The sequence below is a fragment of the Centruroides vittatus genome, unplaced genomic scaffold, assembly GCF_030686945.1.
Source record: "Centruroides vittatus isolate TY-2023 unplaced genomic scaffold, ASM3068694v2 contig_801, whole genome shotgun sequence".
NCBI lineage: Eukaryota > Metazoa > Arthropoda > Arachnida > Scorpiones > Buthidae > Centruroides > Centruroides vittatus.
Window position 1 is genome coordinate 33,001 of NW_027122519.1, and position 69,404 is coordinate 102,404.

The 69,404-nt window shown below is 30.1% G+C and overlaps 3 protein-coding genes, 2 long non-coding RNA genes and 1 pseudogene across 5 annotated transcripts; 3 read left to right on the top strand and 3 right to left on the bottom strand.

Moving 5' to 3' along the window:
• Positions 1-32,886: 32,886 nt before the first annotated feature.
• LOC136982046 (cysteine-rich venom protein-like) lies at positions 32,887-36,083 on the bottom strand. Its single transcript, XM_067278475.1, has 8 exons — positions 36,003-36,083; positions 34,969-35,228; positions 34,807-34,894; positions 33,843-34,000; positions 33,655-33,752; positions 33,481-33,578; positions 33,250-33,399; positions 32,887-33,183 (listed from the first exon to the last, which is right to left on the bottom strand). Exons 1-8 carry the CDS (start codon positions 36,049-36,051, stop codon positions 32,915-32,917), a joined length of 1,170 nt encoding a protein of 389 aa, XP_067134576.1. The 5' UTR covers positions 36,052-36,083; the 3' UTR covers positions 32,887-32,914.
• A 2,061-nt stretch (positions 36,084-38,144) lies between these two features.
• On the bottom strand, positions 38,145-39,105 carry LOC136982027 (uncharacterized). The gene is made up of 3 exons (XR_010881823.1): positions 39,031-39,105; positions 38,822-38,918; positions 38,145-38,721 (listed from the first exon to the last, which is right to left on the bottom strand). It is a non-coding gene; the product is annotated as an uncharacterized lncRNA (long non-coding RNA).
• Positions 39,106-39,157: 52 nt separating this feature from the next.
• LOC136982028 (uncharacterized) lies at positions 39,158-40,045 on the top strand. Its single transcript, XR_010881824.1, has 3 exons — positions 39,158-39,232; positions 39,345-39,441; positions 39,542-40,045. It is a non-coding gene; the product is annotated as an uncharacterized lncRNA (long non-coding RNA).
• A 2,136-nt stretch (positions 40,046-42,181) lies between these two features.
• Positions 42,182-45,344, top strand: LOC136982036 (cysteine-rich venom protein-like). Its single transcript, XM_067278466.1, has 8 exons — positions 42,182-42,260; positions 43,035-43,294; positions 43,369-43,456; positions 44,263-44,420; positions 44,511-44,608; positions 44,685-44,782; positions 44,864-45,013; positions 45,076-45,344. Exons 1-8 carry the CDS (start codon positions 42,212-42,214, stop codon positions 45,342-45,344), a joined length of 1,170 nt encoding a protein of 389 aa, XP_067134567.1. The 5' UTR covers positions 42,182-42,211.
• A 2,681-nt stretch (positions 45,345-48,025) lies between these two features.
• LOC136982037 (uncharacterized) lies at positions 48,026-50,632 on the bottom strand. The gene is made up of 3 exons (XM_067278467.1): positions 50,417-50,632; positions 48,312-48,577; positions 48,026-48,248 (listed from the first exon to the last, which is right to left on the bottom strand). Exons 1-3 carry the CDS (start codon positions 50,624-50,626, stop codon positions 48,026-48,028), a joined length of 699 nt encoding a protein of 232 aa, XP_067134568.1. The 5' UTR covers positions 50,627-50,632.
• Positions 50,633-66,674: 16,042 nt separating this feature from the next.
• On the top strand, positions 66,675-68,198 carry LOC136982044 (cAMP-dependent protein kinase catalytic subunit 1-like; annotated as a pseudogene).
• Positions 68,199-69,404: the final 1,206 nt, after the last annotated feature.

The window sequence follows — 69,404 nt, forward strand, 5'->3', positions numbered from 1 at the left end:
ACCACGCATCGACATTGGCGACAAAGTGCAGTGCAAAGTGAAAAATACAGATAAAGTGCAGTGTCAATGATCAGTTCTGCAGTAAACATCAGTTGACTCTGGTACTGATCATGGTATTTATTGTAGGAACGATACACTAGATGTGCTACTCTGAGAGCAAACGGTGACTGCAGTTTTTCTGCATCTGCGATGTAAAGAAATAAAGTAAATTAAATATACTAATTTTTTTTATTGATACTAAGCAACGGACTTCAACTGCAGAAGAGCAACCTGTTGCAAACACATTGGTGCTAATATCAAAGTTATTGCTCTTTCTAAAATGTTTTTCTAAATTATCTTTCAGGGAGACTTTTCTGCTTTTTTTTCTTTCAGAAATGCTGTTAAGAGACGTGGGACGAAGCAAAATAATGCCTCTTCCTACGTCTCTGCCGCTCTGCAAGAGAACGTTTTCTAAAGATGGCACGTTTTTATTGATTCCGACTTCATTGTCGCTCTAAAAAAAAGAAAAACAAAAGTTTAAGAACTGATTTTTTTATATGCATAATCTAATGGCCAGTATATCTGGCATAGCTGCATCTCCGAGAAAACTTTGGGGGATGAAGAACAATCATGAATACGGTGTTTGCAGATTAACGTAAGTAAGTCATCAGTGGGCTGCACAGAATACCGCAGTAACTGCACAGTGACTGCATTTACGAAAGTGATATTTCATTTCACACCTGCACATCTATTTAGAGATTCTAAAAACGCAACTCAGCTCATATATGTGAAAATTCTAAGCTGAGCTGAGGTCTTTATTGAAGAGCGGAAGGTTAAATTATGAATTTTAACCCGATTAAAAAGCAGAGCAGAAAATTCCATTTCTTAAATTAAATTGCATTGCATTTATTCTAATAAACAGCGCGTTGTGTATTAATTTTTCAGTTGAATTTGCTCTGTTAGAGAACATTTGCTATTACAAGGCAGCTACTACTCATATTTTGGTAAATTGATGTGATCGTTACTCTAAATCTGGTTACTTTTATTCACTGTTTTATTACTTAAACAACAAATAAACATTTGCACTTTATTTTAACAAAGGAAAAGACGACAACGATAACGTTCAATTAAAATGAAATGTTGTCTCAAGCAATAGATCTTGTAAAAGTTAGGTAAAGAAATTTACATCGAGTTGAGCTAAACTATGTGTTAAACTGCAACACTGGATTTCAAATTTGAGAGCCGAGTTGACTGTGAAAATTCTAAGTTGCAGCTCATTTGGCACAACTCTTTCTTTACTGTCTGTATAGCCTAGTTGACGTCTCAGAGTGATCTATATATTTATTTTTAGTAAGAAATATTACTCCTTCTTAAAAATACAGTTAATAAAGTGTATATCAGAAAAAATTTCATACACGTTCTTGCAAATATTGGCAAAAGCATGCAAGAAATTTTCTGTCTGTCTGCCCCGTCTTGGGACAAAGCGATTCTCTCCGAGGTGCTTCAAATGGCATCATGCTCTAAAACAAAATGTGTGGAAGCAATATTATAATTTTTGTGCCGTAGAGCGAACTCAGGAGTACTTACAACACGAAATATCATGCACTTTGTGGTTTTTCGCAGATATAGTATATCAAAACGGATATGATGACCGTTTGCCCCGTACTTATAATGAATCGATGAGGAATATTTTCAATAATTTGAATGAAAGTTTCAGTATTATAGTTATAGTCTGCTATCTCATTCAATATATTTTATATAATTTTAAAATTTAATTAATTACAATACATTTAATTTATAGAATGATCAAATCAGAAACTTTTTAATTTAATCTAAAGAATTTTATGTATGTAATATACCATGAAAAAATATGTAGACAGCAATCTAAACTTTAAAAAAATAACCTGAGATTAATAATTGTATATTGTTGTCATACTTATCAAAAACAGAATTTAAAATTGATTTTAAATCCATAAAATGTTAACTTGTCCAAATCTATTTTACCTGATATGTTGCAACACGAAGAGTAACATTTCGTAAAGAGTTCTTCATTTCTATCTGAAATATAAAAATTCTGATTAATATTTATAAATAATTCTACTTAATATCTACATTATATAAATTTATTTTGTTTTTATATTTATTATCAAACAATATTTTAGTTAAAAACTATAAACATAATATCTCAAATAAAATATGACAAGAATACAACTTTCGAAATTGAAATTGTTCAAAATTTTTCGAATTTCTAACGAATTTGAACATATCTAGGAAAATTTGGCACGAAACAATACTGTTTCAGATATTTCATTTATCAAAAAATTATCGTTCATTTAAAGCATTTTACAGGTAAACCTTTTATTTATGTAGAATAATATGCATTCCTCTTCAGGCTACAAAATACTAGTTTACAAATGTATAAAAATTAAAATATGAGGTACAATATAAATATCAAATCCTTATTATAATGAAGCACTTCACACCATTATCGATTATGCACGTATAAATTATCACCCAAAATCACTTTACTTACAGTCATGCAACTTATACTTTATCCTATCCCGTGACTACGGCTTTTATTGTTAATTTCACACGTCATCAATCTCCATATTTTTATTTCAGTTTATCAACTTCTAACTACGTATTAATATGATATGTTCTTGTTTCTCATTTTTTTATTTTTTGTATTTAGCACCTGAAAAGGGATGTGCTTTCCCATCCTTAATGCATAGCCTTATAAGTTTTTAAAGTAGAAATTGGAGACGTATTTTACTAGCCTTTCACAAGCGTGCTTTTGGTTTTGGCGCTTTTATCCTTTGCAGTGAGGCATAGGCGTGAAAAAATTTTAAATTATATTCCCACGAGTTTTTCTCGTTTCTGCCTTGGTTAAAAAAATTTTTTAGAGTTGAGTCTAGTAAAGAAAAAATAATTCTGTATTGTGGCATCATTTCTTGATCGAATTAATTAAATAAATTCGATTTACCTATATAAAAAATTTAAATCGATAAAATTTTTAAAAAACATTAAAATATCGATAAAAAATATGTTTATTTCTAAAAAAAAAGTGTATATGAAAAACACATTTATAAAATTAGATGACCAAAATTTTAACAAACGTAAAGTATTTTACATGCATTAACCTGACGACAGTCAATTATATTGGCCCGACAATAATACTATTTCAACGCTCTTATTTTTAGGATTTTGGTGCCAAAAAACTGGAAAAGTGTTCTTTTTTTTGGAATTTTGAATTTAATAAATTACATAAAATGTAAAAATTTAGCGACAAACTTTCTTAAAGTTTGCAGTTGTAATTGAACGTGAAGTATAAGAAAAGAATATAAAAAAGATATGTAGAAAGAACATTTTCTCACATGAAGCATGTAACAAAATATTCTTTTTTTCAAGAATTACTTTTTTATGGATACACATGAGATCTGTGACAATATATATCTGAAATGGGCAAATGCGGCTCCGAGAGCCGCATGCGGCTCTTGCTGAAAGTGTTAATTTCTGTTTTTTATTATTGTTTTTACAATTTTATTTTTATAATTTTGTGAAAATATGTTTATTAAAAAAATTCAACATTTGTTTTACATTATGTTTATATTATGTAATAAAATCGCGCGCCTTACCATACTATCCGCCATGACAATACAGAACTGCGGCGCCCATGCATTTTGAAAAACCTACATTGCTGCTCCCACTGAACTCTTGCTTGCTTACCCCTGATATATATATTAATCTTTAAGTAATATTCTCTCATTGAGAAGTCATTTTGAACATTATTATTGTATTAAATTGTGAAATGAGATGTTCCAATTGTACCATAATTAGTGGTGGATCTCCTCCGGGAAGAGAGGATGATTAACGACTGCTAATTAATACCGGTCTACTATTAATAATTAAAAAGTGATCCGTGTTGAATGGATTTTGATAGCCCCTAGTTAGTTTCTAACCTTAACGTCCAAAAGACTTCAAAAACTTGTAAAAATGCGAGAATAATTGCTTTTATATCATCGCATTAAAAAAAACTGGTGAAACCAGGTTGAAAAAATAATGCTTAGAAAAAACATCTAAATAAAGGAAACTTTTAAAACTTGTGGCATAAGAATAGTAGGTAAAGATTTGACAGTAAGACTGAGCATGCGTATAAAGTGCACATTACACAGACTGCAACTATAGAAAATTTGGAATGAGGCAATATTACCATGATAACAGATAGAAAAAATAGACATCCGCACACAAAAAGACTTCGAGATCTACTTTGCGCCTTAAAATCGTTGCATGTACTGTACATTAATTCAGCTGAACGTTCGAACATCTTTGACTAGTATCAATAGGAAGTTTGAAGCAATGGATTTGAGTTAATAGGAGGAGATGAAATCATGGGTGTCCAGGTATCGTGTTAGTTAACCATGTCCTCATAAATATCGCGTTTATAGAAAAATTATTAGAATTGGAGGGTTTATATGGTTATTGCATGGCAACACGTAACCTATCTGCTGAAGCGATGCATTCTGGGAAGACTTTTATGTAATGCTGACCCGTATTTAGGTGTTACTAACGTGAAGAAAACCCAGAAAACTGCACGAAGCTAGTCCGTTGGCGATGTGCAAACCCACAAGTGACTACCTGTGGGTGTTTGGTGGTTTATAGACTCGGTTACTGGATGGAACTTGTACTCAGCAGATCTACAAATTTCCATTGTCATCCGTCTGTCTCTGTTTTTCGTTAATCTAGAAAACGGAGCTAGATAGATGAATATCAAGATCAGACATGGAAATTATAGGGGCAAGAGGCTTCAATTAACTGTATACAAACTTGAACTGAAAATCATGTTATTTCAATTCAAAAATTTTTCCTTGAACAGCGTTAGATACATAACTGGTATAACTGTATTGCTAACAGGAAAAGTATGATGTACAGTACAATATGGGCAAACTACACCACTTCACGCTGTTCTATTTATTGCAGTAATGACGTAATGGCGCGTAATATCTCGTCTATTTCGCGCTATCTTCTTTTCAAAATAATTAAGTTAATATAACATATATATATTTTTTAAATTATATCCTTTTTTGAAAGAAATATATATAGTTTATTATTTTCTTAAATTTTTTCCAACAGATAAAGGTACGTGTAAAGCCAGCAAATCTAATGTAGACTGATATTAATTGATATATAAAAATCCAATCAATATTTTAGAGTGGTATCTTCGCCATTATCTAAGTCAGAAATATGTGAACGTAACTGCCGAGTTTCGTAGCAATTAGTCGAACGGTCTAGGAGTGCAGAGCGAACGAGGAAACATACAAACGTCTTCATTTATATATATAGATACATATCTAATATTAAATTCTACTGGTATTCATTTTAGAATAATTGAAAAACATAAAAGCAAGTTATGTTACTGTAAGAACCTTATCCCCTTTTTTAAGAAAAAGTAATAAACATTTTCGATAAATGAAAAAGTCAGGATTAGGACTACTTACCGCAATTTGATGAAAGATATTACCAATTATAATGAAAATGATATAACAAATTGTGCATCAGATTTATTAATTGTATTCAGAGTCCTTTTATTGTGATGTCATGAAAACTAATACACCTCATGACTGCCGCGTTTGTATTAACTGTTGTTTTAATTACAGAAACTGTAACTAAGAGAAATGTAAACATTGCGTACAGGTACAATGTGTAAGTTATCGTTAATCAATCATTTAAATTCATTTTAAAAGGTATATCTCCTGTTACGATAATTTATATGAATAAATTATTTATAAAGTATCGTGTATTTTAAGTTTTCTAAGTTTAATTTTTCAACTTTATAATTTATAAATATCAATTGAATAAAACAATATCTCTGAACAGAAAAAATTCAAACGTCTAACTGTTTATGTAAATCGTAAAGGCCTGGCAATAAAAAAAAAGCCTTTGTTATAACCACTTTTTAAATTACAGTATGTTTTGGTTTACCGAATAATATCGAATACGGCCCGTATCAAATGATATACATCTATTTGACTGGTCCTTTACTGCATTTGAGTTTGAGACACCTGGTTTAGCTGTATATATTGTAAATTCATTATGTACAATACTCTCAATAAAAATAAAAAGTAAACAAATATCGTTTCAAAACTTTTAACGCGTATATTTTTATGTTAAACAATTTTTCTTTGGAGTCTATTTTTTTGTCTTTATATTATATCTAGTCGACAGAAAAAATACGTTCAACTTGCTTTGCCAGGATTTAAAAATCATATAAATAACTTAACTAAATATATAATAATTTATTCGTGATTCAACCGGTAACTATTTTTTACTATTCTAATAATAATCCATAATTCATTCGTGACAAAGGAAAGTGTAATACAAGCTAAATTTTTTTTAATATAAAATTCTAAACTTATTTATGTATACCGAGTTTGATTTAGCAATTTTGTTATAATATTTTAGTTATTATAATATATAATACACTATTGTATAAATCTAAATGTGAGATATGATATGTTACTTATAAAAATGTAATTTTTAAAAAATTCCTACATTTTTATTACAACTGAACTCAAAGATAATAAATATATTTACATGACCCATTTAAAATACGTAAAAACATTAAATCGAATTTATTTCATATTTTATAATGCACGAAACGACTTCACTTTTTCGAATTCGTAAAACGCATGATATTGATTAAGAATAATTAATATATTTAAAAAATACAACTGTATAAAATGAAACGAATTTCTTGCAAATTTATCATATTTCAGCAATTTATGTAATTATACAAAATTTATCCCATTTGAAAATAACGTGGGGTACAAACTGGACAGATCATTGTACACAGTTTGAGATGAATTTGCTGACTATTTAATAATTACAAAAAGCGAATTATAATGGTACTTTAATAAGTAAAATGCTATGTGTTTGAATTGTTGAATAATTTGTAGTTACACACTCATTCTTTTCTTCTTTTATCCGTACTTCAAAATTTTCATAGATGGAGCGAAGGTATTTCCGCGCCAGTGGCGTAGCTAGGAGAGGGGCGGGGCGGCACGCACCGGGTGTCTCCCATTTAAGAGTGACACCCAACCGTAAAAAAAATAAAAACTTAAACAAACCATCACAATGTTTTTCAATGATAAATCACTTAGGCTTGAAGCCATTTTAACCAAGTTTTCTACGTGGAGGACCCAAAAATACCCTGATTTTTTGTGTAAAAATTTTATTTACAAAATTTTTTACAAAATTCTTTCAGTCACCTTCAGTCTATTAAATGCGATTAACTTGTCAAGTCTTTTTCCCCACTGTTTGAAACATTTCTGAAACTCCAACCATGATATCGTCCAATGCCCTTAGGAAAGCTGTTTTTACCGCCTCCACATCATCAAAACGCTTCCCTTTTAAATTTTTCTTTATTCTCGGAAACAGAAAAAAGTTGCACAGGGCTAGGTCTGGTGAATACAGAAGGTGAACGATAGGCCATCCCCGAGAGGCCAAATAGTGGGTCACTCGTAAGGCCGTGTGTGCGGGGACGTTGTCATGATGAAGGAACCAGTCACCTGATCGCCAAAGTTCCGGGCGTTTCCTTCACTCACCCTCTCGCAGACGTCTTAAAACTTCCAATTAAAAATGCTGGTTAACAGTCTGGCCAGGGGGAACGAATTCCCGACGCCCAGAACGAGCATAGTCTTCAACACTTATCTCACCACGTTTAAAGCACCCAAACCAATCGACAACTTGCGTGCAGCTCATAGCATCCTCTTTAAAAGCCTGTTGCAACATTTGGTAAGCTTCTGGTGCCGATTTTTCAAACAATAAACAATATTTCAAACACACTCTTTGTTCTTTTAATTTTGTCATAACGACTTCGCAGGCGGAACAAAATAACAGTAAGAGAAACACAACACTGCGCTTAAACGTAAACCTACAAACTGACGCTGTCTGCACAGCTGTTTCGTGAAGGTCTCTACTAACCCCATCTAGCTGCAGAAATCTCTACTACGTCTAGGAATGGCAGTGCGCTCTCAGTTCGGTTTTTCTTGGATTCCCCTCTCGTATATTAAATAATTTAATTTATTAATTGCGATAATTTATGAATGCACGTAAGCTACGAAGTAAATAATTACTCCAGATTAAAATGTTTAGAAGGGGCAATCATTACAGTTTTGCAAATTTTTATAGATGGCAATACTGATGTATGGTTATGATTTATTTTGTAAATCTAAACATATACGTCGCGACATCTCATATTCGATATACCTTTCGAGTTGCTCAAGTGCAAAGACAATACGATACAATAGTGTTTTATAAAAAGTTAAAAAGGGTGACACTACGATATCCGCACCGGTTACCATCCATGCTAGCTTCGCCGCTGTTCCGCGTCTTTGCTTTTTTGATTCGGTTAGTATATGATGCACTTGTGCAGTGCGAAAGACTGAATTTTTGCTATAAACAACTCTGTGCCCAATGAATCACTCTCCATCTCCATTTCGTGCCAAATATTTTATGTGATCCAGTAGCCGGTTTTCGCGCCAAACATTCACTTGACCGGACATCGCGTGACCGGTGCATGTCATTGACATGTGGTCGGCAAGTCGCAATGTGTGTGTTTCGTTCAACCACGACAGTGACAATTTTGTGAGTGATGCCGACAACTCATTGCGACTTCAACGAGTGGTCTGTCGAGTAGTCTGTCTGAATAACTAACCAACTGCTGTCTTATCTACAAGGCAGCATTTGAACCGGCTATTCTATACGCCAGGGTGTCCAACCTTTTTGTTTCTCTGGGCCACATTGGAAGAAGACATGGAGTTTTGGGCCACGAGTATATTGTATACTATTAGCCCGGGCCGCTCCCTAGTGGTCATTCTAGTCATTGCATAGTATAAATAATAAATTCATATCAATGCAGTGGCGTAGAGAGAGGGGTGAAAGGGTGTATCGTGCATCGGGCACCACTCGCAGTGGGTGCCCGAATCGTCCCCAAGACAAACTATATGTGTTTCTGGAGGGGGGAGCGCAAATAAAGTGTCGTGCGCCGAGCGCCAGTTACGTTCGCTACGCCACTGTATCAATGGGGAATGTTTTTCTCTTTCCGTGGGGGGAATCCCCCTCTACACAGGTGGAGGGTAATCTTCAACCCTCTCCCCACGGGAAAGGCGTTCTAGCAGCAGCGGTTATTCCGTAGTACAAATAATAAATTCATGTTACAAATAATAATAATTTATTGTTAATTTAAAATCATCGCTAGGGCGCCCCTAGTGGGCGTTTTAGGAATACCATTACAAGTTACACATGAACTGACACGCGATCAATGGCTTATATTACTAGAAACTTGTTGCCCAATTTTTAAAAATACAAAATATATTTAAGGATTAACATGTCTAGATTATAGTAATAAATATACCGAAAAAAGATACTTTAAAAAATTACTTCTACATTTTCAATTTTTACTTAGAAATAGAAAAATTCATTTATTATAAAGGAGACAAACAAAAATTTATTTGAAAAACACAAATATTTGTTTTATTTAAGTCTCTAATTAATAAAAAACGACGAAACACCATTTTAAAGTGCATTTTTATTCAACTAATATATTTATAAATAATATGTAGCCCAAACAGTAGCTAATGCGCGAAATAACATTTTTTATGTCATCCTAAAAAAAAGGTAGCCAAATTTGGCGCAAAGTAGCCAAATCTTACAACGCTGGAAGAAATATTAAATAAAGCTGGAGTTGGTACTAAAAGGATTATAGGCCCAAATGCAGGGAAAGGAGAGTAAGGACAAAAGATAAAAAAGTGAGAAATGTTAGAAAATTACGGGTCAATATTTGCATAACAGAAGGACTATTTAAGCTTTCTTACTACTTTTTATTTTTTAGCTTTTCTTTCCTTTCCCCAAATTTGAGTCTATAATCCTTTGAGTCACAATTCCAGCTTTATTTAGTAATATTTCATCATTCACACATTTCCAAGTATTTGAAAATATTTCTTTCCAGTCAAAAATAAAATATGTATAAAGGTTTAAAGCTTTGTGAAACTTCTTTTTTGAGTTTATGCCGTTAAAATGAATAAATAAAAATAAAATTTAAAAATTTGTCGGTTTTGTTTACACGTTTATTGGGCCGCATTGGAACTTGCCTTCGGCCGCATGCGGCCCGCGGGCCACGGTTTGGACACCCCTGTTCTATAATAAATATTTTCAGTAAAAGATTTTGGATAACTGAGATGTCCGCTAAAAATTAAGGATTTCTACTTAATATCAATTTTTATACATCACTATTGAAAATATAGTGGTAAATAGAAAATAATTGTATTAAAAGATATATATAACTTAGTTGTTCATTATGTAGAATGTTCTCAACTCAATATAATTGCAAAAAAGTAGTATGCGAAGGTTTCTAATTAAAACAAAATAACACTTACTAAATACAATCGATAACAATGCAGAAAACAGATTTCTATAACACTCAATTACACTTATTATAAAATGAAAATATTTTCTAAACAATGCCAGTTTTTAAATTCAGAATTACTTACATTTTAAACGCACAACCTTCAGTTATATTCTAATAAAAGTAATGTGTATTTTTAAACCTAGTACAATATCGATCTTGTAATGCAAATTACTTTATTAATAATCAATACTCTGTTTTTAACATGGTATTTCCGAAAGCGAAAGTATTTATAGTGAATTGTACATCACGTATATGAACAAGTTGCATTAAACTGTCAGCTTGAAACCTTTCCGAAATTTTTTATTTTAATAAAGATGTTTCTCTACTTTTCTATAACTTTTTTACTGTAAACTATACATATCTCATCAATTTTTTAAATAATTTCTAAGATAATGTTAATGTTTAAATATTTTTTACGACTACCGTGTTGTTTTGTAAAATATCTAAATTTCTCAATTTAGATATACAGAAACTTGATTTAGAGGTTACTGTATTGTTACATTTCTGAAACAGCCTATAAATATCATGTTTTGGCATAGTACTAATTTTTTATATTTTTTTAACCGTAGCACTTAACGTTTGATGATATTTGTTTGAATCAGACAAAAACCAAACACCTTAAGTTGCTCAGAAAAAATTTAATAAATAACGTAACAAACGTTTTCATCCAAACATGTTGGCCATCATCAGGCTAAACATATTCGAATGCAAACAAAATGGAACAAAAATTTAAATACAAATAAAATAACGGATGAAATACACATATAATAACGTAAAAAATAATAATAAATAACAAAGAAATATAAAAATATGTATAGGTTAAATAAATAAATATTAAGCCATTACATATTAATAAATTGTATGAAATTCTAATAAATGCAAGATATGCAATGATAACAAAATCAAGACATTAAATTAAGAGCTCTCAAATCTTTTAATTAAATACTTCCAGGCTGAAGGCAACCCTTCAGCATCCCTGGCATTAATGCAGGTATTATGCAATCTGCTCTTAAATATTTCAATTTTCTCGGCGCTAAACGCTAAAGTCGGTGAATGTACAGGTTTAATAATGTCTGCTTCGCCCCATTTGACTACCGAGCCTTCAACCTGCGCCATCTGAGATAGAACTGTGGCGTTAGATCTTTTGCTGATGTTGTACTTGTGTTCCCTTAATCTAATCTCTAAGTTTCTATTAGTGACCCCAATGTAGTTTTTTATTAATGCCTAGTTCTTGGTTTTCATAAGGAATTTTGTACACTCCAGCCATTCTTTCTTTATCAATGTTGTCTTTGTCATTTCTTAATAATTTGTACAGGTTGAGAGCTCTTTTGAAAATCAATTTGGAATTTTTGCGGGCTGAGATTTCCTTCATGATAGCTTATTTCTTTCTGCTCATACGTGAACTTTGTGAATTTGCTGAAATCCCCTCTCTGAGCTTTTGTTTTGTTAACCTTGTAGTTTTTGATTAGTGCTGTTATCATATCCGCCCTGTACCCTAGAGTTCTAGCGATATGTGATATTCTGTAGATTTCTTTTTGTCTATCAACCACACTACTGCAATAGAGAAAAGCCCTGTGAATGAGGGCACTGAAAGCAGTCATTTTGTATTGGTAAGGATCATTAGAACGCGAAGGAATGTACAGAGGGCTATGCGTCGGTTTTACGTACACTTTAGTGACGAAATGTCCTTCTTTGAATTCAATGTCAATGTCTAAAAAATGTATCCGTGAGGAACACGTCTGTTCAATCTTTAGCATGAGGCCGTCATCGTTGTTGTTGATCTTATTAATAAATTTCTCGACTTTTTGGTCATTCTTCCATATTACCAGGACATCGTCCACGTATCTTTTAAAATACACTATGTCATTCATGAAGCCACAAATTCACAAAGTTCACTTTCGGCAAATTCATAACGTTCACGTATGACAGAAAGAAAGAAGCTATCATGAAGGAAATCTCAGCCCGCAAAAATTCCAAATTGATTTTCAAAAGAGCTCTCAACCTGTACAAATTATTAAGAAATGACAAAGACAACATTGATAAAGAAAGAATGGCTGGAGTGTACAAAATTCCTTATGAAAACCAAGAACTAGGCATTAATAAAAACTACATTGGGGTCACTAATAGAAACTTAGAGATTAGATTAAGGGAACACAAGTACAACATCAGCAAAAGATCTAACGCCACAGTTCTATCTCAGATGGCGCAGGTTGAAGGCTCGGTAGTCAAATGGGGCGAAGCAGACATTATTAAACCTGTACATTCACCGACTTTAGCGTTTAGCGCCGAGAAAATTGAAATATTTAAGAGCAGATTGCATAATACCTGCATTAATGCCAGGGATGCTGAAGGGTTGCCTTCAGCCTGGAAGTATTTAATTAAAAGATTTGAGAGCTCTTAATTTAATGCCTTGATTTTGTTATCATTGCATATCTTGCATTTATTAGAATTTCATACAATTTATTAATATGTAATGGCTTAATATTTATTTATTTAACCTATACATATTTTTATATTTCTTTGTTATTTATTATTATTTTTTACGTTATTATATGTGTATTTCATCCGTTATTTTATTTGTATTTAAATTTTTGTTCCATTTTGTTTGCATTCGAATATGTTTAGCCTGACGATGGCCAACATGTTTGGATGAAAACGTTTGTTACGTTATTTATTAAATTTTTTCTGAGCAACTTAAGGTGTTTGGTTTTTTCTGATTTACATATTGCTGAGTGAGTTCACTTCGATATTTGTTTGGTCATACGAAAAGAATTATGAAGAATTGTGATAATACTGTTTTCAAAAATTGACAATTCTATGATCTGTAGCTTTATTCATCCAGCATTGTATTGCTAAAGTTAAAAATTTCTCTTGCTTAGGTAGAAGCCAGCAGTTTCTGTGAATAACACGTTGTTCTTAAAATCACATTTTGGCGAGATACACTTAAATGTTTAATAGTATTGTGAAGGTCTATTATTGCCACCATATAATCTACATTTTCCACCACTCTCATTTCATATAGCATAAATATGTTATTACTGAAAATAAAATATTAAAACATTGTAAGAGTAATTTACATTAATTTGTAGATTCATTTTTCGAATTGATAGAGATATAACAACTAGTTTACTACACAAGTAACTGCATACACTGCATTGAAAGGCGGCTTTTTATTACAAGTATTCTAATTTATCTGTACAAATACCCGGAAGGTATTTTCAAATATAAAGGTTTATTTATTTTAGAATTTCAAGTATTTGCTTAGTATTATTAAACAGTATAAAAAGAGAACGTTTTAAAACAAATAATTGTTTAAAACGGCTAATAAGTACTACAACATTATAAGAGCTATTATTCAACTGAAATTATTAGCAATCGAGCTTAATAATTTCTCAGCAGATATAACATTTTATTTTTACGTCTACCAGAAAAATCAAGAAAAATAGTATTGATATTATAAGTCATATTATAATTAACGATAACTTTATAATTTTATTTTGTTTTAATTTTCAAACATTACATAAAAAGTATAATATAGATTGCGAAGCCCGTTTGGTGATGTTTCTATTATATAACAGCAAACTACGTAAAAGGAAAGACCTGTTGATTAATGCTGACACTTTCTCTGCCAGTTCTGATTCAGTGCAGAAAAATAATAATAATAAAGCTTGTTCGACTTATATAAGAATGTCCCGAGACTGCCGATACTGACACCGTATTGATACTTTGGCTGTCGGATCTAGGCCGTGTTCAGTAACGCAAAATTCTTGCTAAGTCTAGTTAAGCTACGATGTGTTGAACTCGTTTCTAACTACTGCTTGACTCCTCCCACATCAAGAATTCTAGCTAGTTCAGTCAGCTTCTCTTATCTATGTTAACTTCTACTAGCGACATCATTGTTTTTGTCTCGTCGTACGATTTGCAAGATGGTTGCACTTGTTGGACTAAACATAGATTATTATAACAATTACAATGTTATTCTCTCATTCAAATCATTAACTCACTCTAAAATGACTTCGAAATGTAAAATTATTACACGTCGGTATTAGAATTCCGAATACAGTACATTTTAATGGAAGATAACGGTTTATTTCGTTAATTACAATTAATAATAGCTTCATTAATTTTATCGCGATCTGACGCAGCTTTCATTTCAATAATTGTATTGGTTACTTCATCCTTTTTGATCAGTTCGTTTGCGACAATCGTTGCAAACATAATTTTAACTTCGTCCACCATTTTGCCCAATTGTCTAAGAATAATCGTTCGAGGATGCTCAGAACATTCTTAGCTCCGCCCACTAAGCCACTCAGAATTTTAACTTACAGTTAGATGTTCTGTGTTACTGAACACGGCCCCGGTATTGTTACATTTTCCACAGACAGGTAATGTCTGTCTGAAACCAGATCGTGCAGAAAAACCACCAAGCAAAATGAAATTTTACCTTATTTTGTTTTTCATTACTATTGGTTAAGTTAAACTTATACAAAACATGTTAATCCCCAAAAATCAATAAATGTATTACGACGAATTTTATTTTCAAAATATACATATACTTATTGTTTGTCTTTTTACTGAATTCGTTAACCAAGTGATTTTGTAACAGATCTTTTATTTCGAGTTGCAATTGTCTGGAACCACAACAAACCAAGTAACCACTATAAAATTTTACACAGTTTTTATTATTTTGTCGATAATATAAATGCATTTCTAATCACACCGTCTTAGAGATTCCTCTTCAGTTTTACATCTAAAAAATACAATACTTTTAAAAAACTAAAAATAAATACAATTCAGAGTATTACAAAGTAAAACTGTGATTGCTCATAATTACTCGTGTGACGAATGCATTCTCCAGTGATGTTCGAATGATTTCATATTTCACTATTAGTGTGATACGTCTGATGACTACAGTATATTATTACTATTGGTTAAATACTTCCGATGTTTATAGTATTTGTATAGTCATACACATAACTGACGCATGTATCAACTGATATTGAAAGGATTTGACTACTTTCCACTAGTGAAATACTTCTAATCACTCTAGTGCTCATAATCAGACATATATCTAACATATTCGAAAGAATTTTCAACAGTATTAACAATTAACTAATGTGGCATATGTATGGTAATGAACTAACTACATTACTTTATATACGTTATTATATGTCCTATTGTAATGGTAATGAAACTAACTACTTTTCTGAAAAAGGCCTTTTAAAAAGATCGAAAACGTTTCGAATTAGAAGTAGAAGGCTGCATTTTAAGGGTTGATAGGTGTCGAGACGGGAAATATTAGTTAGTGCAGTTAAAGAAGAATGAACTAACTACATTACTTTATATACATTATTATATGTCCTATTATAATACACATGCTTATATCTGATTAGTATTTACAAATAATTATTTAGTTAAAAATACTTTTTTGTTAATCAGCTTGGAGATGATTAAAATAATCTACAGTTTTATATACTTGTTTGAACTGACATTTGTAAAATTTAAATACAATAAAGAACTTTCAATATAAAATCAATGTTTTATCTTTTTATCAATGATTTTTTATTTGTCCCTATTTCAATATAGCAGTAATCACATAGACCAACCATTAGTAGCGCTAAAAATTCGAGGCTTCTTTTGAGTACTACACATAACATATTGAACGAGAGTAAACTGAAGTTTTCAGTGATGCACTCACTGACTTGTGAACTAAATAACCGGGATTCAATTATTTAGAGTAAGCAACAGAATATTAATTGCTACACTGATCCTTCGTTAAAATGAGGACAGTTTCTTCTCAGCAGTGAAAACAACTTGAAAGTGATGCAGCAGAGTAAAGTGCGACAGCCGAAATATTTCCAATTTCGATACTTGATGCCATTACTGGATGGTATCGATACTTTAAAACCGATACCATAACTGATAGCAGTATCGATCCTGGAATAAGTATGATATAAGTTACTTCTAAAAATAATTTCAGTTAAAATTTATTTTCGTTTATATATTTAATGATGTAATTCTTCACGAACTGTGATCAGAAGTTTCTCACACGATAAAGCATATACTATCTGAACACATCTATTTGCAAAATGTATTAGAGAATTATTAAGCACATTACATCACAATAAATACATCATTAAATATATTTTATAACATAAAGCTGTCCGATAATTGAAAAACAAACCCAACATTTTTCAAACTACATACCAGTTGTAATGCTTTTTATCCATTCACAAACATAATTATTGATGTTAATTAAAAATCACTATTAATACCAATAGAAATTCTTTAAAAATAAAAATTAACAATAAAATTATTTCCTGTAATATTCTTAATGAAATATTATATAATTTGAACAAGTGTCGAAGATTTGATGTAATCAATATCATACATCAAATATTATATTGATATTACGTCATATTACATTTGGTGTAACATCAATATAATTAATGAAGAATCTTTCTAATACTCATTGTTCATTGTGTACCGTACGTAAGCTGCTTTTTTCAAACTCCGATGGACCATAAAAAAATGACAAATGTAAATAACAAAATGAATTTATTACCAAAAGTTACGCACAGACATGGTTACTTTTCGACATAATCACCGTGAAGATTGAGGCATTTGTCATATCTGTGGACGAGCTTTTCCATCCCTTCTTCATAGAATGTTGTCGCCAATGACTTGAGATGGGCCCTAACATTGTTTGGTAGATCGTTATTAGTCTCGAATCTCTGCCCTCCTAGCCACTTTTTTTGTTCTGGAAAGAGGTGGAAGTTTCTCGGCGCTAATTCGGGGCTATACGCTGGGTGTTTAAAGGTGGTGAAGACTTCCACACTTCAGATTTCCACCCAGCTTGGAACTTTTTAATGTGTGAAGACTTCTCCTCTTTCCTAAATTGAAAACATGGCAAGCAGGGCAGAGGTTTGAGACTAATGGCGATCTTCAAAACAACATTGTTAAGGCCATCTCAATCACTGACGGCAACATTCTACGAAGAGGGGATAGAAAAGCTCGTCCACAGATATGACAAAATGTCTCAATCTTCACAGTGATAATGTCGAAAAGTAACCATGTTTGTACCTAACTTTTGGTAATAAACTGATTTTGTTATTTACACTTGTCTTTGTTTTATAGACCATCGGAGCCTGAAAAAACCGCATTCATAATATAATAGACATAAATCTTTTTATATCCATATTATATCCGTTAAATATTTGAAATGCGTTTTCATTAACTGGAGTACATATATATACAAATCCTAGCAAATGTTCGAATTATTTGAGCAATCTTTTTAGTAATATTCTTTATCATGAAATTTTCTGAATAAAAACATGGCCGAATAATACAAATATATAAACAAAATTTATCAAATTTATTTTTAAATCAAATCTATTTTTTGTGTGTATACCTGAAAACTAGACAGACTATATACAAAAATATTATACAGAAAAATCCAGCAACGATTTGCGTAACTTTCCTGGCTTTTATGCGATTTTTTTTTTATATAAATAACGTTTGTATTATTAATCAAAATGAATAACTGAAATTGTATATTGTGTCATCTGTCGTGAAAGTTAGCAATATAAAGATTATATATTTTTAATTAAAAATTAGCAAAAGTTATAATTCTGAGTGTAGAGTGAATTTTATAAAACACTATAAATGCTCAAGTGTAAAATCTTCATTAAGTCTGACCACTCCTAAAATATGACAAGTGAGAACTCTCTCTCTATGCCTTTGACCTTTCTCAACCAAAAAGTTAATAGCATTAATGCTCCTTATATTCCAGCTACCATGGCAAATTTCGTTACTCCCGACCTGAGATATTAAGTAAAAAACACGAACATTTATACATATCCACGGACTTTTTACCGTATATATTTATTTATTTTGGTTCAGGATATCTCAAAATGTTGATATTTTTAAAACAGTTGGAGGGTAAAACTTGACACTATTTTCATACATCCCCACGTTATGTATACATAACTGCCGAAATAAAAATGTCATTTGTAAACAGATATGTTTGATTATCATTATTTAATTTTCTTAAAGTATACGGATTGAATCTCTATATCCGAAATGAGTGCAGGTTTATATGAAAGAAGAATACAGCGACACAGTTATTTATTAAGATTGCCGTAACGCAGACAAATATCATTGAGGAGTGTAGGAACCCAGTGGAATTACTTCTTTTGATACCATTATATAACTTAAACCTATGTGTTTTCGAATCACAGAGTAATTATACTTTACCAGCAGAAGTTTCCTATCCTTTCGTATTTATGCATGTAGCTGTTCAGTTTAGCTACTATGTACTGTACACTGCATTACTACAAAAAAACTACTTCAAACAACCTTTACTCTGCAGTAAAATTAATTCTTTAATCTAACGTTTTCGGTTAGCTTTACTAACCCTCTTCAGGATTGCCAAAAAAAACCGTTATTTCGAAAAATACGTTCGAAAAACTCTTTACAATTTAGAATGCTTTTAAACTTTCCGGCTGCGCAATCTCAGATCATTCTTTCACAGCCGCATATCGGCCGCTCTCCAAGCGGAAGGGATTCGATATGATTCTTTAAAATTAATGCTTTGCCCTTTTTCATTGTACTTGCCAATATACCACGCCTCCGTATATTTAAGTTGCCTTATACTTGCCACTTTCTGTACAATTTTCGCATCGTCCCAGTTGATAGACACCTCGTCCGGATCTGCTATCGCATAGTTGGCTAACGCCGTGACTGGTTGCCTGCATCTTACATTTCTTTTATGCTCCTCTAACCTTACTGCCAGCGATCTCTTCGTGGCCCCTATATAATACAGCTCCGTACTCCTCCTTTTATCCTGCACTGGTATTCTGTAAACCCCTGGAATTTTCATTCTGTCTATGGGCGCTTTGTCGTTCCGTAGCTACTGAAATACAGTAGGGTTCCTCCTGTATGCTATTTTTTTATTCTTCTCTATTCCTATTCTTCTATATATGTTGCTTAATTGAGCTCTATACTCCATTATGGTAAATTCTCCCTTTTCTTTACTCTCGTTATTACCTTTCTCTATTTCTTGCACCAACCGTTTTATTTTGCTACTCTTTACTCCTATATTTTCTGCTATTTTCTTGATGTATTCTACCTCCCTTCTTGTGTCTTGCATCCTGCTACAATGCGTGTACGCTCTTCTAAGCAGTGCTCTGAAGGCTGCCAACTTGTAGTTCGTCGTTCCAAGACTATTCGGGTTTGCGAAGACCCATAAACCGGGAAAAAGCATAAGGCCGGTGGTAGATAAGTGCTCTGCTCCTACGATATTGCTAGAAAGGCAGCTCAAAGAATTTATTATGATAAACATGCCTGCACATCAGTATAGCGTAACGCAGGCAGTAGAGGTAATACAGAAGTTAAAGCAATTGAAATTAAGCGAAAATAGCTATATGACAGTCTTCGATTTTAAGGCAATGTACCCATCGGTAAAGTTGGAGCCGTGTTTTGGTCACTTGAGAGATTTTTTGTTAGAAAAGGTAGAAAATGCAGCAAAAGTAAGAAGGCAAATATTAGAATTGGCGCACTTAGCCACTTTTTCGTCGTTCTTTGAGTTTGAAGATACTACATACAAGCAACATAGGGGCGTGCCAATGGGTAGCCCGTGTCAGGGTTATTATGCGAATTAGTAGTAAGATCTCTGGAAAGTAGCAAATTGCACAAATATAAAGGAAAAATATTGCTGTATGCAAGATATGTAGACGATGTATGTATTATATGGAACGAGAAGCCAGACGTGAAAAAATTTTGTCGAGATATAAATAACAATATCTTCGGGCTGGAGCTAGAAATAGAACAGCAGAGCCACAGAAAAATACATTTTCTGGACATAGATGTAGAAGTGGAGGAAGAAGGAAAAATAACTACTAAAGTGTATCGTAAACCATCGTACATTCCAGAGATGATACCATGAATTCCCCATGACCCGACGAACTACAAGTTGGCAGCCTTCAGAGCACTGCTTAGAAGAGCGTACACGCATTGTAGCAGGATGCAAGACACAAGAAGGGAGGTAGAATACATCAAGAAAATAGCAGAAAATATAGGAGTAAAGAGTAGCAAAATAAAACGGTTGGTGCAAGAAATAGAGAAAGGTAATAACGAGAGTAAAGAAAAGGGAGAATTTACCATAATGGAGTATAGAGCTCAATTAAGCAACATATATAGAAGAATAGGAATAGAGAAGAATAAAAAAATAGCATACAGGAGGAACCCTACTGTATTTCAGTTGCTACGGAATGACAAAGCGCCCATAGACAGAATGAAAATTCCAGGGGTTTACAGAATACCAGTGCAGGATAAAAGGAGGAGTACGGAGCTGTATTATATAGGGGCCACGAAGAGATCGCTGGCAGTAAGGTTAGAGGAGCATAAAAGAAATGTAAGATGCAGGCAACCAGTCACGGCGTTAGCCAACTATGCGATAGCAGATCCGGACGAGGTGTCTATCAACTGGGACGATGCGAAAATTGTACAGAAAGTGGCAAGTATAAGGCAACTTAAATATACGGAGGCGTGGTATATTGGCAAGTACAATGAAAAAGGGCAAAGCATTAATTTTAAAGAATCATATCGAATCCCTTCCGCTTGGAGAGCGGCCGATATGCGGCTGTGAAAGAATGATCTGAGATTGCGCAGCCGGAAAGTTTAAAAGCATTCTAAATTGTAAAGAGTTTTTCGAACGTATTTTTCGAAATAACGGTTTTTTTTGGCAATCCTGAAGAGGGTTAGTAAAGCTAACCGAAAACGTTAGATTAAAGAATTAATTTTACTGCAGAGTAAAGGTTGTTTGAAGTAGTTTGTTCAGTTTAGCATTCAAAGGAAGTGAAAATTTTCACTGTATTGCATAATAACCAGTAATGAAGAAGAATGGAAAATGACTAATACATCAAATGTATTTCTGTTTTTTTTAACACAGTCGCTTATAATAATGATTGGCATTTCTTATTATACAACAATAGAGAAACTAAACAGAATAGATATAATAAGCTTCATTGTGTCTTTTTTCATTAAGATTAGATATTATAAATTACAGAACAAATCATATAGTTAATATTAAAGTGCACGATATCATTTATTATTTCCGGCGAAAAAACGTTAAAGTTTTTTAGTACTGTTAAATTAAACGTTAGTAACTTATTGTTTATAGAATTAAATCAGAAAACGTATGAAAATATTGCACTAATGTGTAAACATCATGAACTTTAGGAATTTATCGAAACAGTTTAAAAGAAATAAAAGGTACAAGGTACAGTACTTCTGTAAGCTCGCCGATTAGGGGAATAGATCGATTGCGCAGCTCAGGCAGTTGATCGCTTAATATGCCTGGACGTCCTATCTGTTAGCATAGGCGTTTCAGGTGGACTGACCCGATTTCCGCCATAATAGGGGCGAGGAAATCGAGCTGGAGGGACTTACCTGTGCAGTCAAGCGTGCTACAGGTTGACAAGACTAATCGCTCATCGCTTGCCTAGCACTGGGATCGAGGCATCGGTCGTTTGTTTTTTTTTAATTGTAAATTTCCGTCACTGATCATCAGAAATATAATTTTAGCTGTTATTTTCATACGTTTCTTTCCTTATAACGTTTTATTCGCGTTTATTTTCCTGTAATTTGAGACGATACAGCTTTAAAATAAACAGATCAGGTCTCACTTGCCAATAGACTATCTCAACTTTCACAGATTGTCGTCGGTTCCTTTGTAATCGGAGAGGAAAAGATCGTGTGTCCGTGTTAAGTGTTTATTGCTTTTGCGGTAATCTGAGTAGAGCTGGAGAGGTCACTTAATAAACCGCCAAGTGTTTTATTATCCTTTAAACAACTCCTCCCCATTTGTTATTTTTAGTAATCAGAGAAGGGTAGATCGTGGGTCAAGGTCGGTGAAAGTTTATTGCTTTAGCAACAGGGTGTCATATGAGCTGCCACCCACTCCCACCCTTAATGACAACAACGCCTAAGTGTTTCATTACTAAGTAAACAAAAGCTCCTTTCTCTGTCAGAAATGGGTCAAATGTCAAGGTTACTGTTTGATTGTATTGAAAACAATGTTGTCCTTGATATTAAGAATCAGTTTTGTCAGAACTGTTCACTTTTAATACCTTTTTTTATAATTTATTTCTGCCTCGGTTATAAAATTGTTTTTATCATGTTTTAAATCCGCGCGTTTTATAATACACTTGTATAAAGTTACGAATTAAAATTGAAATGCACATTTCATTGTTTCATAAAATATTTATTGATTATACAGAGTTGAAGGTTGCAAAAATGTTTCCATATCTCTACATCTTCGTTATTACATATATATGAATAAAATATATTGCCATTTTATAAACAGATCTTATTGAATTCAATTTGTTTTATTTTCTTGTATTTATATTCGTATTGTATTCGAATTCGCCATTTTATAATTTGTAAATATGCACGTATCACATTATATTTCATTCGTTTAATTCTATACTACTTATGTAAAAACTATTTTTATATCATTTAATTTCCTTTTATATGTTTTAATTAGTTTTTTAAGCTAATGCGACCTAATCTACGAATGGCAGCTTCCCACGCATCACATAGAATTCTACGGGGAAGCCATCATTGCAGGCGTAAAGTTGCCTCTGTAAAGTTGTTTATCTGGGTAACATACCGATCAGGAATCCTTTTCGACATTTTAAAAGAAAATAAATATACACACTTGTTTAAATTTTTAATGAATACTTTTTTATTTTAACAAAGCTATACATTTTTCTGAGCACGATTTCGATAGAAGCCTTCTAATGAAGAAGTTAACATATTGGAAACAATCTGAAGATGTTTTGAACTACAATGACAATATTTATTCTAAATGGCATAATTGAGAGCGATACATCGCATTATCGTCATCATCAATTTTCGGGTTCTGAGTTGACTCGACAAACACACGATTTGTAATGCTACGAATGTCAAACCAGGTAATGAAACTTTTATTCTTACAATTCGGTTGATGAATATCGAACATTGTTCTTTCTCTACAACTGATCTAGTCTGCCGTTACCTGGATATAGAAAAGAAATTAATTGGAGAGCAACGACAGGAAATTGGGACTCATGTGTTGCTTCGAAGACCCACTCTTTAAGATTCCAATTTGTTTTTCTAAGTAAACAGGTTCAACTATAAAGGTGACATGCTTTTGTTTTTTTCCACATCTACGTTTCTTTCCTAATCGCTTTTTCTTTCTGAATTTTATTTCCCCTCCCCTTTTCGCAAACTCACCACTGTATTGCTTACTGATTAAGTTTTGAAAGTTGACAGACAAAACACGAAGTTTATTGGTTTGTTATTATCCAATAAAACATTGGAAAATTTCCTTGAACATGATTTGTTAAATGGTTTTAGCCACACCTTCTTCTAATTGCTTGATTGGTCATTATTGTTGGTCACACCCTGCATAAAGCGTATTGGCCGTAAATCATTACCGACCTATATCAGAATCGCCAATCAGAGGTCACAAATATATGTAAGCGACCAATCTGCCAGCAATGCACATTAATATCAAGTAACAGTTATAATAAGTATTATAACATTTAATTCTGCAACGATTTTATGACTTCTTTGCAAAACAATCAGATTAGAAATGAGTAAATACATTTATTAACTCTAGTTACAAACAACTCGTTAACAAAACTCGCTCTTAATTACGCCATTTAGAATAAATATTGTCATTGTAGTTCAAAACATCTTCAGATTGTTTCCAATATGTTAACTTCTTCATTAGAAGGCTTCTATCGAAATCGTGCTCAGAAAAATGTATAGCTTTGTTAAAATAAAAAAGTATTCATTAAAAATTTAAACAAGTGTGTATATTTATTTTCTTTTAAAATGTCGAAAAGGATTCCTGATCGGTATGTTACCCAGATAAACAACTTTACAGAGGCAACTTTACGCCTGCAATGATGGCTTCCCCGTAGAATTCTATGTGATGCGTGGGAAGCTGCCATTCGTAGATTAGGTCGCATTAGCTTAAAAAACTAATTAAAACATATAAAAGGAAATTAAATGATATAAAAATAGTTTTTACATAAGTAGTATAGAATTAAACGAATGAAATATAATGTGATACGTGCATATTTACAAATTATAAAATGGCGAATTCGAATACAATACGAATATAAATACAAGAAAATAAAACAAATTGAATTCAATAAGATCTGTTTATAAAATGGCAATATATTTTATTCATATATATGTAATAACGAAGATGTAGAGATATGGAAACATTTTTGCAACCTTCAACTCTGTATAATCAATAAATATTTTATGAAACAATGAAATGTGCATTTCAATTTTAATTCGTAACTTTATACAAGTGTATTATAAAACGCGCGGATTTAAAACATGATAAAAACAATTTTATAACCGAGGCAGAAATAAATTATAAAAAAAGGTATTAAAAGTGAACAGTTCTGACAAAACTGATTCTTAATATCAAGGACAACATTGTTTTCAATACAATCAAACAGTAACCTTGACATTTGACCCATTTCTGACAGAGAAAGGAGCTTTTGTTTACTTAGTAATGAAACACTTAGGCGTTGTTGTCATTAAGGGTGGGAGTGGGTGGCAGCTCATATGACACCCTGTTGCTAAAGCAATAAACTTTCACCGACCTTGACCCACGATCTACCCTTCTCTGATTACTAAAAATAACAAATGGGGAGGAGTTGTTTAAAGGATAATAAAACACTTGGCGGTTTATTAAGTGACCTCTCCAGCTCTACTCAGATTACCGCAAAAGCAATAAACACTTAACACGGACACACGATCTTTTCCTCTCCGATTACAAAGGAACCGACGACAATCTGTGAAAGTTGAGATAGTCTATTGGCAAGTGAGACCTGATCTGTTTATTTTAAAGCTGTATCGTCTCAAATTACAGGAAAATAAACGCGAATAAAACGTTATAAGGAAAGAAACGTATGAAAATAACAGCTAAAATTATATTTCTGATGATCAGTGACGGAAATTTACAATTAAAAAAAAACAAACGACCGATGCCTCGATCCCAGTGCTAGGCAAGCGATGAGCGATTAGTCTTGTCAACCTGTAGCACGCTTGACTGCACAGGTAAGTCCCTCCAGCTCGATTTCCTCGCCCCTATTATGGCGGAAATCGGGTCAGTCCACCTGAAACGCCTATGCTAACAGATAGGACGTCCAGGCATATTAAGCGATCAACTGCCTGAGCTGCGCAATCGATCTACCTGGCGTCAACGTCAGTGGCCTAGACTGTACTTCTGTAAGCTCGCCGATTAGGGGAATATTTTTATTCCCTCTCGTCGGGATGGACTAAGGTCTTAGCGTATGTGGGTGGTGGTTTTCAGAGGCAGAAAAAGACAAGTGTTTCACAGAGAAACCATTTATTGTTGACGATAGTACTTACATATTAGTGACAAGGTCCTAAGATTCCCAGTTCTGTCCGTTAAATTTCTCCAAGAGTTGCTTTTTTTCAACGTTGACAGAGTCCCGGGGCGGCAACGAATTAAAGTTCCTTGTTGAGAAGTAATCCTGGTTAGCGGCAAGCAGAAGCACAAAAAAAAGGGCTATATTCCAACAGGTGTTCTGGAGTAGAAGCTACTTCGTCCTTGACGGCGGGGATTTTATACTTTTTGAGGGATCGAATTATTTCTAATTGGTCGAGCTTTTTTTTCTCTGCTCCCCTATCGGTCTCTTACATGTCTGTAGGTAAAAATTGAGACCAGTTTAGGTTGCTAGAGAGATTAACCCGAGATGATCTATTCGACACCATCCTCTAAACTCTGATCGCGTTTTATTAATGACTAAACACCTACACCCAGTGGTGATATTCAGCGGGTTCGCACAGGTTCGGCCGAACCCGTTGTTAAAATTTTCAGTTTCCCGAACCTTGTTAAACACACGGAACATTTCTCAGTGGGTTTGTTTTTTTTAAATATATTAAAATATACGTATTATACTCTGTAATACAAAAAAACCCTTTATTAAGAAATAAAATTCTAACATAAGGAACAAAGTGATATATGAAACAAAAAGTAATATGATGTAAATTCAGCGGGGGTGCTGAATGTACGCGTGACCATGGGCACTAAGCCAGCTAATATATTTACAAAGTAATGAGAAGACGCGATTTACACGGGCTCATAGCCAGCCAGAAGCCGCGTATATTATATACAAAGGTGAGTTGAGTCCATGGGCACAAAACTGGGGTAAAGATGAGGTAACGATCTTGAGATGGTTGTCGTTGACTAGTTTCGTCTAGTTGCAGTTGGGCGTGTTTGACGTTGCTGGTCAGGAGAGTGGACGTTCGGACGATTTCGATTCCAGTTGTTGTTGTTGTTGTTGTTGCCGTTCAAATGCTGTATGTAAATTTCCCGGCTAGCTCTAATAGTGTCACTCACCATCAGCTTTTTCATAATGACGGCGTAGCGTCGCGAGATGGCCAGACGTCTCAAGATGGCTTCGTTGGCGGGGTCCCAGCCGCCGAGGGCACCTATGATAAAAGCATCAGCGTATGTGTTAAAGCCCTTACCTTTTAAAAATTCCGCCAAAGTCCTGAATTTCTGAATTTTTGCATCTCTTGCCACCTGGAAGGCATCTGATCCATTTTCGAACGGGATGGTAATGTCAATTATTGTGGCCTCCTTTGCAGTATCATTTAGGAAGACCAGGTCTGGTTGACAGTTCTCAGGGAAATCTGGAATCCTCTGGTTGATGTAAAGCCTTCCACCTGATTTATCGAAGGGGCGTTGGCTAGCCGATCCAGTATGTTATTATGTCTTTTAGTGATGTTTGCCATGTTTGGAAGGCAGTGGCAAATAACATGGGCTAGGGTTTCATTCCTATGAGTGCATCGCCTGCATTTCTTAGAGAAGTTGCCGTATCTTCTATGGCCATTGAGTGGAACTATACTAAATTAGGACCTTATTCCCCGTTTGCACCGAGCATTTCAATCTAGATTGTGAGCAAGGTCGGGGGACTATGTCTTGGTGCGATCTCTCCGGACCGTTTCAATCTCGACCCAAACGAGGTTTAATCACGATCGATTCAAGAGAGTTCTTGAAAGTAGATCCAGTCATAAGAGATCCCAGAATGTCACGCGCGCGAGATAATACAAGATGGCTGGGGAACACGTGTCGGGCTATGGACAGCGATAGAAAACGCATAATGTATCTCGAGAGATGATGACATCTGTCTATTACGAGGAGTGCCATTTCGCAGTGAAGAATTTCTTTGCCTAAAAAAAAAAGGTCGACAGGACTAAAATACTATTATTACCTGGTCTTCACCCAGGGCTCGTTACGTTCCAAATACGCCACTGATTGTTACATATATATCGCAAGAAAACGTATTGTATTTATTTCTAGCTAAAACTTCCATTTCGTTTGTCGGTGATTGTCAGGGAAAAATTTTCTGCTAGTGAACCCCTTGTTAAATATTTCGAATATCACCACTGCCTACACCCATTCTATTACATTCTTAGTTCGCTTTGCCTTATGCGTCTTAAGTTTTAACTATTTTCCTTTTTTAACCTGGTGTCAGGCGCGCAGGGGTTAACACGGTGGGGCGCACGGAGTGCACCTGCACCCCATGCAACTAAAGTTGTTACTGAAAAAATCAAAATTTTTTCGCGGTTTTTTTTTGTTTTTGACGTTAGTGGGATTGTGTTTATTTATAACGAAAACAAAAAAGTATTACGTTTCAAGAATTTTTCAGGGAAAAAATCGTCAACTTCAAAAGTCTGTTTTTCAAACTGTAAACAAGTCTATTGCTATCTAATCGTTGAGTCGTCTTCCCGTAAGTGTTTTTTAAGAGTTTCAACCATTAAATGCTTTGTCACAAACCACGGGCCAAAAATATTTCAGTATTTCCAAAAATATACCCCCTAAAACTCTACAGCAACTAGAGATAAAAAGGCAGATTATTGGCAGATAACATCGATAGTTAACTTCTTTTACACTGTAACTTGGTTACTCTTCTTTGTCTGTTATTAGATCCACCAGTAAAAACAATTGTCGGTAAAATTCCCGCGAAATGCCACGTCCCCGCAGACTACCACTTTGACTTATGTAAACAGTCGCTATAAAATCGCTTGTTTTAATCGTTTTTTCACTTCTAATTTGGTAACGAGAAATTGTTTGACGTTATTTAAACAAATAAACATGTTTTCAAGACAATTTAGCAATAAATATTCCCAGAAAACTCCACTTTTCACACTTTCAATGCTAAGTCTATGGGACACCTTCTTGCCGTTAATTGGCCTTAAAAATCTTGTTTATACGCCTTCTATGCTCTTATTCGTCATTTGATTTATGACTGATTCGATATCAGGCAATGACCGTTTTTTCAGTACACTAACTCGGCTCCACCCCCTCCAGTAGTGGTCGCGCTAATAAAACTTCCTGCGTTCGGCGCGCGGGGTGCAGCTTACTATGAAAAATTTTTTCGTACAAATTTGAAACTTTTTCACTGCGATCTTCAGTACTTTGAAGGAAAATACTGAGAGTATCATTTTTAAGCATAAATTACATTAAAAAATGGACGCATTTAAAAGTGTTTGGGGTGCAGGTGAACCCCGCGCGCCTAACACAGGGTTTAATTTCATTTTGTCCTAAAATTTTGTTTTTTCCTGCAATCTTTTAGAGCAACGATGTCAAAGTCCGATGTCGCCGACTCGACACATATTTTTCCTTTACTAATGGTTTACCTTAATTCGTCAAATTTAAAATTCATTAAAATAAAATTTGTTACCCTTGTATTCTACACATAAACTTGTATACATTTAAAATAATAGATTAATTTTTATTTACAAATATTTGCGGCATATTTAAAACTCCATCTGTATATGTATATACAGTATATTAAAGGCAAAATGCTCGGTCATCAGAAATCGAAACCGAAACTAACACTTACAAAGAAGTGCTACAAATAAAGACTTAACTCTGTCTGCATGAAATATAATCAAATCAATTAAGACGGATGAATACTTTATCCACACTTTCCAATATATTATGTTTTAATTGACTTGATTTTAATTTTAATTTATATCAAATTAATTAATTAATTATAATTTTAGTTTTAGTTTTGTTTTCGGTTTAGGTGTAAAGACAAGAGTTTTAGTTATTATGCTATTATTTTTAGTTTTAATTATCTGGTTACCTAGTATCTATAAATTTAAAGCATATATGATTATAGGATGCTAAAGAAACCTCACCGTTACTATTTTGGATAAAGAAATTGCACGAACAAGGAAAAGTCATAAATATTGGACCTAACGACGATGTTTACGAATTACTTTCGAGAAGGAAATTTGCACTGATACATTACGAGACAAACGGAATAATGCATATCAGTGCTTTGGGAATTAATAATTATATAATTTCAAAAGAACCTCTCTATTTCCAGTACGAAGTATTGGCTATAAGAAAGGGATTTCGATACAAACAACTTTTTAATAAATTGTAAGTTATTAATTAAAAGAATCGTTAATTATTTATTTATTAATAATTATTTTTCTCATTTAGCATTCGTCGAATAATAGAAAGTGGATTATTTAGTTATACTGTAAAGTATCAAATAAATAAACTGAGACATACAAAGGCAGTTCCAGAAGAAATGACAGAAACTAAACCATTGACAGTGGGAGATTTAATAGGAGGATTTTGTATTCTTATAATTGGATACGTTTTATCAATTTTAGTATTTATTTTAGAAAATTTAAGCAAATTTTCAAAGCTGTTACAATAAAAATATTCCATTTTATTTTTTAGTTTTTTAATGACGCAAATTCTATAATTAAATATAAATTATTTTAACATGTTGGAACATAATTAATAAATCTTATCTAGTTTAAAATTTATTTTTTATTCAAAATAAAAAAAAATTGTGTCTTCTAAGTATTATATTTTTCAATCGAATTACTTGTATAATTTATTTTGTGTGTATTCTCTATGAACATTAGTAAAAAAAATTAACTTGCTGAAAGCTCTTTCTCTAAAGTATAATTTTTTGAAAAAATTCAGAAACACGGAATCGATATTTTTAATAAGTAATAGGTACATATATATATATAATTTATTCGGGAAAAGACGTATTTAACATGATACATGCTAGATATTGGATCACAATCACAATACTGCTCGGGGTGTTGACAGAGTAGTTTGAAGACATAGTTGTTGGAAAGCTGACTTGGCCAGCTCTAAGCCCATATGAATCCTATTGACCATTTTTGGATTAAATTTAAGTAACGGATATATGCAAATGAATACTATCTAAGAAAAAAACTAAATAGAGAAATATTTCACCCGATATTTATTAAAAAACATATGAAAATATGCCATAAAACCAAGGCCATCATAAATGCCAAAGGATTCAAAACAAGATAGAAACGCAGTAAATCAGGTATTTTGTTTCAAAACCTTGATGTTTGGAACCAATAGTTGGGCAGTGTATATAAACGTTTTTACTATTTTAATTGACAGTTACAGAGCGGTGTAGCGCTTTATAATTTTTGTCATTTAAAATTATGAAAACAGAAACTAGGTTCCCGTCAACGTTTTTGCTCAAAATATCTGAATTTTGGAAATAGGTTATAGCAATAATGCAGAATGGTCATTTTAACATTTATCCAAGTGCAATGAAGACTTTTCTACACAAGAGTAAGTTTACTCCTTGTACAATTGTCAAAATACAGTTTAATATAGGGTTCGGAACTGCATTACGAACCCTACATTATACTGGTTTCACGATTTCATGAGAAATAAACTTATAACAGTGAGCTTCGAAATATTTTGTTTCGGTGCTCTACAATGATCAGAATGTATGAGGTTAGCTCCTTTATAAGGATGTTGGCATCTGAACTCTCAAAATCACATATTTTTTGTTTGTATCTTGCTCGCATATTTAGAAAATTTCAGTATTGCCGTAGAACTAACATTGAATAAATTATTTTACTCTAAACATCTCAGTTGAATAAAGCATCATACAATTCAATACTGGTGCAATGCCGTAAAGACCTTTTTTGCAGATCAAGTTAAACTGGCTAGCTTTTACATACAGTATGTAGTTATGTATATACATATAGTAGAAGTCGGTTAAGAAGTTTATCAACAGATCAATTTCAAAAGAATTCTAAAGCAAAGCCATAAATGAAAATAATAAAGCTTTACTTTCAATAAGACATATTTATTTAAAAATGTTTCGCTACATTGTTTAGATATTTGTTTAATTTAGCCCGTTTCATCCATTTTGTTACGCAAAAACAAATACGTCTTATAACTTCTGTGAAGAAAAACTACGATATTACTGTACTAAATTTCGTACAGACAGCGCTTATCAGCACTTACTGTTGCAAGTATTGTTGTGAGATAACAACTGTTTTGGAAAATTGTGCAATCCGTGAGTAGAGGATCACAAACTCCTACGCGCAATAACATGAAATTTTGCGCAGTTCTTCATACGATTATACATTATTTTTTTCTGTAAGCAATCAAATTATCTATAGGTTGCTGTTCAGAAACTTTTTATTCTGGTCGTGAAGAAAGACTAGCCTCTTCTTAAACGGAAACATTTTATACGAAAAATTTTATATATCTTTCATGCGAAAAAATTTGAACTTTTGATAACTGAACCTTCGAATACGGGAAAAGAAAAAGTTATACTCTAATTATTACTTAAACATTTTAATAAACATCATAGTTCAATATAGGTCTTAGTACCTTAAAATCAGTCTCTTTCTTGTATATTTATGTCACACAGCATGCGTTTACGCTTCGTGTCTCACATGTAAGAACAAAAGTCAATTAACAACTTAACTTTAAAATTATATATTTTTGAAGTTCATTATAATCGCAGTATATTATATATACTTTAATTATAATGGACGTCAAACATAGATAAATTTAAAGATAACATTCCACATAAATAGTCAAATTTTAATAGTATATATAACGAAATTAGTAGAATCATGTCGGTACTCGGAATAACATTATAACTTAGGTTCGGCTCAACACCGTTCAAAGATTGCCGACCCCAAGGATTCAGAGTCTGTTATATCACTACAAATATTTCATCGCTCCTATAATTGATTTTTTATTATATTTATTCCATAAATACAGTATATTTTAAAAGTAATTTTACACATATGAAGATATGCATAGAATTAATTAATAAATAGAAAAGATTTGTTTTTTTAACCAAAAAGAAATATTTTTCAAGATACCATAACTTATTAGACAGCTGAAATATAATAGATACTAATAAAGTTAAGGGCATTTTCCTCCTTTAACTCCATATTCTTTAAATTCGAAGTATTGTGGAGGAGCACCGGCGTTAACTTCAAAAGTATAAAATACCTACAATATTACAAAAAATATATGTCATATAAAAATATGGCTTAAGCTTAAGATTTAGTATTTAATATTCAGAATAAAAGTTATGAACTTGCCTCCATTTCTGTATCTGATTGCATTAAAATTCCAATAGTATGCCAAGACGAAGAAATTCTGGTTTCTTTCATTCCATCTGGGAAAATCAAACCGGGAGCAGCAAAATGGAAACTTACAAATGATCCCGCTTTTTCACCGGCTACATTTGGACCAAATCTCCCAATAAAAAATGCACATAATCCATCTTTATGTTGGAATTTTCCAAAATTTATTGTCATCTTTTCGCCGGCATTAAACACCGCGGTTACATACTTTCCTGTTTTAATGTTAATATTACAAACTCATCATCTATTATAAAAGAATTGTATGATAAATGAATTACCTGTATAAAGTTTCTGAGTTGAGAACGATCTCGATCCAGTCATCTTTACGTCTTTACATGCTTGTGGATCTTCGTTACTAAAATCGCAATAAAGTAAATAGTCAGTCGAAGAAGGTCGACTTGGTTGAGGACCGTCGGGAGTAAGCGATTCTATAAATTTCAAAATATATTAAAATTGAAATCTAAATATACAATATTAAGTATAATTTTAAAATCCCCGTTTTATCTTACTACATAATCCCTGATAAGTATCGGAACATTTAGTGTTTTTAGGACAAGCAGAACATTGTGATCCAACTTTGTATGCTTCCGAACCATCCGAATTTCCGCTGAAAATTAAAAATATAAATACTGAATATATATTAAATTAATTAATTTAAATTATATTGATGAAATATATCTTACCCCGGTCCGTAGTTACAAGTATAGAGAACCGATTTGACACCATTCTCTTCATATCCGGCTACACCACATCCAACTTTCCAGGTCTTTGCCCAAATAACCTAATTTATTAAGTTAAATGTTTAATTAAATAATATATAATAAATGTTATTTTATGTACATAACTATAATAAGTATTAAATTATAGATACTTGAGAAAAATGCCCATAATTTTTTTGAAATTGATAGGGATTGTTGTATTCTGGATGAAAATGTTCTACTTCGCTAGTGTACCACATTTTAATTCCATTCCAATTTATAGATAAACTTCCGTTTGATTGAAAGAGATTTTGACCAACGCTAAAGTTCCCTGTTAAATAAAATAATAGTGTTAATAATGACCTATACATATATTTATTTTCATTATTACCTTTTGTCTAGAAAGATTTTTATATTTGATTGTGAGCATCTATTCGGTCTTACAATTATATAAAATAATATAGAAAAATAAACACATTGAGAAACTTTCATAACAGTTTTTATATTTATGATATTAAATTCTTAATATAAAGCGCTAGATTTAGTTTTGATTATTAAATCTAATTATTATCGTCGATCGATGTACAATACATGGTCTTCCAAAAGAATGTTACAATTTTATTAATGTAATTACGTTAATTATTATCTGAGAAAATTGTAATATATACTGAAAACTCGGAAAACTGTCCAAGTTTCAGATTTGCCCATTAAATTTCTCAACGTGTGCACCTCGTGTCACATGGCACACATCCAACCGATACTGAAATACTTCCTGATGCAACGGAAATGATACAACGAACGTTGCATTATATCGGTTTTTACTCCTCCTACAGCAGCCATAATTCTACAAGACGTTTCAACTCAGATGGGAGATAAAACTCGGACAGTTGTCTATCGCTTGATGCACAGTACATCACATACTACACCGATAATAATCAACATAAATTACAGTGATTTAAAATGAAGCATTCATATTGGAAGACCCTGAATATCTGATATATTTTGAACCAAAATTCGAAATATAAATATTTGGAATTTCAATTCAAAAGTTTATTTTATTTCATTTTATTTAAATTTCTTTTTACTTTTAAGTTTATTTTTAAGATTAAAATTAATATAAAGTAATTTTTATCGTACCGACTGCGCGCTGATCTCCGGAATCGTGGTCAAATTTACATTGGTTTGCATGGGCTTGAGCTATAGCTGCTAATTCATCATCCCATTCCTTAAAAATAATAATTATTATCATAAAAAGTATCTGTTATTGTAAAGATTATTTATTTATTATTATTATTTTACCATTTGCATCATATTAGCGGCAGAGGGTAATTTTTGATATTGAGTTTCCTTTCCAGTTGCCAATTTACTTCTTAATTCATTGTGTACTTTTAATATTGTTTGCTTATCACTCTCCGAAACTTTTCCTCCTGCTACGACCTTGCATGTTGAAGACATGCAATAAGAATGATTTTTGCTGAGTCGTCGATATATTGCTGGACAGCTCTGAGACATGACCATCTCCGAGATGGACATTGAGAGGATTAATATTGCGAAAATCACTAAAATAAAACAACATTTACCTTAATTTAACTAATTGAAAATTTTATTTATAATTCCAGTTACTGGTATGTGTTATATACAATAATATTTAGGTTCTCCCTAGTAAAATAACAGTATTATATTCTGCCATATAAAAAAAATCGCTGAATTTTGGAAGAAAACTTATTTAAACAGAAAAAATTCAATTAACGGTTTATAATATTTATTAAATTTCTAAAGATATTAATAATTTCTTTATGCAAATAATTTGTTTGTTCAGATACTAAAAAAAATGAATGCCTTCGTTTCATTTCATTCAAAAATACAATGCATCACGCCGATATGATATCCTGGACAGGATTAAGAATTTACGTTACATTAATATTTAGCTGTATGTTGACATTCCATATTTTATTTTGATTTGGTATAAAATAATTGATGAATTCAACTAAAAAAACCGTATTTTAAAAATCAGGAAATCAATCAATCTTCAAAAAACCGTCTTAAAACGTCATAAAAATAAATAAATAAATTATGAGAGTGCCATTATATTGGGATGAAATCTGTCAAAATTTAATAAAAGTCAAATAAACTAAGAAATTTTAAAAATAAAAATAATTAAACGTTGTGAATGGAAACATGAAAAATCCAATCGGATTAACGGGTTAATTAGAAGATAAGAATTTAAATTATCAAAATTTAAATTCTCATCTATAATGAGCAATTTCCTTTTAAATTTAGTTTTATAGAACAATTGAAGAAATAAAGTAGGAAAAATCGAATAAAATACTTACTATTATAGTAATAACATCTAAAGGAAACTGGGAATAATAATTTTTTCATACAATTATCACTTCCAACTCGTCGATTTCATATTATATAGGCCTGCGATTAATTAGTTACAGTTAAAATTTAAACGTAATTAAATCCACCAATCATAAAGTGATTTCCGGTTGAAATATATAATATTTTAATGTCGTAGTATGATTTTTCGATGACGTTTCTCGGTGCAATGTTCAGAAAGTCATAACACTAATAATCGTTCCACAAACCGGCAGATGGCACAATTTTTACACGAAAATTTCTAACTTTATTTAAATGTTATTTAGATTTTTTAAAATATTTTTAAATCTTAAATTATCATATTTTAGAAAATTTAGCATGCAATTTTAGTTTTAAACACGTATCATTTTTAACTGAATAAAATGTAATATGACAGCACAATATAATTATGTTTCTTATAGTTTATACGCATTGTTTTTTTTTTTAAATTGTTAACTCTTTTTAATAAATATTCGCGTATAGTTTATCATTAGCATTAGTCATTGCTCCATTCATATTTTATGAAATTAACACCTGGAGTATTATTGAATTCTAGCAATAAAGTTTTAATTATAGGCATAAAAATGAATATTTTAATATGTATATATATATTTATATATTATAGATTATAAATAAAGATTATTATTGATATATATATATATAGTATTATAATTCTCATTTTAGTTTGAAATTATAAATAAATCTTATAAAACTTGTTTTTTATTATATTAATTTGGTATATTCGACGGTTGAGAACAGATGGATTATAATATAGATCAACTAGATAATACACAATGTCACTACATCACAAATAAATTCAAGTAAAATTTCTGTGTAACTCGTAGATGAAATTAAATCGCTAATTTCTGCTTTTATTCACCTTTTTCTTAATTTAAAAATCTTTATATTTTTACTTATATCCCGGATACTATCTACTTTTATAATTTTATTTAATCAATTTGCAAACGTTTTACTAGAATTATTACCTAATTATATTATAATAAAAATTGCAAAAGATGATGTCATAAATTTATCCTATTGAGAAGATGATAAGATATTAAAATATTTCACACACAAATGTTTTTATAGCCCTATACATATCAAATAATACAATTTAATTTTGAATTAATATTTTTTTCTTTTAATTTAGAAATGCTATTCACTAGTTAATCAGTTTTGAGATCTAATTTATCCACAGAGAGCTTTATAAAATCATTTCTATTTGATACGCATCCATGTCTTAATGACATAAACTCTGGTTTACTGCTTAATTAAATTTTACTTATTGAAGCATTTACGCATGAATAAGTGCAACTATTTCGGCGAATTTAGAATCCTTATCAATTTAACTACAATTATATATAATTTACTTATGATTCTTTCTCAAAATAATTGTAATTAGGTAACGAAATATTTAGTTAACTATAATTATACTACAAACCGGCAATTATAAAAAAATTTGTATTATTTGTTTAGTAATCATCTTCATTTTCATTTATATTTACACAAGAATAGGCCTATATTTATTTTCCTTTATGAGTAGAGAGTAAATTCACACAATGTATTATATTCTCTAAACTTTTAAATATTAAAAAAATTCTAAAAATTCTATTTACAATTTTAGAAATATATTTTAATATTCGCTTTCGATGTTCAGTTTATTTATTTAGTTTATAAGTTAAAGTTTTTAAAGATGGATGTATTATCAACTTTCTCGGAATTATTATATAACAGAAAATAAATATTGATTAAGTTTTATTAAAACACATTTTAGTAAAAAAAAAACTTATTTTATAAAACGAATTTTATTCTCATCTCATAATACTGATTATTTAATTTATAATAAGAAATATTTTAAAACTATTTCACTTACTTCCATATATATATATTATTTGTTTATTTTAATAGTCTTACGTGTAAATGTGTTCCGGAAATATTCACCTGAATATGACGTAAAAACATAAATAATCAGCTCATTGACTTTTTCATTTATTGGAATTTATAGGTCTACAGTTTTTGAAAATTGCAGCCCAATTGTATAATTATATGATCTCGTACAATTTATTTTACTTTATCGAAATGTTACTCTTGCGTTTTCAAGTTTCAAGTATAAAGTTTCAATCAATTCTTATAAATCGATCAGTACAGAACATTTCAGTATCCATAAAACTAAATACAGTATACAATTTACATTGCAACCAACATTATTATCACGCCTTTCAAACACTCGAACTCACTGTTACACTATACATAATTTTTGTTTTCAAGTACTTCAATTTAGCGCTACTCTCGATTTAATGCCAGTTTCAGAGTCAAACAGATGAAGGCACTAAATCGAAACTTAACTGTATTTAAATTTATTAATTAAAAATATATTAACGTATAAACATCTTTTACTTTAAACTAATAGATCACAACGTTTTAAATAACAAAAAATATCAAAGGAATAAATGCAGGAGTATGACTTCATTCAAGATTTAATATATTTTGTTTATATTATGGAAAACGTTTACAAATAAAATTTGAAAATTATTTTTTTTCAAATATTCAAAACATAATTATAATATTAAAAGAAGTTAAAAATTTATTGTACAATTGTAAATATTCGTTAAAACAATACAGAAACTCAGTTTCTCGTTACGGTTTTAAAGTTAATTTTCTACGGGTATCAAAGGATTTTTTTTCATTTTTCTAAATTCGAAATTAAAAAGAAAATTGTGTATTTATTAAAGCATTAATATATAAACTTAAATATACTTTTGTCACAATAAAATCATTAAAAAATTATTACCTAATCCGCTTATACGAAACAACTGCCATCACTCCAAAAACAAGCAGAAGATTGGCACTCATCGAAATTATTAAAACTAAAAACACGATTGAAGATCCTAAAAATATAAAATAAACGGCATTAATTTTCTATAAAATCGTTATAAATTTCATTTTTATTACTTTTTTATTAAGAAAATAATGACATATAAGAAATTAAAGTATTATTACCTGCATTATTGGCATTATTTTCGCAGTTTCCATCAGAACATTTTAATTCACTGGCGTAAGCAATATAAACTGAAAATAATTATTTTTATTTATTACAATGATCATTGTAATAAATAAAAATAATTATTTTCAGTTTATATTGCTTACGCCAGTGAATTAAAATGTTCTGATGGAAACTGCGAAAATAATGCCAATAATGCAGGTAATAATACTTTAATTTCTTATATGTCATTATTTTCTTAATAAAAAAGTAATAAAAATGAAATTTATAACGATTTTATAGAAAATTAATGCCGTTTATTTTATATTTTTAGGATCTTCAATCGTGTTTTTAGTTTTAATAATTTCGATGAGTGCCAATCTTCTGCTTGTTTTTGGAGTGATGGCAGTTGTTTCGTATAAGCGGATTAGGTAATAATTTTTTAATGATTTTATTGTGACAAAAGTATATTTAAGTTTATATATTAATGCTTTAATAAATACACAATTTTCTTTTTAATTTCGAATTTAGAAAAATGAAAAAAAATCCTTTGATACCCGTAGAAAATTAACTTTAAAACCGTAACGAGAAACTGAGTTTCTGTATTGTTTTAACGAATATTTACAATTGTACAATAAATTTTTAACTTCTTTTAATATTATAATTATGTTTTGAATATTTGAAAAAAAATAATTTTCAAATTTTATTTGTAAACGTTTTCCATAATATAAACAAAATATATTAAATCTTGAATGAAGTCATACTCCTGCATTTATTCCTTTGATATTTTTTGTTATTTAAAACGTTGTGATCTATTAGTTTAAAGTAAAAGATGTTTATACGTTAATATATTTTTAATTAATAAATTTAAATACAGTTAAGTTTCGATTTAGTGCCTTCATCTGTTTGACTCTGAAACTGGCATTAAATCGAGAGTAGCGCTAAATTGAAGTACTTGAAAACAAAAATTATGTATAGTGTAACAGTGAGTTCGAGTGTTTGAAAGGCGTGATAATAATGTTGGTTGCAATGTATATTGTATACTGTATTTAGTTTTATGGATACTGAAATGTTCTGTACTGATCGATTTATAAGAATTGATTGAAACTTTATACTTGAAACTTGAAAACGCAAGAGTAACATTTCGATAAAGTAAAATAAATTGTACGAGATCATATAATTATACAATTGGGCTGCAATTTTCAAAAACTGTAGACCTATAAATTCCAATAAATGAAAAAGTCAATGAGCTGATTATTTATGTTTTTACGTCATATTCAGGTGAATATTTCCGGAACACATTTACACGTAAGACTATTAAAATAAACAAATAATATATATATATGGAAGTAAGTGAAATAGTTTTAAAATATTTCTTATTATAAATTAAATAATCAGTATTATGAGATGAGAATAAAATTCGTTTTATAAAATAAGTTTTTTTTTTACTAAAATGTGTTTTAATAAAACTTAATCAATATTTATTTTCTGTTATATAATAATTCCGAGAAAGTTGATAATACATCCATCTTTAAAAACTTTAACTTATAATCTAAATAAATAAACTGAACATCGAAAGCGAATATTAAAATATATTTCTAAAATTGTAAATAGAATTTTTAGAATTTTTTTAATATTTAAAAGTTTAGAGAATATAATACATTGTGTGAATTTACTCTCTACTCATAAAGGAAAATAAATATAGGCCTATTCTTGTGTAAATATAAATGAAAATGAAGATGATTACTAAACAAATAATACAAATTTTTTTATAATTGCCGGTTTGTAGTATAATTATAGTTAACTAAATATTTCGTTACCTAATTACAATTATTTTGAGAAAGAATCATAAGTAAATTATATATAATTGTAGTTAAATTGATAAGGATTCTAAATTCGCCGAAATAGTTGCACTTATTCATGCGTAAATGCTTCAATAAGTAAAATTTAATTAAGCAGTAAACCAGAGTTTATGTCATTAAGACATGGATGCGTATCAAATAGAAATGATTTTATAAAGCTCTCTGTGGATAAATTAGATCTCAAAACTGATTAACTAGTGAATAGCATTTCTAAATTAAAAGAAAAAAATATTAATTCAAAATTAAATTGTATTATTTGATATGTATAGGGCTATAAAAACATTTGTGTGTGAAATATTTTAATATCTTATCATCTTCTCAATAGGATAAATTTATGACATCATCTTTTGCAATTTTTATTATAATATAATTAGGTAATAATTCTAGTAAAACGTTTGCAAATTGATTAAATAAAATTATAAAAGTAGATAGTATCCGGGATATAAGTAAAAATATAAAGATTTTTAAATTAAGAAAAAGGTGAATAAAAGCAGAAATTAGCGATTTAATTTCATCTACGAGTTACACAGAAATTTTACTTGAATTTATTTGTGATGTAGTGACATTGTGTATTATCTAGTTGATCTATATTATAATCCATCTGTTCTCAACCGTCGAATATACCAAATTAATATAATAAAAAACAAGTTTTATAAGATTTATTTATAATTTCAAACTAAAATGAGAATTATAATACTATATATATATATATCAATAATAATCTTTATTTATAATCTATAATATATAAATATATATATACATATTAAAATATTCATTTTTATGCTTATAATTAAAACTTTATTGCTAGAATTCAATAATACTCCAGGTGTTAATTTCATAAAATATGAATGGAGCAATGACTAATGCTAATGATAAACTATACGCGAATATTTATTAAAAAGAGTTAACAATTTAAAAAAAAAAACAATGCGTATAAACTATAAGAAACATAATTATATTGTGCTGTCATATTACATTTTATTCAGTTAAAAATGATACGTGTTTAAAACTAAAATTGCATGCTAAATTTTCTAAAATATGATAATTTAAGATTTAAAAATATTTTAAAAAATCTAAATAACATTTAAATAAAGTTAGAAATTTTCGTGTAAAAATTGTGCCATCTGCCGGTTTGTGGAACGATTATTAGTGTTATGACTTTCTGAACATTGCACCGAGAAACGTCATCGAAAAATCATACTACGACATTAAAATATTATATATTTCAACCGGAAATCACTTTATGATTGGTGGATTTAATTACGTTTAAATTTTAACTGTAACTAATTAATCGCAGGCCTATATAATATGAAATCGACGAGTTGGAAGTGATAATTGTATGAAAAAATTATTATTCCCAGTTTCCTTTAGATGTTATTACTATAATAGTAAGTATTTTATTCGATTTTTCCTACTTTATTTCTTCAATTGTTCTATAAAACTAAATTTAAAAGGAAATTGCTCATTATAGATGAGAATTTAAATTTTGATAATTTAAATTCTTATCTTCTAATTAACCCGTTAATCCGATTGGATTTTTCATGTTTCCATTCACAACGTTTAATTATTTTTATTTTTAAAATTTCTTAGTTTATTTGACTTTTATTAAATTTTGACAGATTTCATCCCAATATAATGGCACTCTCATAATTTATTTATTTATTTTTATGACGTTTTAAGACGGTTTTTTGAAGATTGATTGATTTCCTGATTTTTAAAATACGGTTTTTTTAGTTGAATTCATCAATTATTTTATACCAAATCAAAATAAAATATGGAATGTCAACATACAGCTAAATATTAATGTAACGTAAATTCTTAATCCTGTCCAGGATATCATATCGGCGTGATGCATTGTATTTTTGAATGAAATGAAACGAAGGCATTCATTTTTTTTAGTATCTGAACAAACAAATTATTTGCATAAAGAAATTATTAATATCTTTAGAAATTTAATAAATATTATAAACCGTTAATTGAATTTTTTCTGTTTAAATAAGTTTTCTTCCAAAATTCAGCGATTTTTTTTATATGGCAGAATATAATACTGTTATTTTACTAGGGAGAACCTAAATATTATTGTATATAACACATACCAGTAACTGGAATTATAAATAAAATTTTCAATTAGTTAAATTAAGGTAAATGTTGTTTTATTTTAGTGATTTTCGCAATATTAATCCTCTCAATGTCCATCTCGGAGATGGTCATGTCTCAGAGCTGTCCAGCAATATATCGACGACTCAGCAAAAATCATTCTTATTGCATGTCTTCAACATGCAAGGTCGTAGCAGGAGGAAAAGTTTCGGAGAGTGATAAGCAAACAATATTAAAAGTACACAATGAATTAAGAAGTAAATTGGCAACTGGAAAGGAAACTCAATATCAAAAATTACCCTCTGCCGCTAATATGATGCAAATGGTAAAATAATAATAATAAATAAATAATCTTTACAATAACAGATACTTTTTATGATAATAATTATTATTTTTAAGGAATGGGATGATGAATTAGCAGCTATAGCTCAAGCCCATGCAAACCAATGTAAATTTGACCACGATTCCGGAGATCAGCGCGCAGTCGGTACGATAAAAATTACTTTATATTAATTTTAATCTTAAAAATAAACTTAAAAGTAAAAAGAAATTTAAATAAAATGAAATAAAATAAACTTTTGAATTGAAATTCCAAATATTTATATTTCGAATTTTGGTTCAAAATATATCAGATATTCAGGGTCTTCCAATATGAATGCTTCATTTTAAATCACTGTAATTTATGTTGATTATTATCGGTGTAGTATGTGATGTACTGTGCATCAAGCGATAGACAACTGTCCGAGTTTTATCTCCCATCTGAGTTGAAACGTCTTGTAGAATTATGGCTGCTGTAGGAGGAGTAAAAACCGATATAATGCAACGTTCGTTGTATCATTTCCGTTGCATCAGGAAGTATTTCAGTATCGGTTGGATGTGTGCCATGTGACACGAGGTGCACACGTTGAGAAATTTAATGGGCAAATCTGAAACTTGGACAGTTTTCCGAGTTTTCAGTATATATTACAATTTTCTCAGATAATAATTAACGTAATTACATTAATAAAATTGTAACATTCTTTTGGAAGACCATGTATTGTACATCGATCGACGATAATAATTAGATTTAATAATCAAAACTAAATCTAGCGCTTTATATTAAGAATTTAATATCATAAATATAAAAACTGTTATGAAAGTTTCTCAATGTGTTTATTTTTCTATATTATTTTATATAATTGTAAGACCGAATAGATGCTCACAATCAAATATAAAAATCTTTCTAGACAAAAGGTAATAATGAAAATAAATATATGTATAGGTCATTATTAACACTATTATTTTATTTAACAGGGAACTTTAGCGTTGGTCAAAATCTCTTTCAATCAAACGGAAGTTTATCTATAAATTGGAATGGAATTAAAATGTGGTACACTAGCGAAGTAGAACATTTTCATCCAGAATACAACAATCCCTATCAATTTCAAAAAAATTATGGGCATTTTTCTCAAGTATCTATAATTTAATACTTATTATAGTTATGTACATAAAATAACATTTATTATATATTATTTAATTAAACATTTAACTTAATAAATTAGGTTATTTGGGCAAAGACCTGGAAAGTTGGATGTGGTGTAGCCGGATATGAAGAGAATGGTGTCAAATCGGTTCTCTATACTTGTAACTACGGACCGGGGTAAGATATATTTCATCAATATAATTTAAATTAATTAATTTAATATATATTCAGTATTTATATTTTTAATTTTCAGCGGAAATTCGGATGGTTCGGAAGCATACAAAGTTGGATCACAATGTTCTGCTTGTCCTAAAAACACTAAATGTTCCGATACTTATCAGGGATTATGTAGTAAGATAAAACGGGGATTTTAAAATTATACTTAATATTGTATATTTAGATTTCAATTTTAATATATTTTGAAATTTATAGAATCGCTTACTCCCGACGGTCCTCAACCAAGTCGACCTTCTTCGACTGACTATTTACTTTATTGCGATTTTAGTAACGAAGATCCACAAGCATGTAAAGACGTAAAGATGACTGGATCGAGATCGTTCTCAACTCAGAAACTTTATACAGGTAATTCATTTATCATACAATTCTTTTATAATGTATAGTTTGTAATATTAACATTAAAACAGGAAAGTATGTAACCGCGGTGTTTAATGCCGGCGAAAAGATGACAATAAATTTTGGAAAATTCCAACATAAAGATGGATTATGTGCATTTTTTATTGGGAGATTTGGTCCAAATGTAGCCGGTGAAAAAGCGGGATCATTTGTAAGTTTCCATTTTGCTGCTCCCGGTTTGATTTTCCCAGATGGAATGAAAGAAACCAGAATTTCTTCGTCTTGGCATACTATTGGAATTTTAATGCAATCAGATACAGAATTGGAGGCAAGTTCATAACTTTTATTCTGAATATTAAATACTAAATCTTAAGCTTAAGCCATATTTTTATATGACATATATTTTTTGTAATATTGTAGGTATTTTATACTTTTGAAGTTAACGCCGGTGCTCCTCCACAATACTTCGAATTTAAAGAATATGGAGTTAAAGGAGGAAAATGCCCTTAACTTTATTAGTATCTATTATATTTCAGCTGTCTAATAAGTTATGGTATCTTGAAAAATATTTCTTTTTGGTTAAAAAAACAAATCTTTTCTATTTATTAATTAATTCTATGCATATCTTCATATGTGTAAAATTACTTTTAAAATATACTGTATTTATGGAATAAATATAATAAAAAATCAATTATAGGAGCGATGAAATATTTGTAGTTATATAACAGACTCTGAATCCTTGGGGTCGGCAATCTTTGAACGGTGTTGAGCCGAACCTAAGTTATAATGTTATTCCGAGTACCGACATGATTCTACTAATTTCGTTATATATACTATTAAAATTTGACTATTTATGTGGAATGTTATCTTTAAATTTATCTATGTTTGACGTCCATTATAATTAAAGTATATATAATATACTGCGATTATAATGAACTTCAAAAATATATAATTTTAAAGTTAAGTTGTTAATTGACTTTTGTTCTTACATGTGAGACACGAAGCGTAAACGCATGCTGTGTGACATAAATATACAAGAAAGAGACTGATTTTAAGGTACTAAGACCTATATTGAACTATGATGTTTATTAAAATGTTTAAGTAATAATTAGAGTATAACTTTTTCTTTTCCCGTATTCGAAGGTTCAGTTATCAAAAGTTCAAATTTTTTCGCATGAAAGATATATAAAATTTTTCGTATAAAATGTTTCCGTTTAAGAAGAGGCTAGTCTTTCTTCACGACCAGAATAAAAAGTTTCTGAACAGCAACCTATAGATAATTTGATTGCTTACAGAAAAAAATAATGTATAATCGTATGAAGAACTGCGCAAAATTTCATGTTATTGCGCGTAGGAGTTTGTGATCCTCTACTCACGGATTGCACAATTTTCCAAAACAGTTGTTATCTCACAACAATACTTGCAACAGTAAGTGCTGATAAGCGCTGTCTGTACGAAATTTAGTACAGTAATATCGTAGTTTTTCTTCACAGAAGTTATAAGACGTATTTGTTTTTGCGTAACAAAATGGATGAAACGGGCTAAATTAAACAAATATCTAAACAATGTAGCGAAACATTTTTAAATAAATATGTCTTATTGAAAGTAAAGCTTTATTATTTTCATTTATGGCTTTGCTTTAGAATTCTTTTGAAATTGATCTGTTGATAAACTTCTTAACCGACTTCTACTATATGTATATACATAACTACATACTGTATGTAAAAGCTAGCCAGTTTAACTTGATCTGCAAAAGAGGTCTTTACGGCATTGCACCAGTATTGAATTGTATGATGCTTTATTCAACTGAGATGTTTAGAGTAAAATAATTTATTCAATGTTAGTTCTACGGCAATACTGAAATTTTCTAAATATGCGAGCAAGATACAAACAAAAAATATGTGATTTTGAGAGTTCAGATGCCAACATCCTTATAAAGGAGCTAACCTCATACATTCTGATCATTGTAGAGCACCGAAACAAAATATTTCGAAGCTCACTGTTATAAGTTTATTTCTCATGAAATCGTGAAACCAGTATAATGTAGGGTTCGTAATGCAGTTCCGAACCCTATATTAAACTGTATTTTGACAATTGTACAAGGAGTAAACTTACTCTTGTGTAGAAAAGTCTTCATTGCACTTGGATAAATGTTAAAATGACCATTCTGCATTATTGCTATAACCTATTTCCAAAATTCAGATATTTTGAGCAAAAACGTTGACGGGAACCTAGTTTCTGTTTTCATAATTTTAAATGACAAAAATTATAAAGCGCTACACCGCTCTGTAACTGTCAATTAAAATAGTAAAAACGTTTATATACACTGCCCAACTATTGATTCCAAACATCAAGGTTTTGAAACAAAATACCTGATTTACTGCGTTTCTGTCTTGTCCTGAATCCTTTGGCATTTATGATGGCCTTGGTTTTATGGCATATTTTCGTATGTTTTTTTTAAATAAATATCGGGTGAAATATTTCTCTATTTAGTTTTTTTTCTTAGATAGTATTCATTTGCATGTATCCGTTACTTAAATTTAATCCAAAAATGGTCAATAGGATTCATATAGGCTTAGAGCTGGCCAAGTCAGCTTTCCAACAACTATGTCTTCAAACTACTCTGTCAACACCCCGAGCAGTATTGTGATTGTGATCCAATATCTAGCATGTATCATGTTAAATACGTCTTTTCCCGAATAAATTATATATATATATGTACCTATTACTTATTAAAAATATCGATTCCGTGTTTCTGAATTTTTTCAAAAAATTATACTTTAGAGAAAGAGCTTTCAGCAAGTTAATTTTTTTTACTAATGTTCATAGAGAATGCACACAAAATAAATTATACAAGTAATTCGATTGAAAAATATAATACTTAGAAGACACAATTTTTTTTTATTTTAATTAAAAATAAATTTTAAACTAGATAAGATTTATTAATTATTTTCCAACATGTTAAAATAATTTATATTTAATTATAGAATTTGCGTCATTAAAAAATTAAAAGGAATATTTTTATTGTAACAGCTTTGAAAATTTGCTTAAATTTTCTAAAATAAATACTAAAATTGATAAAACGTATCCAATTATAAGAATACAAAATCCTCCTATTAAATCTCCCATTGTCAGTGGTTTAGTTTCTGTTATTTCTTCTGGAACTGCCTTTGTATGTCTCAGTTTATTTATTTGATACTTTACAGTATAACTAAATAATCCACTTTCTATTATTCGACGAATGCTAAATGAGAAAAATAATTATTAATAAATAAATAATTAACGATTCTTTTAATTAATAACTTACAATTTATTAAAAAGTTGTTTGTATCGAAATCCCTTTCTTATAGCCAATACTTCGTACTGGAAATAGAGAGGTTCTTTTGAAATTATATAATTATTAATTCCCAAAGCACTGATATGCATTATTCCGTTTGTCTCGTAATGTATCAGTGCAAATTTCCTTCTCGAAAGTAATTCGTAAACATCGTCGTTAGGTCCAATATTTATGACTTTTCCTTGTTCGTGTAATTTCTTTATCCAAAATAGTAACGGTGAGGTTTCTTTAGCATCCTATAATCATATATGCTTTAAATTTATAGATACTAGGTAGCCAGATAATTAAAACTAAAAATAATAGCATAATAACTAAAACCCTTGTCTTTACACCTAAACCGAAAACAAAACTAAAACTAAAATTATAATTAATTAATTAATTTGATATAAATTAAAATTAAAATCAAGTCAATTAAAACATAATATATTGGAAAGTGTGGATAAAGTATTCATCCGTCTTAATTGATTTGATTATATTTCATGCAGACAGAGTTAAGTCTTTATTTGTAGCACTTCTTTGTAAGTGTTAGTTTCGGTTTCGATTTCTGATGACCGAGCATTTTGCCTTTAATATACTGTATATACATATACAGATGGAGTTTTAAATATGCCGCAAATATTTGTAAATAAAAATTAATCTATTATTTTAAATGTATACAAGTTTATGTGTAGAATACAAGGGTAACAAATTTTATTTTAATGAATTTTAAATTTGATGAATAAATCTATTTATGTCTGTAAGTAAAATAAAGAGCAAGCTATGTTTGAATGATGTATATTGTGGGTTGAAAAGAAGTTTGTTTTACAGAAGTTATTTAATATTGTTTTTATTTATGTTTTTTGCTAAAACACTGTTAAACTTTTACCAACAGAATTATTTAATTATCGGAGGTTTTCGGCTATGTAAGCAGTCATCTTCAGGATTCAACCGAAATGGAGTAGAATAAGAAAAATTTGATTAATTATAACTTAACAAGATGAACAGGTAAAGAGATTATATGGATGATTGGTTTCTAAAGTTGATCAAATGTACTGCACAATTTACATTTTTCGAGATATCTCTCCGAAGATCGGAAATGGGTAGATCCGTGAATGAATGTAGATTGATGCGGAATGAACCGATCTATATTTTTAATACAGATATTAAATAGTAGATTCAAGTTCAGCCAATAGTAAGAAGAAGTTTTTGTTTTTGAAAGTGTGAGATCTGGAAACCCCCCTTGAACGAAAGTTTTAATAAATTATATCCGTCCATTTTTGTCCTTTGTGCCTAAGGGAATATTTTACGTTGTGCCTTAAGAGTTACCGATCCTTCCCTTCAAAAGAATTATCGATCCTTGTGACCGACAGAATATTGGAAATACTGATTGTCTAAGAGGTATGGAACCCATTTATGTGAACTCTCTCTCTCCCTTCGCGTGATAGGGATATATAGCTTTTTATATGTCACCCCTTTTATGTCAGATTTTTGTAACGTATATTTTGTTTTCCATTAAATCGTTGTTGTCCTGTTAAATGGTGTCTTGTTTGCTCGAATATTCGCTTATCACCTTACCACGACTCCACCTTCCCTCCTACACTCGACTGGATAAAAAGTAGTCCCGTCCCTACGGGATCCCTACCGGCAAATAAGCCATCCCTGACACGTGGGCAAGTCACTCCGACTTGTTGCCGAAATTAAACAGAGGTCTGACCTCGTCGTCCCTCCGCGGTACCCACAAAAGTACATTTTCTGTAGTTGTAAGTTGAATGTGTTTTCAAAATTTAAATTTTAGATATTGTGTAAAATACATTCACTCATAAACATGTCATACATATAGATGTCCATCAGCTTAAAAATTGTGACTGGAAATGATATAGCAGCACTAATAAACTAAAATCTTTTGTATTAGGTCATTTCCTATCAATTTCTGCTTTATTTAACTTATTTTCAGTCATTAATAGATCACGTTCAAGTACTTGGGATCGACTATTTAAACTATAATATATTTTAGTTGTTTCTATAGAATCAAGATTGTTATCGCAAAATTATATATATTCAATTAGCGTCAATGGTTACAATTATTATACTCTTACTTCAACATATTTTCCCACTCCAGTATGAAATAAAGCTCCAGCTCTATATTTATTTTCTTTTATTGCTGCAATTAATTCTTCATACGTACGTGGAACTTCTTCATTATCGGAATGAATAATGAAAGACATAATCGCCCCACTGTAACTGGACACTAGTACAAACGACGAAACTATCCAAGCAAATATCATTACTCTATTGTTCCTATTCATTTCAAAAATGTCATTTCCTAAATAAATAATTTGAAAGATGCTAAATAATTTTAATTTTTAGTTATTTATATGTCATTATATATTAAAAGTCATTAATATAGTAATAAAATTACATATGAAAAATATTATACCACGTTTAATAAAACATGACTAATGAAAAAGCACAAAATGAATTTTTACGTTACCTTTATTAGTAAATGATCCAAAAAGAGCCCATATAATGTCGTATAACTTTATTTCTCTCTTTTCGTGCAATCTTCTGCTCTGGTTGATAATAAAATAAAATGACAAACTGCTAATTACGAAAAACACCACTGTTGCTATCCATACCTATAATTATTAAATAAAACGATATTAATAATCACTTGGCAAAATTGAAGAGAAAGATAAAATAACTAGATATGGACGAATATCATTTTTCTTAAATTCAAATATTAACCAGATCCCGAATATCTAGAATACTATAATACCCCGAATATTTAGTGAAATTAATTACCTTATATAACTTTTTATATTAATTCATTTAATGTTTATTATTTAGCTTGTTTTATTTATTTCAATATACGAATAAATTAATAAAATAAAAAACAAAAAGTAAAAACAAAAACAATTTATGAAATTTTAATATAAAATAATTATCTAAAATACGTAAGGCCCATTATCCAACCCATTGTGAACCGTTATTTTTCATTAAAGATATATATATGAACTAGCAGGTAGGCCCGGCGTTGCTCGGGCAAAAGTAACGATAGCGAAGATTAAAATTATTACGTTATAGTCACAAAAGAAAAAGAGTAATTTCATCAACAAACTAAGTATTCCTAAAGAAAGGTCGAATTTGAAAATCGAATATTCTAATATTGTTCGATTTTCACGACGTGTTCTAATTATATCCTTCGACTTTCATCGAATGTTCTAAAGAAGAAAGGTCGAGAAAAACCAAACTAATCTGTTTAAATTTGAAAATCGAATATGTTCTAACATATTACTTTTTTTTTCCTTTTTTCTCCAGCGCCCGTAACTCTTGCACGTCGCTTTCTCTTGTTCTCCATTGTTACTTAACACTTTGGTGTAACACAATTGCTTAAATTTGGTACCCTGTGTACCAAATTTCAACTTTCAACTCCTAACCGTTCGGACACGTCTGGATAATGTATATAGAATCTTTAATCCTGTCCCTCCCCCCCGTGGAGAGAAATTTCGAAAAATCTCTTCTTAGTGTGCGTTCTCGTGACATACCTAACTGTGTACAAAATTTCAACTTTCAACTCCTAACCGTTTGGGCTCTGCGCTGATTATTATTATTATTATTATTAACTCGTCTCGATTATATATATAGATCATCGTACATTTCAGTGAGTTTCTGTCAATAAATAAATTAAAATTTTAATTAAACTTAGAACCGTTGCGCGATTGATATAACATTCATTGATACAAGTTTGGTAACTATTTAGCAGTAGATGTATCACAAATTACACGGTCCGTCTGCTCCAGGCCACGACAAACCTCGACGACAAGTAAGTATGTATCATCAATTAGCAATAATTTCATCAATACAAGATACTACGGTTTTTTCAGTTTCTTTAAAAGATATTCCTACCATTACCCCTCATGATAACATTAACATTCGAACCGTTATCTAATTTCTTAGTCGCATCCATTTGTTTACGTATCACACGTCATCGCTATAAATAATACCGTTACATAAACACCGCTTCCCAAAATGTAATCCCTAGATCCTCGAATTGGGATGTGGAAACGTTATTTAATAATCTCGAGTGGTGATTAAATGGGCTGTAGTACACTGGATATGTCTCTGAAAGTTTCCTGTAAAACTTCCTATAGTGCCATATAAGGGATGTTTAAAAAAACATGCCAAAATTTATACAGATAGAATTGCATAGTACATATTTTCAAAAGATCAGGGCCAAGGGGCTCTGGTCCACTCCAAAGAAAAAAAAGGACGCAAACAATAGAAATTTTCCAAAATTCTTTTCCCTATTAGAGTTTATTTTTTTATTTATATTCTGTGGTGTCTTCTATTTCTTTAATACAATGAATTAGTAGTCATATAAGGTGGAAATTTTATTGAATTCTCATTAAAATCTTTCATCTGTTCAACTGGGCCTCCCAAGTGTAAATTCTGAGTTCGCCGCTGGATTTATGATTACCTCCGCTCAATAAAAGAATTTTTAGCTGGCAATAAATTTCAATATTTGCGATAATTTGAAACAATGTTTCCAATTAAATTATTAAGATATTTATCTGATATAAAGTTTTGCATAAAAAATAATTTATTTGAAATAAATAGCTAAAGTAATTAGCAAAAATATTTGCTTAACATACCGAAATATTAAATGGATATATTACTGCTAGCATTTTCGAAAATTCTTCAGGCTTCTTTGTGAAAAAATTCACTCTCAATATATTATAGACGTGAGTATAATCCACTCCTTCTAATCTATCGTATGTTATTCCTGTAGGAAATCCAATATCAGCTTCCTAATAAAAAAACAATTCCTTTACATTATCTTAAGTAATTTATTATACAAGATTTAGTAGGCTGTGTATTCTAGTAATATATTTTAATATTATAATAGAATATATTTTACTTATTATTATTATTTATATACTTTAGTTATAAAGTATATCTTTATAATATATTATATACTTATATAAGTATATACTTATATATTTACATAAATTTATTAAGTATTTTCGAAAATACGAGGAGAATTTTTGTAACTTTTACTATAAAATTTGTAAATAATTGCAGTTTTAAAATATTAGTGCATGGGAGCACTTATATAAATAAGATTTCACTAAGGTGTTGATTGTGTAAACATGTCAAATCAATTGGTCTATATTTCCCTTCACAAAACGAAGCAAACAGAGAAAGACCTAATTGCAGATGCAGTGGAAACTAGCAAAGCATAGCAAATTCTTAACGTCAAAAATAAGTTGCAGTGTTCTTCAGTAAACCATGTTTGCGTGTATAAAATTATTCGAATCCAATCCACAATATTTTGTCATCAATATGTCCCTTTGCAGATAAAATACGTTCAGCTAAACCACAATATTTCAATGACTGACATGTTTACTTCTCAATTATTTCGATAGTTGATAGCATTTCCATTTTTTTCACAGCTTGGAAAATACAAAGTAAATCAAATACCGTAAGATTGTTCCATTGGCTAAAATTTTTCTCTTAAACATTCCTACACTTAATTCAAAATTACATAGAAACAATTTATTCCAGAGTCATTCTCATCATGTGTGTTGATGCACTCTCCTTGGGTTCAGATTAAAATCATTTATTTACTTTTCGTTGAAAGCTATTTTTAAAAAATATTGGTTTAGTTCAGCACCATTTTTTACAATCATTGTAAATTCCAGCATTTCATTGGTTTTCCTGAACTTAAAACATTCAGGAAAAAGTTTGCTTGATCACGTTTGCCGCCTGAAAACGTATATTTTCGTAAACCAGTGTTCAACTAAAAGACGGACCCGTTTAATTATTGTCATACAGAATACAGTAGAGCATCGATTATTTGACCCACGATTAACCGTCACATCGATTAACCGACCGCGTTCTAGTCCGCAAATTCAAATGTCCGCTAGTGATGTGGCGCTACAATATTTGGCTATATCTTGGCTACTTTAATATTATTTTTGTTAAATTTTTGCGTGTTTTAGCTGGCAACACTGCCTCTACCATGAAAGGGATAATCGATGCTCTACTGTAATTCAAATTACAGTTACCTGTTCAGCGCCTTTTTCAGAAAAAACCAAAACTTCGTTAAATTTTATGCACATTAATTATTGAAAATTGTAATTGTATTTCTTAAACTGTAGTATGTGCAGCACATAATACAGTTACCTACTACTATAATATCTGAATTGAAAATATTAGTCAGAATTGTCGTTGACAAAGTGACCATACAAATGCACGGATGGTATTTTATGCAGATTGTACAATCATAGATAATAACTAATTTAAAAAGTTTGCTCTAGTTTTTCATATTTTAATCTTGAAAATATTTTAAAATCAGTTTTAAAGCAATACATACATCTCTGTGAACATGTCCATTACGACCGGTCCACGTTCCATTTTTTAATTTAATTCCTTCTTCAACATTTTCTAATAGATATGTACTGAAATAAAACGTTTATAAAATTTTTATAAATAAATCTGATAACTATTTTAATAAGAATGTTTCTAATCAAAAAGTGTTGATGAGAATGTTTAATTAACTCCCAAAACAACATCTATCTTATTGAGAATTATTTATTAACTCTAACGAACGTTTTCAACCTATTCTACAGGCCATCCTCAGGTTTTTAACAATCATAAAACATTGATAATATATAATTATTAACTTTTACTTTTATTCAATACACTATAATCTCTTTATTTATATGTTCTATGTAATTTATGATGTTTTATTTCAAGTAATTCCTACCTGAATCCTAAGCTATCTTGTAAAAGTAGAATAAAATCAGAAAGACATCCACTGTGTCTTATAAATTCCGTTTTGTTATTAATTTCTCTGTATTTTATAACGTTTTCGATCTGTAAAAAATACTAATGAATTCAATAAAAACATACGTATAAAACTTATTTATGAAATAGTTACTGTAATTAATCGTCTATTAATTTCTGTTGCAGTTATAAATAAATTAATATATAGTCAAACCTGTTTTTATGCGGGGGATAGGGACCGCATTAAAAAAAACGCATTAAAAAAAATCTCACGAAACTTCACGAATGGCTGTAAATAATAGTTTTCGCAACACAATTAAAAAAATAATTTTTTTATGCGGTCAACAGGGACCGCATAAAAAAAGTCTCACATAGAAAATAACTCAAAACCGTACGAAATAGAATTTATTGACAACAGATGTCAGCACTTGACTGCATCGTCTGGTCTATCGTCTGTTTTACATATTTTTGTCCAGGTGGTGTTTTGTTGACTTAAAAAGTAAATTATTTCATTTTTCGCATATTCATGCAATAATATTACTATAATAAGTGCATTTATGCTATAATAAGTTTATTTAGCTATAATAAGTCAACGTAAGACATGACGAATCGCACGAGACTAGTCGCCAACTATACCGCACAAATTAAAAATTCGCATTAAAAAAATCGCACAAATAAAAATCGCACATAAAAGGAGCGCATAAAAACAGGTTTGACTGTATATGTTTCTACTATGATTATATTAGTTTCTCAGTTTTAATGTAATTACTACAGAATAACATTAGATCGTAATCCTTTTTTTCTATTTATAGAAAAATTAATGCAAATTCGGATCCAACTTTTGCTTTGGCTACGCATTTATGTGATCTGCAATACATTAGTAGACTCGATAATGGAAAAGACGGTTTACCAGTAATTTAAAGAAACCTCGAATTTCGTTAGAATGCGATGTTAACTGCATACAAAAATACCGATTTTTCAATATCGAAAATTCGGTCACATAATGGAGTCCAGATCTTTTATTAAAAAACCTAACCGAATAAATAAAAAGAAATGTAGCGATCCGGCTACATAATAGGAACAGTATGGTATAGTATTTCTGTCATCATATTGGTAAATTATAAAAAGAGTTTAACAGTAATTAGTATAAAAATTTTTTTAATAATTAATTGATCAACTAGTAACTGTTCGATAATAAGGACGTTGCACTTCTGAGTAATCTGTAAATAGATTACTTTTTATATTATCCGTATAAATTACTGTACTTATATAAATTCTATAATACACGGGTATAAGTTTTATTTGTGGAAGGTCTAAATCTGTAAACGGAAAGAACAATGACAGAAAACGAAAATAGAAAAATATATTAAATTTTCATATATAAAAATATCATCGAATAAGTAAAAGACACTTTTCGACATAATTAATACAAATTGTACATACTGTATTATACTGTATACAGTATGATACAGTATACATATTGCATCAAAAATATTTGTTTATATTACAGAATAAGTTTTCCAAATTTGTTTAGTATAGAAGCGAAAATATTAAATCTTTTAATGTACACAAATGTTTTATGAAAATTTTGCTTATTTCATACTTTGATCACAAATGAACTCTGTATAAGGTAATTCTGATCTATAAATAATTGAGTAATTCGCATTGCGTTTAGCAATGCAAAGCATACAATCGTGGGATACAGGTGCAAATCCTGTAATTATTCTTACCAATGGTCATAGCATTTTGGCTTAATATTTGGCGAATTCTGTGATGTGACAAGTTTATCTATAATGAATGAATTGTGACCATCTTTCATAACATTCTGATATGCAACAGTAGCTAGTAAATCAAATTCTCTTATTGTCCTAATTATGTAACTTTTACTTTATTTAATTTGATAAAATAAAATGTTTAAAAGAGAAACTTTCATTTCGCTATGTTATCCTTATGAAATAACTTCTAATTGAAAATATTTATTATTTGTTCCTTTTTATAAAACTGGTGAAATATTGCAAAATTAGTAGTAATGAAGTCTCCATAATTCATTTCTTGGAAATCTATTCCACTATTCTTATCTGTAATAATGAAGGAACTGTTCTACTTCTAATGAGACTAGGAATCTTTAAGTTTTAATTATACAAACAATTTGATATAATTTTAATACTGTAGTTTATAAACTCTTTTAAATAAAACTTTGTTTCATACTAACTAGAAATTTTATGTTGTTTTAAGAATAAGATAATTACCTACCTGTAATAATAAATAATTTAATTTAAATAAATTTATATACTGTAATTCATTTAAAATTAATATATGATAATTGGAAATAAGTAACAATAAATAATTCAGTTAAATTTAAATATATAGTTACCTGATACGTTGCTATACGAAGAGTGACATTTTTTAAAAGTTTTCCCATTTTAAAATATTTAAATAGATAAGACCAAGTTTCGGCTTCCTTTTTTCTACGTGTAAATAAATTTAAATTATCAGATAAACTTAAAAACTGACTTCACTTTAATTCAATTTTATAAAATTTGATTCTTTAAAGAAAGTGAATTAATACTTAATTTTAAAATCTTTGTAATGTTTAGAACATTTCGAGCAAATGACATGCTGGCATATATTTATATGTTATACTGTGGTTCAAACATATTAGCTGAACTATATTAAACATATAAAATTTACGACAATAATTGAGCAATTTATATAGAAAATTTTTATTATAGAACGTTAACAAATTATGGTGTATGACTATAGTATTGTTACTTTGAATCTAGCATGCGACTTTTATGATTTTGAATTATTTAAATTTGTATAAGCAAGTAAGGTTATTTACATATGCTAAGCTTGTTTCTTATAACGTTGAAAAGAAAATAAACAATAGTTTGCAAAACTTCCTGTTTTTGTAAATAAGTATTAACAGTCAAGAAGGTTTACTCAAGTTTAATATAGTTATTTTTGTCTATAATTTATGTTAGAAATTTAAACTTCATTCCATAACTGTAATTGAGCAAAGCATTAGCGAAGTCCTTTATAAATCAGAAAGTGTCTTGTATATGATCGAACTTCAAAGTACTGCACCATTATTAAACATGATTTTTTGCAAATATATAGAACTCGATAAGGCCTATGTCGTACGAAACCAGAATTTTGAAATTCGATCTAGCGGCCAAGATATTCTACGTCAAAATACACCATGTAAAGTCTATGTGGCGACTGCCGGTGTAAATTTGAAACAACCACACATGATTTTTCGCAAATAACTTTTCGCAAATGTCGAGGTCGTGACTAATCAGGAAATTTGAAATTCGATCTATGGGCCTAGATATTTCTGGTCAAAATCCGTCACATAAAGTCTATGGGCCGATGCTTGTTTTAAATTTAAACCAAACACACGACCACTAACCATGAGATTTTGAAATACAGTTTTTTACGAAATTATAGAACCACTGAGAAGTAATGATATTAATAAAGCAATAAGAAGAACATTGTAGAGACACGCAGACACGAAGCGTTTTAATCCCACTACTGGAAGAATATAAAGCTTTATAATTAAAATTTAATCAGTCACCCAGTGGCCCAACCGGTTTAACTGGCTCCCGATTTCCTGTCATTTTGTTACATAAACATTTATTTTTTTGCCTTCGTGTTTGTTATAAAGAACATTACAAAACATTACAACAGAATTAATTATTCGTACATTATGAAATCGTATAATAATAATTTTTTTCAAAAATCTGTAAAAATAAAACTACAAATCAATTTTGAGAATGTTGTATAGGTGCTGTCCAAATGACATTCACACTGGAAGAAAGGAGAGTGTTATGACAAGTAGGACAAAGTCGGACAAGGGAATAATTGAACTTCAATGAACGCCCATTTTATTTCATTAAATTTTATACAGTTTTTACATTTTATTATTCATAAAGTGGTAAAAATTTCGAGTGGAGTTGAGTTTTGTTGGACGTCCGGAGAGGGAGGGAGGTTACGGAAACTTGTACAAACTGGAACAATGGAAGGAGGAAAAGTAAAATTTCAAGGAAAATGAGGAAGTAATTTATGGACAGCCCCATAGGATATACTTGTCCCAAAATGAAAGTGGTATATCTGCTTTTGCACGAAAATTGCAATTAATATGCAACATAACACAGAATAAAATACAAAATATAGTATAAAAGACAGGACAGTAGTATATTAGGAGTAAGTTCCCTAACAATATAGTTTTAAAATACAAGATTAAAGAAAAATTAAAGGTTTCATTATAGGAAAAAAAAATCGTTCTCATCATCATTTTAAAAATACATCAATTCTAATATAGAATATAGGGGGGAAAGTTATTTGGAAGACTCTCTGCACCAAATTCTCGCAAAAATAAAAATTTTCAGTAATGTTAGCAATTCTATAATGAGTCTCGGGCAAATTACATCTCACCTAGCGATAAATGTGTCAAAATCAACAGTATATGTAATCATCTATAACAGGTGTGGCCAAACTTTTATCCCTTAGGGGCTACTTTTTCGGTAAAATATAGTCTGCGGGCGACTATGAATATGGGCAAACAATTTTAGAATTTTTCATAGATATTTTAATAAATAATTAATAATGATAAGTAAATAATGATAAGTTACTATTTTTTTCCGGCCTGTACCTGTACTTGGTTTATTCATTCTAAAATAATAGGGTTAAATATTAATAACATTTAAAACAATAATTTTTAAACTAACATAGCTGCTTCTGTTAACTGTATGAATAAATAAAAAAAAACTAAAATTAAAGTAAATTCAAGTGCACAAAGAAGGAGTAACAAGTGGATTAAAGCCAGGGGCTGTCACGTTACTGTCTGACACATGATTTTGCGCCATTTTATGCAATTGCCATTTATATGCGCATGCGTTGCGACTACAATTAATTTAAAAGTTAACATTCATTTGCATTGTTCATCGGGATAAATACAAACAGTATGGGTACGTTGCACAGTCTATTATTGCAAGAATAAATTATCGAATTAAAATTTTTAAACATTAATTTAAGTGAAAGCAAGTTGTTCAATTTTAGCTTCGCGGGCTACTTTCAAAACCTTTGCGGTCGACCGGTCGTCCGCGGTCTACGTGTTGGCCATCCCTGATCTATAAAGTAAGAAAATAAAACAAATACTGCTTCTAAATAAGACCCGTAAAGATAAGTCTTTGACACGGGCTAAATATCAAGACGTGGACTAATAAATGGCAAAACGTTATACTGAATGATGAGAATTCATTCAACATGAGTGGACCAGACGGCTAGAGAAACTATTACTATAATATTAGAGGAAAAAATCACATAGTTATTTTACGAAATTAAAATAGATTAGACTTAAAAACAGGACTAAAACTATTAAAAATAATATTACTAAAAATTCTCATCTTTACAAATTTCCAATAACCCCTTTATAAAATGTTTTCTTTTGTGTTCTGGTGTGCAGAACTTTTGTTTACAGTAGGCCTATTTTATTATTTGTAGGATTAAATTATAATTTTTCAAACTATGTAGTAATAATTATTATTTCATTCAAAAAATGTTTTATATTGTGTTCTAATGAGCAAAAATTATGTATGTAAAATTTCTATTAGGGGAAAATTTTGGCTTCTGAAAATATTTCTGCACCCATGCTTTTATAAATGACTCAAACGTAAATGCTTGAGAATTGATATTATATACATATATAATATAAATTTATTTTTCCCTAGCTAAATATAATAGTTATTAATAAATAAAATTAAAAAATTATCATCTTCGGTAAATTGAAGGTATGGCGATGTCGCATTGGCCTTGGGGTGCTGTACATTCGCCTCTAGTAAAAAATATCGATAAAAAACAAGGAGAGAATAGCATTTACAAGTGTTTATTAGAAAATAATTGTGCATAAAAATTAAGTTGTACCGATCACTATTTTTCTCGTTATTAACAGCATGAATAAATGTGCAGTATAGTATAATGATCTCCTGAATTGATAAGTTCGTGTATATATAAAATAAAGAAAGCAAACTGTTTCAGTAATTTATAGTATACAGTTACACATAACCAGTCACTTCAAAAATATTTTCTTTCTGTTTTTTTTAATATAAAACATGTTTTTTGGAATAAATTGTATATCGTTTGCTCATAGAATAAGTTAATTATTAAGACAGAATTTAATGTTTGTTTTTTAATGCAAACAAGAATAATTACAATAATTTAAAAACTAAAATTTTTATAAAGCATTTTAACATATATTTTAACAATATAAGTTGTATTTTTCAAATTATAAAATTAATTTGAATAATTATGTTGAATTTTATGTAAACATTCAATTATTTTATGTATTATAGAAGACATTTCTCAGATTTTTATTGATTTCAAAGAACGAAAGAAAATGTACATGTATGATTAACAATACATTTATATTACTAGTGTTTACAATCAAAACAAATATAACTGGTTTGCATTCATGTTTATCATTTTACTCTATTAAATTTGAAATTCAATCTTGTATTTCAATTAAGCAAAGTGTTTGGTAAAGAAAAGAAAGTTTGCTTTATATCTGACAGTAGTAGTGTGATGCGATTGTATTCTATGATAACTAATTTACTTTATTAAAAATGTATTAATGAATTTTAAGATAATTGTTAAAAATTTAATAATTTGTCTTTCTTTTATTGAAAAAAGTTTATACATTTTCCGTTTTCTTGTAATTTTTAAAAAAGTAATATTTGACAATGAATTAAATTTAACATTTGTAATTCAGATCTGACATCAGCAGAACTGACGAGATAGAGAAATGTGTTACTGTAGCAATGAGATTCGGATCCTAAAAGAGGACACGAGAGCAGGGCCCAAGGCCTTGATCATATTTCCGGTGAGGAAATGTGGTCAGAGTGAGGAGCCGAAGGATCTCGAGGTTTTACTGTTGGCCGTGCTATCTGTCCAAAGTGTTAGATATCAGCACAAATTGGTTAACTGATTACTTACAGTAAGACAAAAAATATATGATTGGCAGAAATAACCCAAATTACAAAGGGTATGACACAAAAGGATTGATCAAGGTGCGAGAGGAACGAAAAATGATAAATTTCTGTTTGTATCCTTGTCTACGTGGACACCGAAATGTCTTTATTTTCAGATGAAGATAAAAATATTTTATTTTCACTTTTGACTAAGATCTCCTCTATCTGTTAATTGGAAACTACACCAGCAAATTAAGTCCTATTAATAAACAAGGTTTAAGTAGGCAAGGACACAAACAGAAATTTATAAGAGTAAGTACATAGAAATAAAAACAATTAATAAAAAATGCTGCTTCACTCACGTTATCCACGATAAATTATGAAGGTTCGACTTAGCTTAGAACCTGGATCTAGAAGAAAATAGATATCATAAAGTCGACCAGAACTCTAAATGAGAAGTGAGAAGTGAGTTACTATCAAAATATGAATTAGTCAACTAGCCTGAATTACGCTTACTACGCATAGGCCTAATCGGCAATGGTATTGGTTAGCACCTATGAAGGATGAAGAATATTTGGGCCTATAATACTGTAGGCCTATATTTATACTATTTAGCTTACGATTATCTCTTTTTTTAACTAATGGCATTATTATATTATTGTGGAAGGTGAAGCAATACTAACATTCTATATCAGAAAAATTGAATTTCCGAAGTGCAAAACGTAGTGACTATTGTTCTTGGAGTCAAAGTAAATTTGGAAACTTGGGCGATATCATATTTAACGATGAAATAAACTCAATACTCTTTAATTAAAAGTAAATAAAATAAATGTTAAAACAGACATAACATTTTATTTGTGCCACCTTTTAGGTAGCAGAAACAAATAATTTGAAATTAGACGTATGTTAATATAATGAAAGTTTTTTTGATAACTATAGTCCCAAAATTATTATTTAACATATTTCTATAACGAATTGTTTTAAATTTGTTTTAAAAACGATGTTGATATATCTTTATGCCGAATAATCAAAATTTCATTATACTTTCTCAAAATATGGTTTTGCATCATGAATTGATTTTATTGTCTTAATTGATAACATTAATTTGGTCGTAATTTTTATTTTTCAGTGATTTTCAATTACTTAAGATTTACGTTTATAAAGAAATATTAATTCAATACACGCGACGAAGTGTACGGAATCAACGAAAATTGAAGAATTTTCAAAAAATGCACTACGATAACTAGAACAGAAATACAAAAGGACAATGATATAAATGTAGAATGTTTATATTTGCAGTTATAATTGTATTTGCATTTGCTATAAATACAGCTGAACAAATAAATTGTCGATATATGGTATTATATAGTAGACAAATGTATATTATTATTTTCTCAAATAATCAAATAATTCATATAGTATATTTCAGAATAAAAGTTTTTTATTATAAAGTACAATACACTATATTCATTATATAATGCATTAACTAAATGTTTTTAATTTAATAAATATTGTATTATATTTCAATTTACAAAATACAAATTATATAAAATATGAACAAAAACTAAACATAATTTTTCATAATTATCAGTAAACTAACGCATTGTGAAAAAGCTCGGGAATATAATCTTTATTAAATAAAAGATAATTCTGTTTACGAAATATTTATGATTCAAGTATTAAACGCACCTTTAGCTGTGGAATTTTATGTTCAGTTTTTAGCAATTGTTAAATTCTATATTGTGCAAAACATAATGTAGCATATGTTTAGGTGCATATATATTTTATGTATAAATGAATTGAAACAGCACAGTTTAAACTTTCTTACTAAACGAAATGAGATTTCTCGATTTCTAACGACTGCAACAAACTGATTAAAAAGTTGAAATTTTATTAAATTTAAAAATAGAATCATAAACTTATGGATAAACACTAACTAAAGAAAGTAACTTTAATTTCATTAGTTTATTTATTTAGTATCATAACCATTGGCCAAGAGCCATTTTACAGGTAATAAAGACAAACAAATACCTGATGCATTTTCAATAATAAAAATATTGATATTATATTAAAAAAAGATCATAATAAAATTATGCTCTTTTTTAATATAAAACGAATGTAATATAATATTTTATGATTCTGAAACACAAATCGTGCTACTATTTAAACACTTGGCGTTTTTCCATCTTTATTTAGTTGATACGAGTATGAATACACGTTTCGGGCAATGACCCTCTTCAGTCAATATATTTAATAATATAATATTATTAAATGTATTATACTATTTTTAATTATTTTATTTAATTATTTTTATTATATTTAAATATTACAATTGTTATTAGACCTTATACCGAAATTGTTGAAGAAAAACAGAAATAGTAAAAATGTAATTAGAGAATAAACTCGAAAAATAAAAAAAAAATATCATTAACTTTTAAAATGCGAATTTAAGCTAAATATAACGCTGTGAATCTTACTAAAGTACATTATATAGAAAATTGGAAACTCACTGTAATCAATAATTTTTCTTTTCCGAATTCAATCTTTTATATCCTTAATTCTCTAAGGAATGGTTTCAAAACTTGTGATTTAAACTATAATTAACTATTTATGGAACAAGTTTAATTGTATTACGAACTTAAAGGCAAAGCTACGTTCGTTTCACGAGTTTCTCTAAACCCGACGGATAAGATATCAGCCAATTAGCCGAAAAATTCTTCCTGCGCAGTAGCAGAGCACCGAAAGTAACGGTATACAAATTGGAAGAGCGAAAAGTCAGTAAACTATAGAAGAATTATTAAATATATTATAAAACCATGCGTATATTGAAGAACTAAATGAAACAAAGTTCGTAAAAAGTGTAAACTAAAAACATAAAGAATGTATACTTATTTAATTTCAAATTTTATCACGATTTTCCTAGAATTAAGAATTAAGTTAAAGATTGGTAAATTTTATGTATATTCTAAATTATGGTATTCTCATTAAAATAAATATTATTTATAAACTAAATTATAGTGGGTAAATAAAAGCATTGATGATACAGCATTGTTAATGTCTGAAATAGAAAATTGTGGATATATAAATTTCTAGTTACTTTTTCAGATAAATGTCAGTATTTATCCATTCTATTTCAAACATGAGTTAGCTGTTAAGTAATGAAAAATATACTATTAACTTAACTATATGTTTATGTTCAAATCCAGATAAAGATTTCACTCTTTCTTTAAAAGCTACATTCATAAATGTACAAAATGAAGAATGAGTCGGTAATTCAGAAACTGGAACTGTCTCGACATTCCACGTGGAACTGTTTTTAGTAGTTTCGAGTCCGAACCGGCCCGACTGTAACTACCCACCTCTGTGGAACGTTTGAAATTAGAATCGTGGAAGTAGAAGGTACAAACCATTGAATATTTGTTCATTATTGGATATGTATTCGAATTTTGAAAAAATTTGAGATTTTATTTCATTATTATAGCTTTATAAATTATCGATCATTCATTTACAGAGTTGTTTGTTAGTGAATATAATAATAATAATCCGTTTATTATCATAATAGGCAGTCGCCTGTTACAAGGGGGTAAATGAACATTCAACAAAAGACACAAAAATTAGACGAACATGTACAAAAGAATCAAATCTCTTTACAATTTATGAAATAGCATAAGATATTTAAGACTTTCATTTAAAAGTTTTTTGACATTATTACAAAGGTTAAAAATTTCATCAGTGGTAGCCTGATTAAACTTGCCATACATATAACTTTCATCATCTTGATTGACGCTTTGATCGCCAGTAGTTTTTAACTTTTGATCTTTCTCCATGTCGCACCCAAGAACTAAATGACTTTTCGATAACAATTTCTTGCAGTTTGGGCAAATGGAATGTGCATACTCTATATAGTCACCTTCTAAAATTAATCCTCTTTGATTAAGTCTCATTTGAGTAAAAATTTTTTACCTTGAAATGTTAGGATCGAAAGAATATAGTTGTTAATATGCGGATAGTTAAAGAGGTAGTGGTAATAAAACTTATTGCTTCTTTTGAACATCGTTAGTGTCTTGAACTATAAAATATTCTATAACAGTATGAAATAATTGGTTAGTTTGTTGATCATTGTTTCTGAGATAGTAGAAAACCAGTTCAATAGAAAAACCACATTCATTAAGAATGCGAGACAGTTGAGTAATCCAGTTTCGATTTGTATTTATCTTCTTTGATCTTTCATATAAAGAAAATACTAGCTCTGTAGACAAGTCCTCTATTTTAATTATTTTTTGTAGCCATTTGATATATCCTTTAAACAAAATCGTGGTTAGTTTATATCTTTTAAATTCCAAGCGAAGAACGCTCCCTGGTGTGTTGTATTCTAATTGGTATAACTTGCGAATGAATATATTTTGGAGTTTTTCTAGATTATTAACTTTGTCTAAACTCCAAATTGGAGCAGCATAAAGCAGAGCATTTAGCACTAAGGAATTGAACAGTTTAAAATGGGTCTTATTATTTCGTATCTTTGATCCTCTCCTATGCGGGGAGGGCATCGGATTTCCCATCTAGCTAAGCTGTCGGATAATTATTTGTCTTGTGTACCAGGAGGAGAAATGTTCTCGCATCTGAGGAATAGTGGCAGATTTAGTGAACCTCATTCAAGGTTTTATGCTGCCCAAATAGTTTTGGCATTTGAGTACTTACGCTCACTAGATCTTAGTTATAGAAATCTGAAACCAGAAAATCTCCTTATAGATCAGCAGGATTACATAAAGGTAACAGATTTTGGTTTTGCAACAAAAGTAAAAGAGAGAACTTGGACATTATGTGGAACTCCAGAATATCTTGCTCCTGAAATTATTCTCAGCAAGGGTTACAACAAAGCTGTAGATTGGTGGGCTTTAGGGATTTTAAAACACCTAAATGTTTTACTATATGAAATGGCTGCTGGTTATCCTCCTTTCTATGCAGAACAATCTATTCACATCTATGAGAAAAATAGTATCTGGAAAGGTACGATTCCCTTCTCATTTTACCTCTGACCTCAAAGACTTACTGGGGAATCTCTTGCAAGTTGATTTAACTAAGCGTTACGGTAATTTAAAAAAACGGTGTAAGCAATATAAAAAATCATAAGTGATATGCTTTCACCGATTGGATTGCCATCTTCCAAAAGAAGGTTGAAGCCCCCATTCATTCCAAAATGTAAGGGTCCTGGGGATACAAGTAATTTTGATGATTATGAGGAAGAAGCTTTACACATATCATCAACAGAAAAATGTGCTAAAGAATTTGCTGAATTTTAGTACGTCTTCAACTTTGGTCACCTATATAATTGGGATTTGTCTCCCATTTGTTGGGTTCTGACATCCCAACATATCTCGTCTATATCGTAGATGGGAAAAGGGAACGTTGATTATATACCTTCCAGAGAGATAAAAGTTGTATCCCTGTTAGGGGTTCTGATTGGACTTTAATTTTAGATGTTTCACTTGTGAAGTACTATTGTAAATTACTTGTGAAGCCAGCAGTTGTACAGTTTGGAAAAATATTGGACTGATAACCAGTTGTTTTAGTTGCTATATTTTTGTTAGTGATGCTGTTTTTCTTTAGTCATTGTTATTATTTTTAGAATTATTCATCTCTTATACATGTATTTTTTCCCCCCTCCCTTAAATGTTCAACAGAACTTTTTTGAACCAAGAAATATTGTGTCCATAATGGGGAGATCTCTGTCCAAAAGTCTAGCCAATAGTCCTGCAGTCTTTTGTATCCCAGAGAAAATTGTTTCATAAGCTAAATAGGGCTCCAGCCTTCTACAACGACATCAGACAATGAATCATCAGGCTTCGGACGAAAAAAACAAAACGTTATTAATTTCTGCGTAATATGTGTGTGTGGTCTAGATGTACGTATCAAAGAGAGCCAGTATTTCTTGCCTGATGTCTGATATATTTTTGACTGCTCCCTAGCGTATGCAGAAATTGTCATTTCTCTACCCCATTCTCAATCATGCGTGAGAATGTCATCAAGTTTCATTGGGAGTATGACAGCTTTGTCAGTATTGTGAGTCATGTATAGAATTTGAATTAAAAAATAAAAAAACAGCATTTAAAAATAAAGGAAATGCTAACCAAATGCATTTTTATGCCAAGTTTTGAAGGAGTATATATACTTTCCGATATTCTTCAATTTTCATCTCATGAGGAAAAAAATGTATCACAAATAACAATTATGTGGCCTCAGAAATCTGAACCCAGATTGTGCTATTTACTTTCTTGGAATTAGTCTCAAAAATTAAAAAAAAATTACAAAAATAAAATACTAAAAAAAAAATTTGTCTGTTTTTTCAGTGGTCCGAACTATATCTGGATCCTAGTGGTATAGTTTTACTCGTTCAGTCAGTCCATTGTAAATAGTTTTACACCATTCTTGTAGTCCAGATTTTTAAGGTGTTTCAAGATTTGATCATGAAAATGAATAGAATAAATTTTTCTATCGTTGCTTTTGCCGTCAAAATGCATTGCTTTATTTTCTCTGACTTTAATAACCCTCTGGTATTGGGCAGCTGTGTTAATTAAGGTAGCCTGTGATCACTATTAAATTATTATTGGTCATCATGGTACTCCAATATATGTGATTGGTTGTCTCGTGCTTTGATAGGCTGATGCTTCCATTATGAAAATTCCTCTTTATAAATGTGAAATTAAACTGAAATTCAATTTTTTCTTGTTCATTGGCTGGACATAACTCAATAAGGACTGAAAGACCAAACCATATTTAAAACTTTCAGCCAACTAGATGAAGAAGCAAGAGTTTCATTTCTTGTTACATGACAATGAAAAGGCAATGTAGCACATGGTCAAGAAATTGAAATGTGAATCGATACCTGTCTCAATTACATTTCCTTTATGAAAACAGTGTGGTAGTTCTGTATGTCACAATGCCACGTTTCATTGTGTTTCAGTTGTAACAAGTTGTGACAAGTATTTCATTATTATAGTTTTATAAATTATCGATCATTTATTTACAGAGCTGTCTGTTAGTGATAAAACAACTAGTATACGTAATGGAAAACTGTAGAATTTGTACAGCTTATTATTGCTCTCTTATTATTTATGCTCTTATTAAACAACGTATTTGTATAGAAGATGATTTACTAATTATGACTCAAAGTCATGATTGGATATCTTTCGTATTCAAAAGGTTAATCTATTCTGTATATAAGATTCTGTAAACTACGATAAAATATCTACGGAATTCAAAATATTCTTACGGAGAGAGATTGTATCCATATATTACTGACATTTCTGAACTTTCCGATAGTACAGCA

Excerpts from the sequence above, each read along its gene's own strand:
- LOC136982046 (XM_067278475.1), bottom strand. The coding sequence starts at position 36,051 with ATGAAAAAATTATTATTCCCAGTTTCCTTTAGATGTTATTACTATAAT. Across the intron at positions 33,753-33,842 it reads ATTATGGGCATTTTTCTCAA|GTTATTTGGGCAAAGACCTG; the intron begins GTATCTATAATT and ends TTAATAAATTAG. Across the intron at positions 33,579-33,654 it reads ACTTGTAACTACGGACCGGG|CGGAAATTCGGATGGTTCGG; the intron begins GTAAGATATATT and ends TTTAATTTTCAG.
- LOC136982036 (XM_067278466.1), top strand. The coding sequence starts at position 42,212 with ATGAAAAAATTATTATTCCCAGTTTCCTTTAGATGTTATTACTATAAT. Across the intron at positions 42,261-43,034 it reads TAGATGTTATTACTATAATA|TGATTTTCGCAATATTAATC; the intron begins GTAAGTATTTTA and ends GTTTTATTTTAG. Across the intron at positions 44,421-44,510 it reads ATTATGGGCATTTTTCTCAA|GTTATTTGGGCAAAGACCTG; the intron begins GTATCTATAATT and ends TTAATAAATTAG.
- LOC136982037 (XM_067278467.1), bottom strand. The coding sequence starts at position 50,626 with ATGAATAGGAACAATAGAGTAATGATATTTGCTTGGATAGTTTCGTCG. Across the intron at positions 48,578-50,416 it reads GAGTGGGAAAATATGTTGAA|GATGCTAAAGAAACCTCACC; the intron begins GTAAGAGTATAA and ends ATATGATTATAG. Across the intron at positions 48,249-48,311 it reads AAACAACTTTTTAATAAATT|CATTCGTCGAATAATAGAAA; the intron begins GTAAGTTATTAA and ends TTTCTCATTTAG.